Genomic DNA, 72,089 nt, shown 5'->3' with positions numbered 1-72,089 from the left:
CTCCCTTTAACATTCCTAATAGGCAAACATAATGGGCAATCCGCGAAGTCAGTGGATCGCCTTTAAATTTCTCATTTTCAGATATAGAGTAATCTCCCATGAAAAAAAAAGATTTTTGATGATCAAAACTTACCTCTATAGGAACTGTCACAAAACTTAGCCAAAATCTTAGAAACGCAGATTTTAGTTTGTCAAAAGGTCAAAATTTGTTGACATTTCATGGATCTTGTCATTCCTAATCGGAAAACATAATGGGCAATCCGCGAAATTTGAATTTTTGAATTGAATTGAATTTGAATTTATTAACAACAACACATCACAATAATGACAGTACATATGAACAATCATGTAATGCAAAGAATAATACTGATACATGTATACATAACATAAGAGTAATGTCGATTGAACAGTAATGGTTTTAAAACGATATTTTTTAGACATACATCTGCATACTATACTGTACAAAAGATATATACATAAATATGTATATTACTATGTTTAGGTGAAGTTGTTAATGGGAACTAGAAGTTAGCACAAGTGCTAGTCGAGCCTAGTTCCATTCTTTGGCAAGATTTTTTCTGTTAATTTGTTTTTACATATGAATGTAAAACTTGTTTGTTTTGTATTTACATATATACAACAAAATAATTCAATATCATGTAACTTTTTTTCTTTACTAAAATGAAAAATTTAAATTAAAAAAGCTTAAGCGTTAAAGCATTATAATGAAAGAAGACAAATCTTTGAAGAAATAAAATCATCAATGTGTTCATAAAAATGAAAAAGATGTATTAATAAAAATAATCATACACATGTTCGTACATGCACAAATCCTGTAAAAGCTTAAGGCCGCTATAATCGTTAACAAGGAAGTGTATACATATATAAAAGGAAGACAAGTAATATAAAAGGAAAAAAACGAAGGGGGGTGGGATTGAGCCCACGTCATTTACATAGAAGGTAGGTGGAAAGATGTCTCCGAAAAGATAACCTTGATGTTTTTAATCTAATTTCATCTGGCAGATCATTCCACAGCTTTGTTCCTACAAACGAAATACAAAATTGCCCTTGCGTTGTCTTACATTTTGGTTGATAAAGCAAGCCACTTTTTTTCTCCTAGTTGCATATCTGTGCTGTATCATCTGACAATAATCCACTAAAGAGTGTGGTAAAAAACCTTTTACCAAATCATACATAAATGTTGATACAAGAAGTTCATGAAGTTGAAAAATATTTAAAATGTTTAGACTTTGAAAAAGAGCTTTGGAGTCTGTTCTAAGTGGACTGAATGTAATTGCTCTCATTGCCATTTTTTGACTTAAATATATACCATTTAGATTACTTTTGTAAGTGCTCCCCCATACTTCTACTCCATAAGAGAGGTGAGGCTGTATAAAAGCCTTATATAATAACACAAGTATATTCTTGGGAACAAAATGTCTCAGTTTAAATAGAATACCTACTTTCTTTCTTATGCATTTGTTTATTGTCTGAATATGTTCTTTCCATGAAAGGTGACAATCAATTTCAATTCCTACAAATGATGCAACAGATACCTCTTTAATATCTGATCTTGATATTCTCACAGATCCCTTTGTGTCCATTGATCTACCTTTGGATTTCATAATCATATAGTTTGTTTTCTGAAGGTTAATTGTGACTTCATTTGCATTACACCATTCCTGCACCTTCATTAAATTTTCACTTACAATTTCTAAATCAATTTCTTTTTGTCTAGGATTAAAAGTATGAAAAAGATTTGAGTCATCTGCAAATAATCTGAAATTGAAAAAGTTTGTGGAGTTAGGTAAGTCATTTATATATATATATAGTAAAAATAATGTTGGTCCAAGAACGGAGCCTTGAGGGACACCACATGTTATATTCAATTTCAAAGACATTTTGTCTTTATATTGTATAAACTGTGATCGTTTACACAAATAATCTTCAAACCATTGCAAGGCTAACCCACGTATTCCATAGTGTGACATTTTTTTGAGGAGAATGCTGTGGTTTATAGTATCAAATGCCTTTTGAAAGTCAATAAAGATGCCAACTGTTGTTCTACCCTCATCAAAGTATTTCAATATGTATTTGCAAGATTAATCAAAGATAACTTAGTGCTATGTTTCTTACGGAAACCATACTGGTGTTGAAACAAGATATTGTTTGCGTCCAAATAGTCAATTACACGATTATTTATTATTTTCTCAAAGATTTTACCCAGTATAGGTAAAACTGAAATAGGTCTGTAATTATCAGCTAGATCTTTTCGCCCCTTTTTATAAATAGGTGTCACTTTTGCTACTTTCAGTGCGTCTGGAAATTTACCTCTTTCTATGGAAAGATTGAAAATATATGTTAATGAGCTTGAAATGTATAGGGCAGCATCCCTCAACAATCTTGCCGGCAAATTATCATAGCCACATGCTTTTTTTGTATCTAAAGTCTGTAAGTGGCATTTCAATTCATTCTCTGTTATTGGTTTTAAAAATAGTGATTTTTCTGTTCTATATCCTAAATATTCTGTAAAGTCAGAATTCGCTGGTGGTATTTCCTTTGCCAGCTTTGGACCTATGTTTACAAAAAAGTTGTTAAATTCGTTAGCTATTTCATTGTCAGAAGTTATCACTCTATTTTCTCCACCACCTGAGCTTAATAATTTGTCTACATTGGTCACTTTATTTTTGACATTTCCACCACTCAACAACTCGTTAATTGTTCTCCACGTTTTACGACTATCATTCTTATTAATGAAGAAGAGGTTACTATAATATTGTCTCTTTGCATTTCGTAGAACTGTAGTTAGAACATTTCTATACCTCTTGTATTCTTCCTCGTCCATTTTCAGTTTCAGAACCGTCATGACATCAAAGGTAGAAAACGCGATAAACAGATCAGTGAAGTTTAAGCAAAATCTGATGAGAATATTAAGTAATGGGTTTTTAAAAAACCTAGCTTTTTCCATTTCAGTGATTTTTAATAAAAAATGTCCGCATTCTTGGTCGTTGATGAAGCAATGGATCTTTTTCATAAAGGGGTTGTGTGAAACGTTATATGCGAAAATCATATTCAGAGTGCATGTAAAACTATTTTTTTTTTGAAAAATGGAAAATTATGCTCGAAAGATATGTCATGGATTTGCATATTTGCATACGATCAATTTGATACTAAGAAAAACAACAACACTACAGTATCTGTCCTTTTGATTGCATTTTCCTAAAGCCTTCAATGATCCCTCCCTCCCTCCCCCTCCCCCCTCTCTCTCTCCCTCTCTCTCTCTATCTCTCTCCCTCTCTCTTATTCCTGATTTCATTAACAATAAAACTTCGGAACAGGGTCGACCTCCCCTTTTAACCAACTGTATCTTCACATCCTCGTCTCATTAAGCTGCTACCAGACGGCGAACATTTAAATGGAATTGCAATTACGGAGTCATGTCGCATTGCCTTCATTACCAGGGGCATGGTTGAATACATTATCCATAGACTCCGTTATGTATCCTGTTACACAAGGGGTGGGGCAGAGCTGTGCTTTGGCTGTAGAGGTCTAGTGTTTATGATGTAAAATGAGAAAGAGAAAGAGAAAAGTGATACTTTTGTTTATATATGTAGAAAATGTTTTCAAGATTACATTCCGAGACCAAATCTAAAAGCTTTCACAAATCCATTAAATGCTCTCAGCATCTTTGTCATCTGTTGGCACTGTCAAAGTGGAAAAAGCTGAAAATTCGAAGAAAAAAAAAAAATAGAAAGCTATAATTAAAAGTGAGGCTGAGAATGTGTAATAAAAAAGGGCGATTAAAACAAAAAACAATTACCGTAGCAAAATGAAGTGGAGGGGAGCAAAAAGTATAGAATTTGTCACGTCAACGATGAAGAGGGGTCATAGTATCCCCAAAGTGGCATATCTAGGTTTCTTTGATGGGGGGGGGGGGGGGGGGGGGCAAATCTGCGTCAAAAGTTTCTAACTGACAAGCAATGGCAAAGAAGAAAAAGCCAAGGTGTGTTTGTCGGGGGGCGAGGTATGTGTGTTAGTATAGACGGATATTTATATTTAGCAAATGACCAGCTAGACTTTAACACGACAATAGGCATCAGACTCGGTTAGTTACTCATCTTATATTCCTATGAATAATGGAGAAACCCCTGACGCAATGCAATTTTTTTAGATATTGAATAACCTTCATATTCATAAGTCAGAATAAATATAATGTTTGATATAGGCTTTTCGTTGCTTGGGTAAAAAATCCAGGGATTTTTCATTTACACTGGAAAGAAAACCAGTAGAATCCCCAGAAGATCCGCTTCCAGCTTCAGGAGTGACCTGGATGAGAATTTGCCTTTGGCAAAATATTGTCCGCTGCCTTCAAGTAGGCAGGAAATATGAAATATTGTAGCAATTTAGAGTAGGCTGATGTACAGAGGAGGACAATATCGTTGTCAAAATGAATCGTAATGAGATTCACACTCTCGCAGGAGAGGAAGAAAAGGCTGAAGAGAAAGAGAAATGTGCCATTATGTTGGAAGTAATCTATACTCGGAGAAAGAATGAACAAAAGGATCTGATACAATTATGTAGTAGATAGAGGAATGATATAGGTCTGTCTGAAAATAGTAGAATGTAATAAATAATTCATATTCTGTCTATCATGCAATTGGCTGCATCGCAAGCATTAACAAAAAAATCCTAAAAACATTCACTCAGTAATAAATTGTGAAAAACAGATTAATGTTTACAAATAAATTTCCATGAGTCTAAATCTCTGTTTCTATTCACATCTGGGATTCAGAGAACAATGTACCATTTTGTTTTAAGCGCGCCTAAATATTTATATATTTTCTTTAGAAAGGACATGTTCTAAACTTCTGAGACAATTAAAAGTTGACTGGGATTTGAACATTCCGAGAAGAATAATTCAGGGAAACGATTGCCATCTCATAGTTTCTTTATCTTCAAGTGATGATTCATTTAAAACCGATTTTCTGGGAATACGAATCCGCCCCATGTGCATTGACTGTCACTATTCCTCTATTAGGCAACATCTGGTTGAGTCTCGTGCACGTTAGGGAATAATTTATGTCAAATGCGAAACAGATGCATTACCTTCGAACGTTGGATTACCGCGTATATAGGTATGTGGTACTGAGAAAACGGTGGGAACTTCGTACGTACATTTCCTCGTACGGGAGACATATTTCTTGGAAATACTCGGGACACGATGGTAAGGCAATGGGGGGGGGGGGGGGATTGGACAAAAACGGGTACTATTAAATCAATAAAAATAGATAAGAGAAACTTTACTTTCGTTTACGAAGAATTTCCGAAGACTTTGCGAAGATTGAGTTCACGATATAGGTTTCGAATATTTTTATGCCAGGCCGATAACCTTCTAGATCCTTCATCCCGTTTACGTGACATGAAACCAATACAAATGTTGCTTCGCAGAAAACTATACGGATGGATTTAGCGAACAAATTCGGCTAAAATTATCGGCGGATATGGGGGGGGGGGGCTGGCAAATGCGTTGATCACTTTCCTTTTTATCACACTAGAAGCAAGAAGAATGCCTCTCCTTCGACGAACACTTATCCTTTAGGTGAAAAAAACTGATGCGTTCAGAAAAATACATGTTTACCAAATTCATGACCATCATCGACACTATGTTTTACGTCAAACAAGAAACCCACACCTACCTCTTATAGGTACATCGTTTTTATCAATCTCGAGGGATGGTGTATGTTGCATGGCGATAAACATCAAAACCTATCTCGTCGTTTGTGCGTTGAGCCCTGGTATGGAGAATCCGGAACACGCTCGCATAGTAGTTATTGAATACATTAGGGACTTTTAGATTTGCACGACGACAACGTGGACTGCTACGTGTGACTGCCAGTGCCTCAAAAGGGCGTCACACGTAGCAGCCCACGCAGATCTAAAAGTCCCTAATCTTATAAGTTAACCCTTTATGTGCCACTTTTTATCTAAATGAACATTTTCAAATAATAAGAATATTGAATATTCTGTCCTCGTTTTTGGAGATTTTTGATAGCCTCTGGTTATTTTGCATACGTTGAATGTGGGTCATAACATGGATCATTCACAAAATACACTGGCTTAATCTTACTGGTAATTGTTACCTTTTGTTTTGTGCCGATTTGCTTTCGTTGCGAGCTAGCAAAATTTGCAAGAAGGCATCCACTTTGTATTGTCTTTAAAATTTGTTTCCACATGAGTTGACCAAATCCTGTAATCTCTCACGGGGGAGGGGGGGGGGGGGGGGGGGGGGGGAAGAGGACACTTTTTTTCTTTCTTTTGGTCTCGAAATTCGAAAATGTGACATTTTGCTCCGTTGGGGGGGGGGGGGGTAAGGTCAACTTTTTTAGGTCAGCCATTGGTATAATTTATTTTAATTTTTTAATTTTTTAAATTAACAAAAAAAAAAAAAAAAAATACCAAAAAGGGGGGGGGGGGGGGTTCAACAGCCAACCTCCCCCCCCCCCTGCATACGCGCCTGACGTAAGATGTTATTGGCCTACACTTCATTATTTTTGTAACTATTCCCAGATCTCAGTGAATACGCGCAGGACCTTTGTTGCGGGCAGTTGCCATTTCCACGTACATATCTGAAAGGGCCTTTAACTGTAAAGGAGGTAACAGGGTCACGGTATTACACCCGAGGGATGGTGTATGTTACGTGGATAACAAACATTAAATCTGCTCTGTCTTTTACATTGAGAGCTTCAGACTTCAGTCACACCGCCAAATCGACTAAAAAAGAAACCGATTCTTGGCAATTCGGAACTGACGTAATTTTGTGTTAGGTCTGTTGTATAGGTCTTGTGACTGTGACTGGGCCGTCAGACACTAACAGAGAATACAATCCTGTACTTTTTTTTATCCAGCCGGCACATGAAGTAGAAGAGGGATTGAATGTTACCATCTGGCAGCTGTGATGTTCTAAGTTTACGTGAATGACAACACGATCTCTTGTCGGTCCTGTGAGTGTGACTGCAGCGTTAGGCACATGCATGGAATACAATCTTGTAATTCTCCATCCAGTCGGCACATTAAGTAGAAGAGGGATTGAATGTTATCATCTGGCAGCTGTGCTGTTCTAATTTCACATGGATGACAACACCGATCAATATTGAACGGCAATTTTATGCCTCTTTCACAAATGATTAATTGCATAACCCGTCATGTTCAAATCACAGAGGCATGATCTGTATGATTTGATGAATTTTATTATAATCCAATGTCATGTTGTTTAAAAGCAAAAATTAATAGCAATTCGCGAATTCAATCATTTTCATATTTTATGCAAAGATTTATATATGTATATAATTATGATTTATGCAGCCATTATTTGTTTTGATGGCAACATATCAACATAAGCATTTCTAAAGGATTTTTTTAAATCGAGAGGAATAGTTCGAAAATAGATATCGGGCAAGACAGGCAATCTTTTGAAAATGTTTAATTTTCAATACATGAGTGAAAATGAATCGTTAGTCACATTCAGGGAGTCACTTCTCTATTGATTGTCGAGATCTTGAAACTAACACTTGGAAAGTGCCGTTATTGTTGTCATGCTCTAAGTCCAGGATATATTTTCGTTCTGGGGAATGATGAAATGAATAAATTGAAATTGTAATGGTGTTGTCATCTAGTGGATACGTCACCGGACTGTGGGTTACATGGTACGTGGTTCAAGTCCCACCGTGGCACTAATGTCTTTTGCAAGACATTAATCTGCATTCGCCACTCTCCACCCAGGCAGGTGAAGTAAATGGGTACCAGGTAGGAGAAATTCCTTGAACGCTTTGGAGCTTCATGACGGATGAGCTATACAGTCGAGTTTATTTTTCATAGTAGCTGCACTAAATCGACATACCATTTACTATCATTAATTGAGTTATAATAGACCCTAGACTAGTTACTAATCCTCGCCTCTCTCTCCTTTTCAATAATCAAATGGAATTTTGCATTTGAATGAATCATAGCCAGATTTTGGAGGGGGTATATGCTTAAATCATTATTCCTGAAATAAAGGTATTATTATTGAATCATGAACACAATTTCAAATAGGCAATGCATCAATTCATCAATCTAATCGACAAGATAAAGAATGCAAATAGTACACTACTTTGTTTATATCAAAGCGTATAGTGCAGGTGCTTCGCTATAAGAGTTAGGGAGTATAAAACGTTCTGATTACAGTCATTTTTACAGAAATCGAATATCTTCGTTTGTTGAAGATGCTGAGATAATGTAAGACGAAACAATTAAAAAAAAAAAAAATCAACAAATTCATTTTGTTTACATTTGCTTGGGATCATATTTCTTATAATTCTTTCACATCTACAGTAGATGATAACTCGTTTGCTTAATAATTCAGAACAGTATTATATTAATACTCGTTTTTTGATAAAAATGATTCGTGATCTTACTTATAAATCCGTTATTATTTTCTATATTTTTTTCGATTTTCAACTTTATTGTAATTGTTCCACATCTAAGTTAGACGAAAATGTGTTTTACAGTAATTCAGTGTATTGCAAGATATGACACAGTTTTGAAAAAATACTACTTTATGTGTCGAATATAAAGGGTTGAATTGAAAGATTGTATTCTATGTATTCGTGAAACGGAGTCTTGAAGGGTTGTACACACAAAACGACGGGAGGTGATAGAGAAGGAGCGGAATCAAGCCGCTTTCCTTTGACCCAATGTTCCAAGCCGCCGAAAAGTTATGTGCTAATCTGCAACTGTTGACCAGGTGGTGAGATAAAAGAGCGCATGACATATCAGGATTTAGAAGTCCTTCATCAGAAAATTCTATTGGTTCATGCTTGTCTATTTAAAGACTCTATCCTATAAAAAATACAAAATATATTATCAATGGAAAGTTTGAACGTAGAATACAAATGTAAAGGAAATTAAGGAATAACAAATATCCCCCCTTCAGTATTACACAAAAGCAAATTGAAACTTCCTTTCCGCACCCCTCCAAATTACGGGTCAACAGCAGTCAAATTTGCCACAGTTATGGTGACGATGATGGGCTCGACTATACAGCTGAGGACGATTAGCCATGCTCAAGTAATGCAAAGTCATCGTAAATAGGCATACTCCTCTTGATGTTGCCATCAAGTCTAAAGCTAGTTTTGAGGTCGATAACTTCTGATTTTTCAAAGTTTAGATTTCGAGTTTCCATGCAGAGAGCTGTTATTCCTCTGACAGACACTGTAATAACATATAATTGATATTATTGTAATCTATGGCTCATGAGCTTTCCGTTGATATATAATCTATCTATTTCATTTTGACTTCCGTCAGGGTTTTTAAAGGGACACGTCATTTCGAGGAGGAAACTATTTAAGCCTCCGCCCGTGAAGGTGGTGCTGGAGGCCTTATGATTGTTTTCCCGTTGTCCGTCCGTCCCGCTTTCTTCGTTATCGTGATATCCCCAAAACGTGATAATGTATCACCATAGGTAGACAAGTAATTTGATTTTGGGGTAAGTAGGTCAAAGGTTAAAGCCAAATTTGTAATAATCACTAAGAACAACCGATCAGGTTTCTTTTCCACGGTAAGAATGTGAATATGCTTTATATATCTCATTTGGGATCTCATTCAGGATCTTGCAGATAGGTACCAATTTGGTAAAAATATATTAAAAAGTCATGATAAGCTCATTCATCACAAACTCTTCGGAAATGAAAGTTAACTTCCAGCTCTCATGGTAACAATCTATGGTATTACCGCACTTCATCCCCAGCATAAAGACAGATTCATTATTTCCGGAAAGGTAACTTATTTCTAATGACTTTTCTTTATCTTTCTTTTAGATGGTAACATTTATATTCTTTCTAATCATCATCCGCTCTGAAAGAGAAAAATCGCATCATTGATATTTCACCTGCTATTACTAACTATTATGCTAAGATTAGAGTCATGTAAATCCTAGCCAGAAGCGGATCCGGGAGGGGGAGAGACTGCTATTGAAACATAACACACGAAAAATCAGTATTCTGGCCATGAAAGATATCCTGAAAAATCTAATTCACTTTATTTTCTTGTCAGACGTGATTTAAATCTTAAAATGGTAGAAGCCACTTTGTTTTTGGCTGGCTTTAGATGGTCGGCAGGATTTTCGTTATTGTGTCCCTAGAAGAAATTACTGTCGGGATTTGTCGGCTATATTGTCGGACTCTACCGAATCCGCCCCTGAAAACTAAGTAAAATTAGCTTTTTTGAATATGGGGACATAGAACTTGATGAGAATCAATTCGTGTTACTTATCTTACTTGGTATTTGATCTGCCAAAATCTTCAAACGAAACACATTTTAAACGTTACCGAAATGTTTTACAGAGGAGATGAAGGACCCGTAATGATCTACTTACTCCCGCCGGGAAGTTTGTTCAAGCCCTTGTGTATCTTGTTATTATTTGAATGAATTGACATTTTAATGACTTCATTTCACTGTAATGTGACAGGCATAATTCCTACCATGCTTTAAGTGCTTTTCTATTTGATAATAATCTACATCAAAATGATAAAATGAAATATTCATGGATTAATTTCCGTATGCCATTTTAAACTCAATCATCAAGACTGGGAAGAAAAAAAACTTCGTCATCTCTAAATCGGATCGAGACGATCAGAATTGCCTACCATTTCTTTCTCGCCACCTTCCATCTTAATGGATCCATTAAAGGCTTATAGTTCCTAGCTGTCATTTCAACTCACTCACCTGACTGAACGCTTGATGAGTAGGAAATAAATTGGTACTCGGGATATCAAAAGGGGCAGGGGGCAGGGGGGGGATAGGGTGTGTCATCCAAATATTTGCCGATGTCCATATTGTTCTTCGGTGTGTTCAAGCTCTTTTCATACTATCAATTGGCTAAATTTGAAAATCTGCGGACCTTCTTCTAATCATCGCCAGTAAATAATTGCCTAACCAGGCCGAAAATTTTAACCGACACCAACCCCCTTTTTTGAGGGGGGAGGGGTAGGAGGTAAATTTCCTTTCAATACCCCCGACATAGAAGAAAAACATTTCAGTAATCACCTTAAGTGCAGGGCCCGTCTCGCCTACAGTGACCTCGTGGCAGATTGATAATACTTGTCAAGAAAAGTAGCATGTTCGCATTTTGGCTGCAGGTTGCACATATAATATGAATAGTGCATTGAAGTGCTTCGCCCTTGATTCCAAATATTGGTATTGTATGAAATAAATGAAATTTATGATAACGTATATAATTTATAATAACGTATATCATTTATGATAACGTATATAACTTCATTTTGTTCGAAACTCAGAAATTTCGTTTTTGGACATTAACGATGGATGACATTGGTCTGTTCTACCTTCGTTATTGTCAATCCGGAATAGCATTTATAATCTCTTTAGATGAATTATTAAATTGACAAAAGTGCTTTGTACAAGTGTTCCTTCATCTGACATTCGCCAAAATAATGTACCACATTTCAAAGCAACAATAATTAACAGACAGTGCCTTCTTTTAATTAGTTGCAACATTCTCAGCAACTGAGAATTTAAAAAAAATTAATACAATCACCGCTCCCATTCCGACTTGAAAATGTTCAATAATGCTTAATAAAAGAAACTATGGCACTCGTGGATTTAAGGGGAGGGACAAAAATGTGCCTCCTTTTTGAGGTGATGAGCTTTTAGTTGCTTCTCAAAGAAATTTATTGATATGATACCCCCTCTTTTACCCAATCCTGGATCCGCCTCTGGCTGTAGGTGAAGCAAAAATCGAGTGACCCCAGTCCTCTTTCTCACGGTAAAGTTGCTTTCTGAAGTCGATATAGTACGCAGAGCGCCCTCCAGTTATAGCTTCTGCAGTTTAATAATATATTCAATCTCTAATTGGAAAGCAGTAAGAAGAGAGACGTGGAAGAAGGGGAGCAAAGAGGCAATGAACCAATCGTCAATCGAGAGTGAAATTCGATGTGAGCTGGTCAGTATTCATTTGTCGTTTCGTATAACAATGCGACCAAATTGCTTAATGAAAATTAGGATCGTGAATCAATTTAGTATTCATTTTGATGCACGATTTCCCCTTAAATGAACCTTCAATTTTGATTAGAGTATATACATTACATTCCAGACATATCAGAGTGCTGATTGAATAATACATTTCCCCCACAACCCCCCTTTCCGAGTGTAGTGGTATTAGACTGGGAATGGCACACAAATTAAGATCAATCTTGGTAATCATAAAACATGATATACATACTTATGTATATTGTCTTACTAGCATGTATTATTTTTCCTTTTTATGTCAAAAGAAAAGAGGACAAATTGTAAAAAGTATTACGAGTAAAATGATTTATTTTCATCCCTGTATTATATTCCAGAAGAGACATGAAGTACTACGTTAATTTGTATCATTCCTGGTATTTGTCATCTTTACTCTTACACTCAATCATCTATGTTACACTATAATTTTGAAATTTGTTATCCAATGTATATTTTTTTTTAATGATAATGATCCTATTTGTTTGGATTTAAATCAATCAAATTTGAATTGAATTGAATTGTAACATCGTTTCCACAGAGAGAGAAAGAGGAAGAGAGAGAGAGAGAGAGAGAGGGGGAGAGGGGGAGAGGGGGAGGGAGAGAATTAGCGAGTGAGAGAGAGAGAGAGAGAGAGAGGAAGATAGGGTGTTTGAATGAGAGAGAGAGAAAGAGAGAGGGGAGAATTAGTGAGAGAGAGAGAGAGATAGATAGAGACAGAGAGAGAGAGGGAGGGAGAGAGACAGAGAGAGTGCAAGATAAAGGGGGAGGGACTAAAAGGTGGCGGCCCTCTTTACGCACATTTTGATCGATCGTCGGTGTCACCTTTGGTGCCAATTTGACCAATTATTGGTACAAGTCACATTTGGAGTCTGCATATAAAAAAGAGATGGAGTAGAGTCAAGGTAATTTGATCTATGAAGTTAAAGTAGAGCATTATCATTCAATTACGATTTAGCTTTTCCAAAAGTAAAGAATCTACAAAAGCAAATTAGTATAGTATTAATGACTGCTTTGAGAGAAATAGTTGTTTTATTACGCTCAAGGGAAGGTTAGAATTGTGCTATTCCCCGAGGCTTGCCGAGGGGAATAGCCCAATTGTAACCTTCCCGAGAGCGTATGAAAACAACTATTTCTCGAATATTAAAGCAGTCATTAATAATTTTATATGCCGAAAAAAAATAGACTAAAAAATAAAAAATAATTTTTTTTTTTTTTTTTTGTCGAAGGTGAGAGTCGAACCCTTGCGTACAATGAGTGATGAATTTTACACCAACGCCTTACACCACTCGGCCATCGCGCGCTGTTCACTTGCTTGGCAGTTTTGTACAATATATACATTAAAATGGATTGAAACCGGCTTCGGCGTGATGAATGCTTCGCAAAAGCACCCTTCTTTTACTTTTGCAATGCATATTGGCACGAACTTAGGCGCTAGTGTAGCAAGGTATCCAAAATATAGCCTACTAAAAACAGACCCCAAATTTCAGACCCCAAATTTTGTGGTCATCATTACCCTAACCCTAACCCTAACCCTAACCCTAACCCTAACCCTAACCTAACCCTAACCCTAGAGATAATGATAAACACGAAATTTGGGGTCTAAAATTTGAGGTCTGTTTTAGTAGGCTATATTTTGGATACCTTGCTACACTAGCGCCCGAACTTAGATCAAGATCTATCGGCAGATGTTGTTTTTTTGTTTTTGGAAGTTTATTTTCGTCTTCATGTCAACAATGCAAGATAAAATTGTCGGTAAGATCGATCGAGATTCAATTGTATTGAAATTACCGACCAATCCTTCGCACACATACGGTATCCTCGATCGCTCAAACCATTTTTTAACATGTAAACCTATGGGGTAACCATGGAGGCTGACCTATTTTTTTAATAACCATGGTTATTAAAAATATTAAATGTTTTATGCATGGTTACCGGGAATTTTACAGGAACAGTTGAAGTTTATGAATGCAATTCGACCAATCAGATGGCTGGATTTCTTAAGTGAGGTATATAATTTCCACTAATGACCATGAAACTTGCGTAAAAAATTTCAGTCCAATTACTTTTATTCGAGGCAGATCATGAATGCTCTCGCTGTGTGTGGGTGGGTGGGGGCGGTAGAACAAAAAAAAAATTAAAAATTTGTAGAGCCTCCACAAATGTGAACTTTTTCAGGTGGCTTTAAATAGGAGCATGGAAAAAATCGGTACAATCATAGACCACATGTAGGGAATTGAATCTAAAGTCTCAAATGGCGTTTTTGGTCATTAAGGGGATGAGAAAGGGGCCGATTGTGCTTACTGAAATCCACGCCTACATCCAAGGGTGTCGATTTGTATCCGTGGTTGGGGGATGACAGGTGCCAAAATATTTTTGGCGATGGATCAAAGCAACCAAGAGGTAGAAGCGTTTGGCAAGTTGCACCCCTTCCCAAGCGCGTATAGCCAGAATTTCATTTTAGGAGGAGGGCCGGTAGTGAGCACGCGAAACGTGCGAAGCGAGCTCCCTAGGGGGTTGGGTGCAGGGAGCGGGAGTTCCCACTCCGCTGCAAAGCGCGGAAGCTTTGACGTTTCACTAAATTATTAGAGAAAGAAGACGATTCGTTGGACCGTTCTCGACTCTTAATCCTTGTTTGAATCAAGTTCCCCTTCCTCCGCGCATAGCGTGGAAGCTCTGACGTTTCATTAGATTATTAAAGAAAGAAGACGATTCGATGTACCATTCTAGACTCTGAACCCTTGTCTGAATTCATTTTTGTCCATTCCTGCGCGAGCGCGGAAGCTTTCACATTGTATTACATTATTAGAGAAAGAAGTCGATTCGTTGTATCGTGTCCTTGTCTGAATTCAGTTTTCCCCCTTTTCCCCCTTTTGATTTGATTATTACTCTTTGATTATTACTCTTAATCCACGTCTGAAATCATTTTCGCCCATCCCGCGCTATGCGCGGAAGCTTTCACGTTTCATTAAATTATTAGTAAAATAAGACGATTCGTTGTATCGTGTACTTTGACGCAATAGCTTTTCGAAAGGAATTGTATACTAATGTTAGTGTTAACGACCACTAATTAGACCTATTAGTGACTATACAAAATATATGCTCTTCCTGGCTTTTTGGGAATGTGTCAGTTTGCAACAGAAATGGAGAAACGCGAATTTTGTTGAAAATCATGTGATATCACGAAAATTTATAAATCACTTGTATGAAATTGAAAATAAGTCAAGGTTGGATTTTATTGGGGGGGGGGGGGGGCTAGCGCCCCCAAGTAACCCCCCCCCCCCCCCACCAGTACGCCAGTGACATAGGCCTACATCAGCTTTTTAATAAAACAAAAATAAGTTGTGACATAATAATTTTTCTCCAAAAATGAAAAATGTTTTAGGAAATATCAGGAAATAAAATGAGTGAAAAAAATAAAAATAAAGATACAATGACGTGAATTTTAAAAAGGGTGAACTGAAAAAACATAACAACTAGTATATTATCTTATAAGTCATACTAATGTCGGAACATCTTTCACCTTGTCTCCGATCTCATCACGAATTCATCACAGAGTTCATCTATGTTTACACTGTCCATGATTGTCTGATGTGCAAAGCAGATTGCTACCTTTGCGCTTCGCGCTTAACATTTAGCTTGTTGCTTTTTGACGCTGCGTTTTTGCATTTGGCGCACTGCATTTCTATGATGCTGTTGATTGAACAAATTGAATGAATTCATAAATTCCTGATGTAGCCGTATGAGCGAGAATTCAATTTATTCTTGTCTCATATACGGTGGTCTCTTTTACTTCGTATACATGTATATATTATGAAAATGAGGGCTCTCATCGTTAATTTTTCTCTTCATTTTTAAAATTTTTTTTCATGGTGAATTATTGGGGGGGGGGGGATGATTGTACAGGCCATCCCCCCCCCCCCCACCCGAAATATTGGGGGGGGGGGGGGATATATCCCCCAATCCCCCGGGATCGACACCCATGCCTACATCCATCCACTGCGGATGTTAAACCTTAGAAATGTTATCCCAAGTGTAAAACTACTTCGCCCGTGAATCCTCAACACTTTCATTTATTAAGATTAAATCAATACACTGCGGACATGGAATCTTTTACTCGCCGGAGCGCTTTTCTTCGAATGTCTCGTTTAAGTGCCAGCATTTTGTTGTGACAGCACTAACAAATTCAACTAGCCGCCGGAAGGACAAGTATATTTATACCGCTGAAATAATGAGTAAGAAGTAGACATGAAGAGACCGGATAGAAAAGGGGCAACCCCTTCATCCTTTTATCGCCTGGCAGCATTTCGATGCTTTCCTAATTGACCGTTTCACCTGTTAGCGATTGACAAATCGATTCTGAATTTACAGTCCTGTACGGCGCTTTCGGAATATAGTCACTCGGACACGGACTTCCTTCCGCGTCGTGCAACGCCCCAGGCTCATTCCCTATAACAAAGAAGGTTCCTCTTCGTTGCATGTCTGTCTTGCCTATAATTACTATACGTTTTAGCCCTTGTCTTAGGTTAGAGTAGAAAGCGGAAGAAATCTAAACCCACTTTCACTGAACTGTCCGAGTAAAAAAAAAACCACACGTTTCACAGTGAGAATTCCTCAATAAGGTTATGTGGCCTCTCGTCGAACTTGTTAAGGGGCGCCGTAAGACTGTTTTCTTTAAGGGTGTGGGGCGTTATCATGCCCTCTCGAAATGTCGACTTATTACCCTATGAATTCGTAGTAATGATTATAATTAACAATTCACATCCTATATAGAGTTTAATATATTGTTTACATCTCATATTTCACAAAATAATCTGTATTAGTGTTAAAATGGTGTAGAACAAGGCCTCTGGTTCTCACAAGATGATGCACGAAAAAGCTATATAGTTTCTAATTTTTGGAGCATGATTGCAACGTGTACTTGCGACGGTGTGAATTTATAAGTATCGGAAAAGGCTCTTTTATAATGATTAAGATTTGAACTCTCCCAAATTAAACGAGAATTTCGAATTCAACAATCCTCTCAAATAGTAAATGGTATACTTCGCTTTTTATCATCTTGATTATTAGATTTTTAAAATTTGTATTATTTCTTACATTCATATCATATACATGATAAACAAAATATAATGTTTTATTTACATTTCACATTGTATCATACACGTAATTCAATGCAACGTACATGGAATTCAATACAATGAAAATGATCCTTATTTTATGTTACTATTAGGTCAACTTCTATTAAGAATTACAATTGAGAGAAAATACTTAACAAAACAGCTACTATACCAAAATAGCGATAACGAATAATTAATAGAATTATGGCATATATATTATATTACGTACACACACGATTGAACTGATGATTATAAAATTGAATTGAATTAGATTATTATTGATGTCACGAACACTGCACTTATCTTATTCAATCCAATGCATTTATTTCCCCAACCAAACGACAAAGTGATAACACGGCTTGCGATCTGCCACATGACCCCGAGCAATAAACCGACATTGACAGATGATTGCCTGGTATGGCATTTTTCAATTCATCACAGCCGTTGATTTAAACCTGAACTTTCCGATTAAGACCACGTCCGTTCGTATACACACAGTTATAACTGTCTGTAACAACCGTATGTAGAAACGGATGTATGGTCAAAACTGGCGTATCTATAGGGGGCATATTTAGAGGGCACGTGGCGAAAAATATAAACTAATAGAAAAGGAAAAGGAGGAAAAGGGGGAGAAAAAGAAAGAGCGGGAAAAAGGGAATTTGAAAAGAAGATGATACACCCCCTATCACATCCTTCCCAAAATCAATGACCTTGTTAATCGCACTATACGGCCGCTGTTCCTCCTCATTATATGGATCCATGCTACACCATATATATTATTAAAGGTATTGCTTAGGTTTTGAGCTAAATGGGTAGTCGATAAGTTGATAAAGATGCTGTGTTTAAGTCTTGTTTTAGCTTGATATATTTTTCAAGGAATTCATGTTGATTTTATTGAAGAAAAAATAGTATGAAAATAGAAGAGGCGATTGGATCATGATAACTCATTTGTAAAATTTATAATGTTAATTTTTCTTTAAATTATTTGTGGAAATAGACCGATATTTTATTCAGAGCTTTTATTTCAAACAATCAACAACTTTTCCTTTTTTTAAATTTTCTTTTAGTGCCGAAATCATAATTTCCATGTGGTCTTAAGCACAAAGCAACTCAACCGTAGATGTGATAATGATGAGATAAATTGGAGTAGAAAAGAAAGAATAAGTGGGGGGGGGGGGGGGGGATGAGAATCACTCATTAATATCACATTCTCAATGTCACTCAGTATGGATTCTGAGAGAAGAGGTTGACTTTAGACATGCTTTACTACATTACTCATTGATGGAATGATTGCCTGGACACCCAACAACATGCAAGAAAGCATTTGACCGTGTGTGGCTTCTCTCTACTTTAGGGACAATGAATTAAAGCCTACCAAGAGCGTCACTCTTTGTGGTGTGGTCATTACAAATACTCTTACCTGGACTCACTACATCACCCGTCTTGCCAGGAAGACGACAAAGCGCCTCTTCATCCTAAGCCGGTCAAGAGACATTCTTCCGTTCAAGGCCAGAGTCACAATCTACAAAATTTACCCTTTTACATCTAGTTTGACTTACCCTCGTAGGCTTGTACCCTGTCCTCGTCATTTCTCATTTTAAACCCACACAGACTCATAATTTATTAATGATGATAAATTATTACTTAACCAACTTATGTTAAAATGTCCTTAAGTTTTAAGAGGGGCTTACCAAGCTTACCAAGCCACGCTTTTCAATAAGCCCTTCAGTTTCAAATGTCATATAGGAATAGTCTTACCTTCAATAATGTTCAAACTGTGAAATATGTCAATAATGTAACTAAACTATTGTTATGTTTATAATATTTTTTTCGGATGTAATATCCTCCATTAATGTGTGTGTGTGTGTTTTGTTGTTAGGGGGGGGGGGGATATACATTTGAGCATGTGAAATCGATAAAATAAAAAATTAACGCCCCTCCCCCCGCAAGTATTATTTTTACAGACAATTTTTTTCTCGGGCCTCCCTGGAGCTGGGTAGTATTCTCCCCCAGTGTCATCTCGTGCACGGACAAGTAGATCTTTTGTGACTGCACGTCCGTACTGTGTAGCAATCCCCGTGTTTCGTCAATAGGCTTCATCAATCTGTTTATATACAAAGGGCATCCCGATTACGGAACTCCCTCCCAGCTTATATTTTTTTCCCCTGCATCAAACATCGGCAGACCCAAGAAAGATGTCAATAAGTGTTTGCTGTCTAAACTTTAACCTTTCAATTCTATAAGTTGTACATTTAATTCACTCTTTCCTTTTTGATCGCACCGAAATGAAATGAAATTGTTAACGGGACGCTGTACCTCAGCTTCGATGGCGACAAAAGGTCCTGCAAACTATTGTAAAGAAAAAAGAATATGAAGAGGAGAGAAAATGTTTTTCTTCTCATTTTGTTTTTTTGCTGATGTCAGAAACATTAGATTTCTTTTAAAACATTCACAAGTCGTATAAGTAGACAAGAAATAAACTTTGGCAGGGATAATTGTCGTTACCGGTATCTAACTCGAACTGAGACTTCTATGATACACTTTTTACCTTAATTGGCTCCAAATAATTATGACAGAATGACTAGACATTATCTCCACAGCAACGGACTTTGGTCAACACAAATGAAAAGGAAGTAGCCTTCGCAATTTTCTATTTGCTCGGGAAGGGTTGATGTTTGTCAAGGGAAAACGCCGATGCATTGACTGATAAAAATGCCAGTCTAATAATATTAAATGGCAGCCTTATTGAGAGAAGGAAAAAATAAAACATGGATATTACGGGCAAAAAAAGAATACCATAAACAGTTCCGGCTACGCTGCCACGCAAATTTGAGATAGGCCTATGCCGTTTGATTTATTTCTAAAATGTTGACTGATATCTTATCAGGCAAAAAAACAACAACACACAAACAAAATCCATTGGTTTAGCTGTAAAGATGAGATGTCGTGCTATAGTGGGTCTTTCACTTGACCTTGGATAGTTGAGTTTTGAGCAGTTTTGTCACTTTGGTATTTACGACATTAGATTGCACTTCATTTGCTATTCTCTACCCAAGTATAAATGGATACCTAATATGCTGAGCCCTAGTTGTTACAATAATAGTTGTCATTGACTTTGATACATTTTGAAACCTGTACCTCACTTATATTTAACCCTATAAATCACAAACTACATATAAAATCAGATCGTAACCCATAGCGTAACCCAGTGTTTTTCAACCTTTTTTTTTTAGTCACGGCATCCTTTTAAGAAATAAATATCTTTCACGTCACCCAATTCCAACTTCATTTTAGAGAATATTAATTGATAAGTCGTGGGCACATTTGTTTTTGAATTTTGGGAGTCAGCGAAGCGAGAGTAAAAACGGCAATTTAAATTTGGTTAAAAAAATTATTTTATAATCAACACACTAGATAAACTAAATATAATTAAATGTGCCGGTACCTCGCTGCCGAATACATAAAATAATTATGTGCGATCACCTCGAATAGGATATTCGGGCATTCTTTATAATTATCCTGTTGCTATTATGTCGCGAGCGTGTGAAGCGAACGAACATGGTCAAAACATAATTTCAATAGAAAAGATATAACATAAATCTGGGCACCTCGATGTCCAATAGAAGGCTATTCGGGCACCTCATTGCTCAGATATGGAGGTATTTATGCACTTCGCTACATGATATCATCATTTTTCTAAACGTCGCGAGCGAGGAAGAAAGACACTTTATTATTTTTTAAATGCTATTACCTTATGAAATAGAATGTACTTTAACAGTTCCAATATTTGGTTTTCACGAAATCGTCGTTATTCCAAAATAATAACAATTTCTTTATTATCAATTAAATTCTCTCACGGCACCCCTAACGATGTCTTACGGCACTGTCCCCGGTTGGAAAAAGCAGCCCTTAACCCTATTTAACTTTGTCGAAACATGAGTCATTGGCAACAAAATATGCTCCGCACTTTATTTCGTCAAAAATATACGGTTGGGGTAAGCGTTGCAATTATAAAAATATAGGCCTACTACTTATATATTATTGATTTTCAGAAAATTGAGAAAGAAAAGTAAATAATACCAAATTTTTAAATGCGTATAGATTAGTAAATGCTCTAATTTGTATTATGTAAATGTAATACCAGAAATCGTAGAACAACCCCTCGATTGCCATGGATCACTAATTCTATGTTGAGGTCAATAAATAGGAAAAATAAGTTGTACTATAAGTATAAGATTAGTAAATCTCAGTCTTCACATAGGAAATATACTATTTATCGGAATACTCTTACTTCAACCCTACGTGCTGCTAAGAAGCAGTATTACTTTGCTCAATTTCAGGCGACACATAATGATATAAAAGGGACATGGAAAGTGATTAGGAATGTTTTTAAGCCAAAACAGAAAGCGTCTGATGTAAGTAAATTAAACATTGATGGGAATGTAGTGGATGATCCAGAAGTTATTGTAGATAAATTCAATGAATATTTTTGTAATATTGGCCAGAATTTGTCGTGTGTCATCCCAGAGTCTCAAAAAACATTTCAATCTTTTTTAGAAAACCCTAATCATAATAGCTTATTTTTATTGCCAACGACTGTAGAAGAATTATTTGAAATTGTACATTCTTTAAAGAATAAGAAAAGTCCAGGTTGTGACTTTATAACAAATGAGTTGATAAAAAATGTAATTGATGGTATTGTACAACCCCTCGTACATATATTTAATCTATCAATGACCACTGGTGTTGTACCCATGAAAATGAAAATTGCAAAGGTTGTGCCCATTTTTAAAAAGGGTGATGCCCTTATCTTGAATAATTATCGTCCTATTTCTTTGTTGAATTCCTTTTCTAAAATTCTTGAGAAGCTAATGTATACTCGGACGATAACATTTATGATGAATGCTAACATTTTGTCTAATTTTCAGTTTGGTTTTCGTGAAAAACACACTACCACTCATGCTATTCTACATTTGGTTGATAAGATATCCAGTGCCTTAGATGCACGCATGCATACAGTTGGTGTCTTCTTAGACTACTCTAAAGCGTTTGATACTGTAAATCATTATATTTTAATAGATAAACTGTGGCATTATGGTGTAAGGGGAATAGCATTAGATTGGTTTAGAAGCTACTTAACAAATAGGAAACAGTTTGTTACTTTAAATGGTATGGTATTTGGTATGGTATTTATTGAAACATGCATCGCAGTTACATATACTGAATTGCACATGGATATACATTGCATTTTAAAAACGAGAGTACAATTAAAAACAGTATCATTTACATAATTATAAGTACACGTATTATGTCACATAAAGAAAAGAGGTTAAAAAGGGAAAGGGAGAGAGAGAGAGAGAGAGAGAGAGGAGAGAGGGAGAGGAGGAGAGAGGGAAGGAAAGTAAGAGAAATAGAAAGAAAGGATAAGAGAGCGAGAGATATAGTGAAGAAAGAGAAAGAGCAGGAAAGATAGAAAGATGGAGAAAGAGAGAAAAAGAGAGAGAGAGGAAGGAGAGAGAGAGAGGTGAATGAGAGAGAGAGAGAGAGAAAGAGGAAGAGAAAGAGAGAGAGAGAGAGAGGCAAGAGGTAAAGAAGGGGGAGGAGAGAAGGGGGAACTTGCCAACAATTAAAAATTACATACAAATTGACGATAAAAAGATAAAAGTATGCATTGCAACATTGACATTACGAATAGTATTAATAAGAAGAACAAAAATCTGACTGACATGAGCGCTATCCAAGAACCCACTATTATTATTATTATTTTAGCTCACCTAAAAATCTTTTGGTAAGTTGTAAAATGTATAAATGAGAATGTTTTCTTTTTTAACGCAGATGGTAGTAAAAACATTTTAAAAAGGATAATAACAACCTTTTTAAGAAAATATTTATATATAACTACTAAATACAGGCGGATATATCACAGAAGCAAGATTCAAAAGGAGTAATTGCAGACCTGCGTAAACTAATAGTGTTAAGATAAAATAACGGGCAACCAGAGGCAATTTAAAGTAATACATGTAATTATGAAATCGACAGTATACAATACGAAGAGTAAAGATAATTAACTGATAAATTGAGGTAAAGCGTATTGCAAATATTTACATTATGTTTCTACATTTAGCAATAATATAATTGTTCAATCCAAGATATTTAATTGAATCTGAAATATAATGCATTAAGATTCGGCGAATTGGAGATGTGTTCAGGCAAAGATTGCAATTTGAGAATGAATTATAATAAGCAAATTGTGATTTAAAAGAGGCTTTAGATAACTGGCTATAATTCATATAAAGAAAAAAAAACATGGGAAAGAAATGAGGTTACTAAAGATGACCGTATTTGTATCTTGATACAGAAATTGAAGTTATATTGACAAAAATACATGTAATTCACAAAGTTTGGCAGTATTATGCTATCAAAAAAAATTGAACAGACCGGATGCCACATCATGGCTGGTTCAAAAGCCTTACTAGATAGGGTAAAGCACTTTTTCTGTAGCGTTCTGTCCTACACTTGATTTCACGTAGCCTATTACTATGTCTCAATTGTCTTCGAGAACACTGGCTTTCAGGTAACCACTCACGAAAGTTACAGTAGAGGGACCTAGCGAAGTTTAGACAGAGCTCTTCTCTTCTGTCTCTCAGAGACGACAGATTACACACTGTGAGAGCCTGACGGTAGGATTCATATCTTAGTCCTAATATTGTCCGCAGGGCACGCTTCTGGATTGACTCTATTTGAGCTTCCTGGTTTAGAGTTAGTGAGGAATGCCATACTACACAACAGTATTCTAGCACCGGTCTTATGTAGGACGTAAAAACTGTGATCAAATCTTGAAGTGGCATAGAGAAACGTTTGAGCATCCGTAGCAGATAGAGTTTCTTGACTGCTTTTGATGTAATGCAGTTGACGTGTTCCAACCATCGAAGATCACTGCTAAGAACGACGCCAAGCAATTTCACGTGTTGCTTGTCCGGGATTTGATTTTCGCCGATCATAACTTCCGCTGGTGGGAGCTGTCGACGAGCAAATGATACCCTCATGAGTTGGCATTTGGATGGGTTTAGACGCATATTCGAGTCCTTACACCATTCTTCGAATACAGACAATGTAGCATTAAGACAACTTGGTGAATTTGATCGGCGTGTTTCTGCAACAGTAAGGTCATCTACATACTTCCATCTAGAGCAGTCAGATGACTGGAGGGCATCGTTGACAGTGGCTAAGAAAACCAGAGGTCCAAGTCGCGTCCCTTGAGGAACACCGACTGAAGTGGCGAGTGTTGTTGAAAGTTGGTCTTTGTACCGCACTTGCTGAGTTCGCTCACCAAGGAAGCTGCATAACCAAGGAAGTAAGGATGGCCGTGCACCCATTGTGTAGATTTTTGTGATTGCTACGTTATGGTTTACTAAGTCGAAGGCTTTGGAAAAATCCGTAAGCACCACACTCGTAATTGATCCAGATTTGTCAGCATTCGAATGGAGGTATTCCAGCAGGCTTAAAAGGTAATGGCTCGTTGACCAACCAGGACGATTGCCGAACTGCTGAGGATCGATTTCGTGAGATATGTCATTCAAGATCATTTTAGATGCAAACAGTTCCAACAACTTCGCGAAGAAGTCAGTCAGGGCGACAGGGCGCAACTTCTGTAACGTCGCAGGAGTTTCTTTGGGAACAGGAACAATGATGGACCTCTTCCAATGACTTGGAACCCTGCTTTGTTGAAACGACGCATTAAAGATGTCGCAGAGAGGTGAGCTGAGTTCCACTGCGAATTCCCGAATCAACCGTGGTGAGATTCCGTCCGGTCCACCACTTTTTCCAACTGGGGTTTTGGACAGTTCTCTGTAAACTGTCCAGGGTTGTATGGTTGGCAAAGTGTCCAGCTGAATCGGTCTGAACGCAGGAATTTCGCTCAAATCAAGGGATGGGGTGTCCTTTCCGATGCTTACGAAGTACGAGTTTATGGCATTTGCTATTGCCAACTTGTCCGAAGTATTGATATCTGGCAAGGAAATAGACGTGTCTTGTTGCCTATTCGAAGTCATCAGTTTGATATATTTATACCATGATGCGGGGTTTTCGCGTTTCAGATGTTGGACGCGGTCCTTATAAAACACTCTTTTCGCATGAGTGATCGCTTGCTGCACTTTGTTTCGAAGACTACGCCAATTCGGGGAGCCTGAGTGGAAGGCCCTTTGTCGTTGATGTATTAGGTCTTTGACCTTGGTTGTCATCCAAGGCTTATCCATCATATGCAGCTTTACGGACTTGGTTGGGAAGTGAGTGTTGATTGCCGCGTTCAAATCATTATAGAACACCTCACATTTGCGTTCTACATCCGTTTCTTGATAAACACTTATCCAATCGTGGTGTGTTATCCAACTGCCGAATTCGCGCACATCCGATTGACGCATCGGTCTGACAGTTTTCTGTCTGACTTCATTTCTCCTGGATGATTGCTGTTTTGGCCTCCATATGACTCCATTATGGTCGCTCATTCCAATTGGGGCAACAATTTGTATGACAGAGTATAAACTCTTCATATTGGTAATGATCAAGTCCAGCATAGAAAGGTTACGCGTTGGACGATTTACTACCTGCTTCAGGCTGTGTCCAGCAAGGAGGGGAGATACATCAGCTCGATTAAAATCACCAGAGATGATGATTCCTGCCAAAGGGTGTCTCAGAAGAATATGATCAACAGCCCGTGTAAGGTAATGAATAAGGCTATCCACATGAGCATTGATTGGGGGTGAGTACACTGATGCCACAAATATTGAAGAGACGTTCCTAGGTAACCGTGTTGGTCGGATGTGCGTCCAAACAACCTCATGTTCTTCCGGAACGTCTATGTGGGTTTCAGTGGGGTTCATAGTAGATTTCACATAGATGGCGACTCCTCCACCTCGTTGGGAAACTCGGCTCTTGTGCAGTAAGTTGTAGTTTGGAATGCTGAACGCGGTCTCTGGAACACTATCTTGGAACCAGGTCTCACTCACACAAACAATGTCCATGTCATAATTTTGAACAACAAAAGTGAATTCGTCGAACTTATTATTCAATGATCTTGCGTTAAGCATGTACATAGAAGGTAGAGATGGTGATTGATTAGGCAGGGTCTCAATGTGCCTCAATGTTCTTGTCCTGGTCACGATGGGCTTTTCGTCTTGATTTAGGTGGCGAGAATAACAATCAACAACTTTTAATCGTCGCCGGATCTTTTTTCCTGCCCGACATCCTCTTTTACGAGCAATTCCAAGTTCATGTATAGCTTCAAACGCATCTCGAGGTATACGACTTTTCGGTTGAGAGCGTAACCTGAAAAGTTCATTACTCGTATAACGAATCACTCTGTCCTGTCCGTCGACCGACGGGTGGCTTTTGTCCGGGGGATGGCTATTGTCTGGAGCCATTCCATTGTCAGACAGCACAATGCTTGCTGAAAGTAACAAAAGCAGGGTTACAACCCTGTACGTCCAGCTATCATGGCCAGTAAATCGCCGATGGTATAACATGTCACTGCACGGTTCAATTTGGTATATATTGACATATAGAGTCAGAAGTAAGATGTATCAATTAGTATCAAATATAAAACTTAAGACACACATAAAGTTACCCAGACGAATCCACACAGTCCAATGAACACAAAATTCCAATCAAGTATCCACAGTTCAGTTCCAAAAGTAAGATTTAAGAAGAAAAACTGCATGTAAAAGTTCAGTAATAAGAAGTTGATGCTTGCTGCTAAACAGCGCCCTCAATTATATGAAATTGATTCAGATTTGCGGGACGTCACTTGTGGGCAGGCGCGTACGCAGGGGGGGGGGGTGTTTGGGGGGTTAAACACCCCCCTTTGGTATTTTTACATGTGTAAACCCCCCTAAAAAAAACCTAAAACCCCCCCCCCCCCCCCCCCTTTGGATTTTTTTTTTTTTTTATTTTTTTTATTATTAAAAACCTCCATGGCTGACTAAGAAAGGTGACCTTACCCCCCCCCCCCCCAACGGAGCAAAATGTCAAATTTTCAAATTTCGAGACCCAAAAAAAAAAAAAAGTGTCCTCTTACCCCCCCCCCCCGCTTATTCAGGTCGGTTGAGTTGTTGCGATTTTTTTGGGACCAAAAAAAAAAAAAAAGTGTCCGCTTACCCCCCCCCCCCCCCCCCACCCCCCCCCCCCCCCCCCCACTGAGCGACTTTTTGGCCGGCGCAATTTTCAAATTTTCCTGAGTCGTTGCGAAATTTTGGACCCGATTTTAAAACCCCCCCCTTGAAAAAATCCTGCGTACGCCACTGCTTGTGGGGTCCCACAGGGATCCCTTCTAGGCCCGCTTTTGTTTATTGTGTATATTAACGATTTTCAACTTTCCGCAAAAATGTTATCATTCATTTTATTTGCAGACGACTCGAGTGTATTTTTCTCTCACAGAAATCCACAAACTCTTGTGCAGACTGTAAACTCTGAGTTGACAAATGCGACTTTGTGGATTCATGCAAACAAGTTGTCTTTAAATCTTAAAGAAACTAATTATATGCTCATTAGTAATCCCCTGAGTGTAATTTGCCCTTACTACTGTGGGGTCCACTGGACCTAGGTTTTGGAATTCCCTTGAACCAAGAACAGCGCAATCAGTCAGTATTTATGTATTTAAGCGCAAACTGAAATTACTATATTTGAGTCGATATCGTCTAGATTTATAGTTGTGATCAATATTTAAGAAAATTAATTACTATATAGGTCAGCATAATTCTACTCCCATCTCTCACATCTATTCATCTGTCTGTCTGTTTTTGTTTTTGTCTGTGTTTCAGTCCTGTTGCTCGTTGTATTTTCCTGTTTTTTTGTTTATAGCCATTATTTAGTAGTCAGTAGATTTTATTTTGTTATACTTATTTATGTTTATATTTTTTCAGTTGTTTAGTTAGTTTAGTTTGTCAGCACTTAAATGTATGCATTATTCTTATCTGACGAGTTTTGTTCTTTTAGGACATATTCATAAGCTACTCATGAGGGACCTTAAATCCACAAGCCTTGCTTTCAACCAAGGTCACCTCATCTTGTAACGCCATATTCTGTAAACTTGTTATATTCATGTCATATTTGTAAAGTGTGTTATGAAAGAAAGATAAATAAAACTTGAAACTTGAAACTTGAAACTTGTATTAACCAAAGTGATATTTCAGCACTATCTAGTGTTTTTACAAGCAGAACTATTCACATAATTTATGTAGTTTATTTTCAAATTTAAAGTCAATCTGTACATTGATGAAAATAATGCTACTTTTACGAAGCAAGTAGTCTATCACTACTTACATCCCTTACCTTTGTCTGGTGAAACGCAGGACGGGGGGGGGGGGGGGTTAGCACTAATTTTTTTCTTTGCCCCCGGAAATATGAAAAAAATCGTGCCGGGCGATACTTTAAAAATCGCGCCGACCGATAGTGAGCGCTTAAAAAAAAAAATACTAAAACCCCCCCCCCTTTCCTTGAGCAAAAAAAGAAAAGGTAATTTTCTGGTCACCAATTGTTTTTTTTTGCAGGTTAGTAATTACTTAGTTTTATGAATACGGCTTATTGTTTGTGACTTCATATATCATGGACCTTTATTTACCCTGGGCTGCCAACAATACAGAAATTAACTGGCATTTAAGTGTACATTTTATTTGAAAAATTTGAAACGATAACACAGAAAATATTTGAGATGCATAAATAGTTTACTTGCAATTGTATTTTATTTTTAGATTAGGATGGACATGATCTGAATTACAATTCAGGTTTAATATCTCACGTTGTACCTGCCATAGGTTAAAGCCGTTACACTTTAAAAGAGGCCTTGTTTAATTAATGTATTATCCGTGTTTTTTTTTAAAGAACATGTTCGTTAATATACTGACTAGATGAATTCTCATATTTTATGAATATTTCAATTATTACTACATGATGACCAGTATCTATATTTAAATTTGTAGGTAAAGGGATTATACTTTAAGTTTGAATTCAGTTTGTTCAAAACATAATTTAATCAGGTGTTATGGTATAAGGACTGCTAACAAACATGACAAATTATATTATTGGACTCGAATCGTATAGCCCGCAACTTCCGAGTTATTTCTGATCGAATGTTTTGAGATTGTGTGCTTTGTACCATATCATTCTATAGCCACTCTGATTAAACATTGTCCACCACAAAGTTCGAGATTTCAAGTATAAAACATGATTATCGCCGTGTTGTAACATTTTGACTTAATGAAATTTTGGATTTATTAATCAGGAGATATTATATCTATCTTTCTATTTTCAAGTGAAGATGTGTAAACTGAAGATGTATTTTTCTGTATCATTAATACAAGGTGGACTGAGCATTTTGTAGATATTAAACTAATGCTAAATGTAATGGTATCATATTAACTGGTATGGTAAAAGGAATGTTACTTCGTATATTATTGTAAGATTTTTCGGAGTTATCATAATCTAGATGGTTACTTATTACTCAATTACATCCATTTTATTTATAATTTATATGATATCTAATAGTTTCATTCTTACAATTACAGCCATGACTTACAAGTTGACATTTTTGTTTTGTGTCGAAGTTGATGGACACTCAATATTTGACGAAAGTGATAAAACAAATATCAAGACGTTATGTTAGTGATAATCAGGCACGTAGCAAGGGGGGGGGGGCACGTACCCCCTCCCAATTTTTTTCTCCAAGATCGGTTGAACTTTTGTAGACCCCCTGTTTTTAAAAACCTCGATCGATTACATGTATGTGCCCCCCAAACATCAAACTCTGGCTACGTGCCTGGTGATAATGAATAACAAGACATGTAGTAGTTCATTTTAAACCTACCTGTTGTTATCAAGATACTCCATGGAATCATTTCACATAATAATGACAATAATAAAGCTTGTAAAGGCTATAGCAATATGTCTCAGAGTAGTGAGTGGCATTAGATATTCCTATTTTAGGAAGAAAAAATCCATAGGAATCTAGTCAATGATTTTCAGTTTTTATTGATACTGAAAAGTATGCACAAATCGCGCCAAAGGAGTTTTAAATTCCGATTTTCTTTAAACTTCTGAGGGGGGGGGGGGCACATCCCTCAGACACCCCCTGCCCGTGCCAGCGGAACGTGGCGCGTTTATAGCGCCCCCTTTTTATTGATTTTACGTCTAGAATCCCTTGCATCATGTAGAAACCATCGAAATTCGTTGGTAGCATAGAGATATATACTTAATAGTAGTATATATCTCTATGGTTGGTAGAAACTAGAATTTCCAGTTGATCGTGTGTTGGTGAAGTCGAGTTGACTCTGAGAGAGGGTCTGCATCTTGGTAATAATGTCTGCAAGTATTATTTAAAGCAGGAGCACTTGCATTGAAAAGCTATAAATTAGCAAGTATCATAAAAAATGACTGTGTTTGAAAAGTAAAGCCAGTCATAGTCACCCTCTCCTTTTTAATGATACAGTTTAGATCTACTCTTTTCCCGCGCCGCTCCGATCCCCCATTCTAAAATAGACTCTCCCAGCAAGCTTCGAAAACATGGCGCTGACTGTGTAGCGTGCATTCTGCCAATTTGTGTGTACATGAAGGCCTTGGAATAATTCCAACAGTTGTTGACATCGCATTCGTAGTGCAGTGGTAATCAATTTGTTATTTTATTCATTTATCTTAACTAAATTTTGTTAATATATGGTGGTATTTGGCAAATGACTTACCAGCTTAGCTGAGACTATAGTTTCGGCCTAACGTTAGGCCTACTGCCACTGGCACTGGCTGGCAGTGGCATTGGCATTGGCAGCTAGCTATGCTGGCGCGCGCTGCGCCTGACTCGCCTTATTCTGAACCCTGTGTTCAGGTTAGGCCTTAGCCTAGGAGTATCTTTAGCTTCAGCGAACTAGAGCTGGAGTTAGGGTAGACTAGACCATAGACAGCAATAACCATCTGATTTGGGTCATTTCTTTAATAAAACTGACATTTGTTGTCATAATCGGAGGTCTAGTGGAGCCAGACGTAGTCTCAGTGGAACAACCGACGATTAGAGAGACTGAAGCTTTCGGTCTAGGGTAGATCGCGTAGACTATCTCTAACTTCCATTTTTAAGAGTAAGACTAGGGGCCCATTCCTAGAAACCATCCATAAGTCTAACTTCTTGACTAGAATCAGACGCATGTTAATGTCTAACACACGTTTCAATGGGATAGTCAAGAAGTTAGACTTATGACGGTTTCTAGGATAGACTCTAATACTAACTTTTAGTAATATTGTTTGTTGGGCGCTTGTTCAGAAGCCTATCCAAATTTGACCCGTAACTCCGGCGTGGAGATACCCTACTAAAACATAGACCTCTACCCAAAATAAAGTAACTTCAAATGTCCAAATAAAGATTATGAGTTAAAAGTCGTTCTAGATCTAGGTCTATTACCTGTTTCGTGTCAATTTTCTTGTTATTTTTTTGATAAACGTTGATATTAGTATACAATTTTTCACAGGTATCCTAATTGTGCGTCAGCTATGTGGGAAGTGCGTCACCTGTTAAAGCATGACATTTTGAAAAAAATAGCTTTTTAGATTTGTGTTGAAGGAAATGTTGAATTGATTAGGCAAAATAACAAAACTTATGAGTTTCTCGTCTCCGTCTGCCTCCTTTTTGGCTGCCACCTCCTTTTGTTTTGAAATGTAATATGGAGCTCACGTATATATGTAAACATGCACAATTCAGCATTTTGGCTTGGAGGCATTGTTTTTTTTTATTAAAACCATTAATGAATTGAATTGAACTATTTACTAAATAGGAAAAAAGCATTAAAACAGGCTGTGATGCACATTGTGTATAAATTAATAAATAGCTTTTATACATGTAGCTAATTCCAGCTGAACACGTACATTTTTCACTGTTTTTGAATTTGGAAACTTGCTTAGCAAGTGGACATGGCATACATCTTAGACAAAAATTAAAAAAAAAAAAATAGTAAAGCACTGCCTCCTTTTTTGAAAAAGTCTGGACGAGAAACTTGTTACTTTTATTACTTGGCCTTAATGGCTTTGGAAGTTGTCCACTAAATATCAATAGAATCAACTATTTTAAAGCTAAAATTAAATTAAATGATTAACATGTATGTTAGCTTTGCACTTTGGATGTTTGCACTGCACCATAGTATTAAGCATTTTTTGCTTTTACTACTCATTTCTTACAGAACCATGGTGTTCATGAGCCTTTCCTCTCCATTTCATTCATCACTTCAACAATACTAAACTACATGTACTATGGCTATTAACCCTCTGTTTTCTGGACCTGGTCAGAGTAAGAATCCCTTCCCCTTGTTCACTCCCCCAAAGAACAGATCAAGTGCACCCATGGCATTCCCTGCTCCAAACAAGAAGCCAAGACTAAGCACGGAAGGTGGACAGGCTGAGGTTGATCCATTCAAAGACTTTGAGGATGAGGAAAGCTTCACAGCAGATGACCTGGAGCAGATTGACATCATCGAATCTCAAGCTTTGAGCCAAATACCCAGGGACCACATCACTTCTGCAACTGCATCCAGCAAACCATATGTGAAAGGGGCACATGTGCCACACAACTTTTCTTTCAAGCCTCTTACTTCCAGGTCCCCTAATGTTCCCAGAAAGCCAAGCACTAGTTTCCAACAGAAAGCTCCTGATAGGCATCCTCCCTTAATTAGCCATGGACAAGCCAGAGGACAAGACAGGCGTCAGACGAACGTCACAGTGCCCGTTGCAGAACTCCGTCCCTCTAAAATCTATACAGGGTATCTGTCTCCTTCTCCGGATGGGGTGAAAAGCTCCCCTCCCTTTGCATCAAGTCAGAATAGATACAAGAAGGGAGTGGAAGCCCAACCTACCAATAATAACCCTCGCCTTCAGCAGTCTAATGTGAGCTTCCCACTGCACAAGCAAGAATCACCACAGTCCCAGGGATTCGGAGTGTCCAACACTCTGCTGCCTCAAGACTCTGATCATCAGCATTCCACCAGCAATAAAACATTCCAGCATGGCATTCCAGCGAAGGAGGTACGTCACACTCTCTCGGCTCAGACAATGGCTCAAGGAGGGGCAAAGAGCAAGACCCTTACTCCTCCAAAAGGCTGCACTTCTTCAGGGACACCTAATCTTCCAATGCAAGGTGAATCAAGGGAGGCCCAGAGGTTGGCTCAAGAGTTGGAAAAGATGAAAGAAGAGGCAAGTAAAAATCAAGATTAAAAAATTATCATCCAGGGCATCGTTTCACGATACCGTCATAAGTACAAGTTCACCGACATCCTATTATAACATCTGTTGAATTTTGTTGAATTTAATACCCACGTTTTAATGTAATGTTGGAGAACTTGTACGTATGACGGTTTTATGAAATGCTGCCCTGTTTACCTATATTTTTCATGAATTGTTGAACTTACAATAAAGCCCCCTAAAACATTTCATCAGTAAGTACACTGCAAAGATTTTAAACCTACATGTATATGAATTTGAGAAAAATTCATTTTCATGTACGCTTGATATTGCCTAAATTATGCTAATTAAGGAGCATGAACCTTCAAGGAGTTCTCTTTATTATATGCAAGTTTTGTTGATTTTTGTTTGATATATTTAAAATGATAACAGACTATCTTTAAAGAATTATCATTAGTCACAAGATTATCCTATACTTATTTGTACTGCCATAAATAAGTAGCTTCCTTTGTATGAATGATGTCATTGTTGGGTATTTTCCTGTTATCAAATTGATTGTTATGCTACTCCCATGTGATTTCCATTGAAATAAATTTAAATTTTTAGTATTTGTGTCCTACGTTCTGTATATGAATAAGTTTTCCAGCTATTTTCTTGAAAGGAAGAAAAATATAAGCAAGATAAACATCTAATTTTTTTTTCCACACCTTCCAGCTCAAGAATTTGAAATCAGAAAGGTTCTCTAAAGATGGAGAGATTCAAGTGCTGAGACAGAACCTAGGAAGGTACAAGGCAGAAGTCAGTCGTCTGAAAATTGAGAGGGTAGAACATGAGGAGAAACTGAAGAGGGAGCAGACGGAGATGGATAAGGAGTTGACCAAGGAGGTATGATGTTTGAAAGACATTAATGTCATTGGGGGAAAATAAACAATGTTTTATTACTCTATGTTGTTACATTACTTTGTGACCATAATTTGAAATCAAAGATCAAATTTAATGTGATCATTTTCAAAGACATACTACAGCATGGACCAAATACCAGTTTACTTGTACACATAGTCACTCCTTTTGAGTTGTGTTCTTTCTTCCAAGACAATATTCAAATAAATATGATAACTGATACGGTCAAAGTCATTTTCTGTTTGTAATTTCACAGGCAGAAAGTCTAAAGACGCAACTGCAATTTAAGGAAAGGGAGTTGGCAGAAGCACAGAGTACCTATCGTAGTCTGGAGCAACGTCTTCAGATGAACAACAACACCAGCATCATGGCCAAGAACCCCATCACTCCACCCCGTAACAGCCCCCGCTTCACGGGATCCTCGATGGGGAGAAGAGAGCAGGCCTCTGCTGCTACCCCTCAGCAGGAAGGGGGGTTCCCCACCAAAGAAAGTTTCATGCAGACTAACCCCGCCCTGGGGTCACCCGCCAAGGTCAAGATGCGACTTGTCGAAGAGTGCAGCACCAGCAAGGGGATTCTACGCAGCCCCAAGCGAGTTGCATCTAGAAGTCCAGGTTTGTGTGCTTCTAGGATTCTAGGTGATATCAATTAAATGGAAACAAATGTGTTTGCCAGATTTTGCTATGTTTTAGTTGTTTGAATGTTTCTTCAAGAGCTTTTATTTGAAAATCTTATGATTTAAAAGAAAAAAATCACAGATTTGGGGAATGTCAAACTTTAGCGAAAACTGCCTCGGTTTTATAGAATATTTAATAGCCAATGTAATAAATAACTAGACCTACATGTAGATACATGTAGCACTGTCAGTCAGTATTTAAGTGATGATTTATAATAATGTAATGTCATTACAAAACCAGTGCTCGAGTGTATCATGCTAATGTACAGTATCTACTGGGTAGTGTTATACTTTCATTAGGTTAGTTCTTTGAAGGTTAACTTGAAACTGCCTGATTAACAAGTTTTGAAAAGAAGAAAACAATGTAGCTATATATGTTTTATTCACTTTGTTCTGCTCATAGCAAGAAGTCCCAAGATTGTGATGAAACAGAGGAAGATTTCAAGTAACAAGGCCAATCTCAGGAGGGACATCACAGGCTCCACCAAGCTAACTCTGTCATCTAGATATCCAAGTGGTAAATCATGTAGTGTGAGGCAGAATCACTAGCAATGTTAGGGGGGGGGGGATTTCATTTCCATCTCTGGTTCATCCTCTAAAATCCAATTGGCCTACCCTAAGTATGCAGGCCAAAATGCTCCCCTCCCCCTTTTCAATTAAAAAAGATTTGATAACTTTTCTTTAGTTATTTTTTACCTGCCAGAGATTTTGTTGAGAATTTTGCCCATCTTCCCTTTAAAGTGACTCGGTAACATTGCCTCAGATTCTGAAAACAAAATTCTGGATTTAGCTCATGCTGCAATCATAATTATAAACATTTAGGTCAGTCAGGAATCCCATGACTGATTATCAAGGTATTTATGATTGGAAATCGAAATTTTATTTTTCGTTTTCTTAACGTTTTTTATTAAACTACGCTCTATTGGGGGAAATGAGTATGGTAAAACCGGTCACTCAAAGATTTTTAATTTTTTGAGGCACTTCATGATAATTATGAAGTGCAATTTTTGTATGGCTTCAATATTACGCCATATCACAGACAGTGATAACACGTAGGACCATGCATCTCAGATTTAACATTGTCAAACGATCCCTTTATCATAGAAAAACTTCAATCTGCCCCAGGACAAGGGAGCTACATAACAGCTGTGTCGGCTCTGCACCTATGTCAAGAAACCATGGAAAATATAAATTTGTCAAGATTATGGGAACATGGTGATGGGCATTTTTCATCCAAATTTCAGAACTCTTCTATGATGATATCAGTAAGATGCCATGAATACTGTACTTGAGGATGGAGAAATAAGGGTTGTGAATTTGTTGGCTTTTGTTTGGATCTTTATAAAGTCCTGACTTAATACTGACATCCCTTTGACTCTGCAAGCAAGTCAACCTTAGGCCCTATTTGTTTTTCTCACTTTTGACTCCTGTTTTTACTTCTTCAGGTCATGTATCCTCTGCACAGTTAATTGGACGACTCATGGGCCAAACTCTGCCCCAGGATTACAATGCTGCATCACTTACTCAGGGCTCTCTCATCAGTACTCTTCAAGCAGCTGAGTCTATAAACTGTGATTCTCATCCAACACTCAGGGAGGTTGAGAAAAACAAAAGTGCAAACATTCCAGCAGCTAAACTGTAAGCCGATTTCGCTTCTGTTTCAGTTGTTTATTTCTTTGGTTGTCTTGACATTAGTCTTGATTTTGCAGTAGTTTGTTAATTATTTTCAACAAAAAAAAGTATCTTGAGGCTGATTGGATCAGAAAATTCTGCATTGACAAAAACAACTACTTTGGAGTATTTTGAAGAAACTATTGATTTGCTTTGCTCATATGAGCCTGTATTTCAATTATGTGATACGGACTAAGAGATTATGTAAGATAGGAAGTGTATTCATTGAAGTATGTGTATGATGAGAATGTTGTTGTTTATATCATTATATCATAACATTTGTCAATATACAGATTACAGAATGAGGAAGCAAAGACTACATCTTCCAGGAGAAACAAGAATTATGAATCTGCTATGAGAGCATTATCATCACTCTTGAATTGGTCCAACTCATCCACCAGTGCCTGTGCTAACAAACTTACCTCTTCCAAAATGGACGATTCCGAACTGGAGCAGATTCATGCCTTAAAAACGGACAATTCCAATGCAATATTAGGGGTGCTCCCACTTCTAGAGGACCAGCTTGTAGGCTACATAGACTCGCTGCATTTATTGAGTGTTTGCTCGTCTAGCTTAGCGTCCACCTGTCCTAGCAGCAGCGGGGGTGGAGCTGGGCGAGGCCTGGATAGCTCCTTAGATCCTGGTGCTAAGGAGGAGCAGCTACAGCTTGAAATGAAAGAAGCAGGAGCAGTGAATGCTTTACAAACTCTATACTGTTTGGTGTGCTACAGTAAAGTTGCAGCCTCTCATATCATCCGAGGCGGTGGAGAAGATGGTGGTGATGCTGATACTTCGTTGATGGAAATTGACCCCTCAGCGCCGCTTATCGATGTGAGTCCTTTACTTGCAGCTGCACTAAAAATGCAGATTATAAGAAACATGTATGTACTTGTATAGTAATGTGATTGTTTAAAATACTATAGAGGATACAGGGATTTACCTTTTACATTTACTGTATGTCTGCGATGGTCAAGGTGTTCATATCTTCAAGTTAATGATTCATCCTTTTTGTGTCTGTCTCTCCCAAGATAATAGGATTTTGATTGTAATGACTTAGAATTCCTTTCGTCAGATATTAAGACAATCTCTTGTTGGATTTAATTTCTGAAATTAGAATAATAATAATAATAATAGTATTTTCTTATATGGCACACATGTCCGTCACGTTGTGACGCTCCTGGCGCTACCCTCTAGAAATGCAAAACTAAAACATTTAATTGATTAAGGATAGTGATTTTCAGAGCAAGAGACTTTCTTGAATGGCAAAAATTCAGAGTTGTGTCAGATGTGGTTCAATTATTTCACGGCATGAAACTGTGGCCAATCTTGAACACTAGCCAAATTTGTGAATATTTCTTGCTTGGGAGAGTTGCTGGGTTTTACAATATGGTACAACTGGGGGAAGTAACACTCTTCCTGTTTCTTCCACAGCCCACACAAGCCCCTGGGCGGTCAACATCCCAGCAACCAATGTCCTCCCGCCCCGGCACCAACCTACCGTCAGTGTCTCTCATGACCTCTGACCTTCCAAGATGTCAGATCCTGAAGAGGCTGGTAAAGATCATAGGCATGCAGCCATCGGAAGGCCAGGGACCTGTGGTGCTAGACACCGCTCTCAGGATACTCTTTGAACTGGCCAGGATATTGTCAATGGAAGATGCTTTTAGGTATGTTGCTGTCCAAGTAAAACAGGAAACAAAAATTTAAAAAATTTGGGGGGCCACTTTTCAAGCTTCCTCGCATGAAAATAACACTATTCAATTTGTTTCGCATTGAACTCATTTTGGGCTCTTTTTGGCATTTCAGGGGCGAATTTGCCCCCAGACTCTGTGTATTTTTTTCATCCTGTCAGTCATAAACTTGACAGATTAAAAAATAGTGGAAAAATTAAGGCTGCATTATTACATGATATGAATTTGTCAGTTATCTCTGAAAGTCAGAACTTTGTTGTCTGGAATAGACTGGACAGTTATTAAATTGTTTCTCTCTCTCTCTCTTCAGGTTCTCTGAACTGTTGCTATCCGAAGTCCTGCATCCACTCATGACATGTGACAGTCCTGATACTTTCTGTGCCGTGCTCACAATACTCTCATTGCTTGCTGCCAAATCTTGGCGTCTAACCCAGAATCTCTGTACACATTCAGGTAAGCCATTTCTTTACCTCTTTGTTAAATAAGTGCTATTTTATACCAGAAGTTTGTGTATGAGTTTTCTTTTTTTTCTCTCCATATTTTTCCCTTCACAGGGATTTTATTGATTTTCATTTGCAAAAAATTAACAAATATGTATTCAAGGTATTTTACATTTATAACTTAAATAAAATTGACTACTCAAGATACAAGTGTTTGTTGAACTGTTGAGTTAAAAGAAAACTAACACATTTTCAATAATGTATTTCTGATATTTATGGGAAAAAAAAGGAAAAACAATACAAAAGACACATATCGTTTTATTATTAGGCTATACAATTACATCGTTGTGACCACTGCTAATGATTACGAAAACATATCTCAAATTGGCAACATCTTAAAGATGATGTACACTAGTCCAGTTCGGAGCTATAGTTCAAGTTCATTTATTCAAAACCACACAAAACATGATATAATCTTTTACATGAAAAAGAGACTGGTAATAGTACATCATTAAGTGAATGGTTTTAGGACCCCTGTAGAAGCTAAGCTTGTGAGCGGGGCCCTATAGTCAACAAAATACATACATTAACGATATGGCAAGGTGAATAAAAAGAATGTAATGTTTATACAAGGGATGGAAACAAACTAAGCTACAGAATATAGAACACAAAAAAATATTCACACACACGCGCGCACCACACACACACACACACACACACACAGTCCTTAGTGGTCTATAAGCATTTGAGAATGAGAAATTATTAAGATACAAAGTAGAATTATGTCAGTTTTCCAAGTAGGTACGTTTTAGATAACCTTCTAAACCTACAAAGAGTTGTACTATATTTTATATCATCAGGCAAACTGTTCCATTCTTTGATACAAGAGATATGGAAAGAGGTCAGAGTGATATTTGTTCTTGCAAAAGGCTGATGAATAAGACCCCTTTGACGTGTATTATAATTATGAATTTGTGAGTTTTTACGGAATAAATCTTTTAACGTACATTCATGAGGCATAAACTGAAGTTTATACATAAACAATACGCAATTGATTGACACAAGTCCACTTAGTGGTAACATTCTTAATCGAAGGAACAATGGAGAACTTGGATGTCTATAATTAGAATTAGTAATAAGCCTTATTGCCTTCTTCTGCAATACTCTTAACTTATCAAGATATGACTTAAAAGTGTTTCCCCAAGCAACATTACAATATGTCAAATAAGGAAGAATAATACTATTATATAATGTTATCAGCACTCTTTCAGGTAAAATAAATTTCAATCTAAAAATGACACCTACACTTCGAGACAACTTAGTGCATACAACATCTAAATGATGTTGTATGCACTAAGTTGTCTCGAAGTATAGTATGTGCATGACCAGATCGAGATTGTGAAGTCAACCGAGTTCAGGCTCCCCGTCACCACCAATGGCACCCAAACACCCGCCCTGTGACAACAATGCCACACACCCTCTGACCAGCACAAAAGTTACTGCTACGTCAGACAATCTCCACCATTGCACCGATAAAAGACAGCATGGCACAACCACCCCAAAACATGTGACTGAGCGCCCCTAGCCATGACAAAGAGCCTAATAACTTGCCAAGTGTTCATGAAAGTTACCTGATCATTCATGTATGTGTGTGAGTTTATATTTTTTGATTGAATTTGAGAAGGAAAAACAAATGAGGCTAGGATTGTAATGTGTTAACTCTCTCTGTCTCTCTTCTTTCTGTGTTGCTCAGATTCTTGTCTACTGCTTCAATTGTACCAGTGTGCTAGTCATGACCTGAACAAGTGTAATACTGCAGAGAGGATGCAAGTAGTCTGCAAGGTAATGCCTTTGTCATCAAAGCTTACCTTGGTGATATCATTATTTCTCAAAGTTTTTAGTACCAAGATGATGTTACATTTATTGTCTAATGAAGGCTTGTGCAGGTTTGCAGCGGAAAACCACCCACAAACCCCCTGATTTTGTTATTGTTATATAAATGAATGGCAACTTTGAGGATGTGAAGAAAAAAAAACTTGTGGCACATATCGTACGTTGTGCCACCTGGTGGCAAAATTGTTCAACCAATAACATTTTTACAAAGTTAGTATAAAATATGCCATCACGGGTACTATAGGTGTTTTATTTTGCCTATTCATATTTGAATGGGTCTTAGGAGTTTATCAAATCTACAATGGACAGAAATATCTTAAGCAGATAAATGGCTGATACCCCTGTATGTCAGTCTCCTTTAGCATGTTTGACCAAACGCACTTGGGGAGAAAGGGAAACTTAAGAATTATTCAAGTTCTGAGTAAAACATTGATATGAATTTTAATTTTTTGCATAAGTTTGGAATAGGCCATGGCTTTTATCATAAGCATATTCCATGACTTTCTGTTTTCAGGCAGATTCGCACTAAGTTTGACTTATTTCAGACAACCGTCTTCTGAAACAAATTGATATAAACATAATCTGACTGGGCTTTCATGGTTTTGACCATTGTTTTTAATGTCATGCCCTTAGATCATCAACCTTCTGACGTGTATAACTTCAGTGCATGAGGAAGGAGCAGCTTTCTTACTTGATACTGATTGCCAGTGCAGTGAAGAGGTAACAGACGTGAGACTTCTCCCATAAGCTTTAAATTTCAGCATTTTTTTAGATAAAAGGTTTTGTCATTAATATTTGAATATATTAAAGACTTTCAACTTTAACTGAAAAACCAGTTTACTTTAATTGCTTTAATTTCCCTAATTTTTTATTTTTAAATACCATTTTTTTGTGCTCATTTCCTCTTTACAATTCACTACATAATGTTGAGTATATACCACTGTGGACATCTCTATGAAATTTTACAAATGTTGTCATTTTACTTCTATTCTGGTTGTATGAAAGGGGAAATAATATCATCTCAAAATGTTCTTTTGTAACCATCGCAGTATTGTCTCATTTTTTGAAAAGGAAATAGCCTCTAAGTTTACTTTTGGATGGTGTTCTTGTTTTTTGACAGGTTGTCTCTTCACTTGTGGTTATGTTATCTCGAGAGTTCAGATCCATAGCTCCAGATTGTGATCTCCAAAATCAGAGGTAGGTCTCTCTGTGGTATGACCTCAAGAAGGTGAACAGCATAATACCCCTTGAATAAAATCCACTTCACGAGTTTTGTTTACTTATGAAGAGACATTTCCAAGGCAGTTAATACAACTGTACATGCTTTTGCAGAGGAGATATTTTGAGATGGTTTATTGCATCGTGGACAGGAATTAGCCCTTAGTGTGCAAACATTTTATTACATGATGCTGGAAAGTATAGTAAGACAATCGTGTATTTCATTTTAATTTGCAGCAGTACATTCCATGAGATGGGTTTCAGCCTTATAGATAGAGACAAGTCCTTATAATTAAACTTGTATTGCATGCTGTAGGAAAGATTTTCAAACAGCTCTCTGTTTCTGTCCCAATCTTAAACCTTCTTTCCGATGACCCTTTCAAACTGCCTTGATGTAGAGGTATTGTGGCCTTATAGATAAGTCACCTGACTGGATTACAAGGCATGGGGTTCAAATCCCAGCCCGGTACCGATGTCCTTTGGTTTAAAAAAAAATCTACATTTGCCACTCTCCACCCAGGTGTTTATGGGTACTTGATATGTTTGAATGCTTGTTACTTTGGCAGCTTGGCTAAGCTGTAGTATTATTGAACAAGTGTGATTAACGTCCCAACGTGCTGTGTATAGGCGCTATGTAGAAAGCCATTATTATTTATATATTATATTATTTTGTGGCTGTCATTGCAGGCTGTTGATGATCCGGCAGGGACTCCTTCCCCTCCACTCTCTGTTCATGGATAGTCACTTCACTGATCATCGGCTGGAAGCAGAGCAACAGTACAATCACCTCATCACAGAGATGAACAGACTGATCTCTACCCTACCACAGATACATAGACATGAAGGTAATGAAACTATGAAATGATAGAAACTAACGTATATTGAATCTTTACCCCCAACTGCTTGGTAGTGGTGATCAATGGGTGCTGTGACAACATTTACTCTGTCGTTTATTTTGTCAAAGATGAAGGGTCGGGATTAAACATCGATATTGCTATGCAGGGATTCGAGGTGCAAGGATCCAAGCGTAGGTCACTACTTTGTATAGTCATGATATGGTGTCCATAAAATATATTTAAAATGGAAATCATGGACGGCATCAAATATCTTTCACATGTATCTAACGATAGAAGAAGAACTAAATGAGACTAAATGATGTTTTCTTCCAACAATTTCTTTTAATAGGCATGGGCTCTACAAATATAAAGGACAGAACACTTTATATATACATAATGCAGTAAATAATGTGTGATAATTTATCTCTATTTGAACAAGCAATGTATTTATTTTAACTCCCTCCCTCCCTCTCTTTCATTCATCAGTTGGGTTCCTACAAGACTTTGATGGATCAGATGAAGATGAATGGGAACAGGACAGCCAAGAGCAGGCAACGCAGATGGAAGTCAACTGAACACACCACACATGTTGGTATGGATTAGGAACTTCATTTTGGGGTGTGTTTACACTACTCAACACTCTGGAAAGTTCACCTCTCTCGGTACTATGGAGTAACAGCTTACTAATCAGGTTGTTTTAACGTTTTACCTCGCACACTAGCCAATCAATTCATCTTGATGGCATGCTGATAGAAGTCAACTGAACACACCACACATGTTGGTATGGATTAGGAACTTCATTTTGGGGTGTGTTTACTGTACTCAACTCTCCGAAGAATTCACCTTGCATGCTATAATGGAGTGACATCATTTTGATCAAGTTCTGCTTATATATTTACATGATACATGATGTAATGATTGGCTCACCTTGTATAAAAAGAAAGCAGCCTATTTTAAAAGTCTCACTTTTGTCTAGAAGATTGTTACATGGATACATGGATTGTTTGCAAGTTCAGGACCAAATTTATTGGATTTAGTTATCAAGATCTTGGATCTGGCATGGAACAGTGGTCTTTAGAATGCAGATTTTAGAGTAGAAAGATGAAAGTGAAGGAAATTGATGCCAGAGTTCATGATAGATATTCATGAAGCATTGCATAGGAATTGACCCTGGCATTGCTAGAACAGTCGACACGATAAGTTTTTAAAATACCGTATTGTCAATGTCTATTTAATTGCACCTGAAACTATATGTATGCTAATCATGCTTCTCTATTAAGCTATGTAATAGAGAAATCAATTTGATTTGCTTTAGAGCGGACAAAATAAGTCAAGTCAAAAGGAAAAACTATTTGTATGTAAGATCCTGTTCGTATTCTATGTGTAGATAATGGGAGCAATATCTATTCCTGGATGTTACTTTTGTAGGAGTGTGTTTAGCACTACATAAACTTTTATGAAAATAAAGGACTTTTTAGTATCAAACAGGAAAAATACTCTTGCAATTTCTCCTCCAATGTGGTATAGTTTATAACCCACAATTTTCGACAAGTTTCCAGCCTCTGCTTTGTAGATATTGCTACGCTATTTGACTTAAAGCACCTTTTCACATGACATCATTTAACCATGTTATAAGTAGTCTTTTGGACATATTTATCGTTTTGTAAATGTCACTTTTCTGAAGTGATTGTTTGTTTATTCCAGCGCAAAGTATTCAATACTATGATAGTCAGTAAAGGATTCTTAATCTGTTGCTACAAGAAGGCAACTCTCTGTATGTCAATTTGGGCCAATAGGTTCTATGAAACATGTGCAGTACTCAACACCCTACACAAAGCAACTTCTTAGCTTCAACCCGGGACCAAACATTACACCTAAACCTAACCCAAGGTCCAGTGCAACCCTAAAGCTAACTCTTAAATCTTGGGTGAAATGTAGCACAGAGCAGTTATCACTAGATCAAATGTAGGGTCACCATATGATATTCACAAACATGCGTTTGCATTAAATGTTTGCAAATTATGCGAGTGTTTTCTGTCCCTCTCTACGTGCCATACATGTATCTATCAACTTGGCAATCATGCTATTCCACAATTCTCTGTTTCTAGACTTCACCAGAAGTAGTAGGGATCTTAGTGAGAAAGATGTTAAATGTTCATAATATTGCTTTTGGAATCTGTTTTGAAACTAGAGCAATATTTGTATTACATTGTAATTAGTGTGTACTGGTTTTTATTGATCAAAAGATTAAAATGAATACCTTGCACACAAATGTCCATGCTGATGCTTTGTTGGGAGTAGTTAACACAAACAGCTTGCACAAATGCTCGTTCAGATCTTAAACAGAGTACTTATACACTGTAGTTTTGTTATCCAGTTTTGATTTGAAAGCTAACATGTGAAGTTTCTTCTCAACAGGATTTTGTTATCTTATTTGTTGTTTAATAATTTGGCCAAATTAACCTGTTTTTTGTTGCCAATTTCGTTGTTCCACATTTCAAGGAAATGTTGACAATCATGATGTGAAGGTAGATATTCTGATGATCTGTTAAATGATACATCAACTTCAATGATCTGTTTTCAGTTTTCTTTCTCTTACACTCAAAGGCTATTTGTACATGTATCTCTTACTCCTTGTCTTTTCTTACTTTCTTCTTTCACTCCGTCTATCTTCTTTCTTTCTTCTCTCCCTCTTTTTTCCAGACTGAATATGAAAAGCCTGTAGCAATGTTGACATCAGTACGCAAGTATGCAACAGTGTCTGTAGTATCTCTGTACTTCAGATGTTAATTCTTCCAACCAATCAGTACACTAACTTCATTGAAATGAACAGTACAACTGTGTATATGGATTGTATATATTTTCTACACGCCACAGTGCCAAATAAAAGCTATGCTTCATATGAAGCTAAACCAGTTCTGCTTGCTATCTGTTTCATACTTGAGTGAAGTAAATAGAAATTCCTCATTACACGGTGATTAATGATCAGGAGGATTGAAGATGATGCTGATGATGTTATGAGAAGATAAACATGAGGAAAATTATGGTGACAATGATTACGATGATTGTGTTCAGATACAATAACCTAACACTATAACCACACAACACAATGATGACCCTACACCCATTAATGTCACTTGTTTGTATTTATTACACAAAATCTTTAAAAATGGCAAAACACAAGGCAAAAGTCTCCCCACAGCACAAAGTTTCAACATCAGTAAATACATCTCTTTGGACACACATAATTATGATGAGGTACTCGAAAGGTAGTACTGACCAGTGACTACTTGCATACATTACAAATTTCTTGACACATCTGTCAAATGACAGATCACAACAAAGACAGCAGACTGTCGACTATGAAATGATTTTTTTTTTCCTGTGTGCAGCAATTCCTACCGAAGAATGTTAGTCTTAATCAATGTGTTGGGACAAAGAACGATTACATTATCTTATTCTTAAATTTCTACTTCCTTCAATGGAAATGCAACTTTAATAGTAAGCTACTCAAAAAGAAAGCAGAAAAATCAGAGAACCAGATTGGTGAAATTTTGGACAAAATCAGACTAAAAACAAAAGAAATCTATGAAGTTTTGAAAGTTGTTATCACTAAACGTATGGGCACTTCAAATTGGCTGAAGTGGCAGTTTCATGACAAAAGTGCCCAACAATTTTTCTATTTGTTCCAACACCCAAAATGACTAAAATATCAATTTTTCAAAATGTTTTTCTTAAAAAAAACCCTTAAACAATAACTGCTACCCACAATACAATAATAATAGCTTGGGAGACGAATAGAAATTGATGATATTTTCTTACACGAGAAACCAGAGGGTTGTCTGTGAATACATCACAATCAAGTGAATGAATTGCCAATTGGCGATTCACATAGATTTAGTGATCTCATATTTCAAACATAAGTTACTTACTGGTATTGGTTGGATTTATTTCAAACTTTCTGTTTCTCTTATTTTTCCGCTTTCATACAAATGAAATTATTACAAAGGTTAGATTGCCCTTAAATACATGTATGAACTGTTCTTCCATTGCAATTTAATACTGGAACCACACAATTTAAAATCAAAAGTTAACTCTTGAAAGAAAATGAAATGAAGGAGGAGAATGAGAAGGAGAATAGGAAGAAGAAGATTTTTAGATTTACTCTGTGTTATGACTGCTAGGTATGGGGGAAACTAGAAGGATTTCCCTTTTCTGGCTCTGTGATATTCAGAGACATTACTAATGTTAGTTCACATCATGGATTTGGTGAAGAGTGTTTTTCATGGTGTATCTAGATGGTTTAAAAGCACAGAAATAATTAGTTCCCTTCAATTAGCTTTGAAAGCTGTATGAGACACCCTACATTGGGTTATTAATCAACGGGGCAAATCCGTTTAAAGGGGAAGTCCACCCTGACACTTCTTCCTTAAAATATACTGTTCTCCTTTTTTCATAATTTTTCATTATTCATAGATTTAATGACATTCATACAATATTATTATTATTATCATTATTAAATGTGAGTTAAGAAAAAATTAGATTCATTTGTGATTTGCTAATGAAAGACTAAAAGTTTGACGAAGTAAAAAAACAAACATATACCCTGCAGCACAGAACATTAAAATTGCATGGCAGTTTCTCATACATTTAGTTTGAACACAAGCCCCTATTTGGGCATCAATCCTTCAAAAGTATTTGGAACTAGATGGAACTTCGACTGCGTGTAGTCGAAAATGAAGCCTCCACCATAGAGCGATTTTCACAAACCAAAACAGAAGCAATTTTTCAAATTCAAGTTTAATTGTAATCCATTAACAGGTTCTCAGAATATCGTGATTACAAACTATTTTTCATATACATGTATGACCCTTTTATCTTTGACCTCGTGGCCCTAAAACGTAATCATTACATTGGCTTTGCAAGATACATACATGTCTCGAGTTTGATGGTAATCCGTCCATCGGTTCTAATTATGTGATCACGAGCTATTTTTGCATACATAATGACCACTGTGACCTTCGACCTTTGACCTTGTGACCCCTAAAATGGAATCAATTTTATTAGCTCTGCAAGATACATACATGACCTAAGTTTGGCAGGAATCCATCAATCGGTTCTTGAGATAACGTAATCACGAATCACCAGAACGGGCAAATGGACGGACGGACAACCCGAAGACATAATAATTCCAGGCAATCCATGACAAATTGAATACAAAGTACTGAATTCTACATCTACATGGACCCTTCCGAAGTTATTGGAACCTTGCCTTTCTTTACAATAAAATCGACACAATTTCTAGTATTCCACCTGCATGTATTAGTAAAACATGGCAACATGTCTGCTTTCAAATACCAATAGAACAAGGCTATTTTATTTTTTAGGTATTTATGAACAATAAAACTTATCCATATTCATTGAATAATCATCTCGGGAGGTTAAACATTTCAAACCACTTTTCCTATAAAGCATTGGCTGGTATAGTCTATATTTTACAGACTGTACTGAACTCCATTACAAAGACACGAGTGGACTAAGCTAGTTTTTCTTATCAAGGTGTTCTTGGAAGACTTGGTCACTTTGAATCATCATTGTCAGAACTGACTGCACTGCTGTCACTCATAAGAAAATTCCCATCTGTTTCATATGCCCTCTACATATCCCCAGACTTCACACAGCACTCCTCTCTGTTCTTGGAAGCAACAGTTACCTAGCATCACCGTCACCAGACCTGACCATGCAGTTAATGCTGGTAACAAGAGTATCCTTTGTTTCATATGTCTTGTGATGTTCCTTCTCTTGACACAACTAAGGTGTTTTTGGAAGCCTAATTCGCCTTGAATCAGTTCCCTCAGAACTGACCTCAGTGGTATTGCTGGTCATAATATTATCCAGCGTGTTTGCCCACTGTTTTGTCTTGACATAGCATTGATCTAAAATGTTCTTGGAGGCCCAATCACCTTCAAAATCATTGTCATCAGAACTGACTGCGCTGCTCTCGCTAGTCATACTATCCTCTAAACATTATGTGCGTGATCCCACTCTTATCATAACATTTATCTATGGTGTTCTTGGAAGCCTAGGTCACCTGGAATCCTCTTCATCAGAACCAACTGCACTGCTCTCGCTGGTTATAATATCCTCTGAACATTATGTGCATGGCCCCACTCTTATCATAGCATTGATCTATGGTTTTCTAATTGGAAGCCTAGGTCACCTGGAATCCTCTTCATCAGAACTGACTGCATTGCTGCTATCGCTGGTCATCAGATCATCTTCTGATATGAGTGTCACATCCGATGCATAGAAATCCAGTTCATCTTGACTGACATGGCCCTCTCCTGATACAAACTCTGCAAACCTGATAGAAGAAGATGTGTCACACCTGTTGGGTTATGTACAACTTCACTATACATGCACAATCACACTGATCTCAATCGACATAAGACATTTTGATATTCTCAGAATCCCCTAAAATAGCATTTAGCAAACTATCAAAATTCTTTAAAAATGTTTAAAAAGAAGTGTGAGAGAGTAATATAATGTTATCACAAGGTTATTTTACTTGGTACACATGCTCAGTACCAAATGAAATATCTTGATTAATGCCAAAAATACACCTCAAGGTCAAGCATACTCGCACCGACTTGTCAAGTTTCGGCTAACTCAGTTCTAAAGGAGCATTTCTAAACAAGTACCTTTATCCATTTACACAAGTCATTGCTTGGTGACCTCTGACACACTTGCATTTGTAAAGCCACCTGCCAATTAACTTGAAAATTACCAATGATGTTTGGTGCTATATATATATATATATATATATATATATATATATATATATATATATATATATATACATGTAAATATACTATATGGTATATTGAATCCTAATGTGTCCCATGGCACTTCCCAAAGTCATCTTAAATATCTCTTATCCTAGCCATGATCTTGTACCTTTTGGGAGATTCCAGCCTTGTGACCGCCTTCCAAGCATTGCACTTAGGACTGCTACAGTACTGCCTCAACTCCTTAAGGGCCTTTTTGGTTTCTTCTCTTCCCTGCTCCTCAAACTCATCAACTGTCAGCAGCCTCGGTGTGGGTCGATGTATCCAGATACTTATGTTCTTTCTGTTTTAACAACAAAACCCTCAAAAGTAAATTGGTACTTTTGACTCAAATATGTGTTTGTTCATGAAAAGTAACAAATGATTTCCTCTAATCTACTGAAAAGTAGCTCAATACAACTTGGTAATCACTCGGTTTTAATGGTTTGAAATATCCTGAGATTAAAATGATGAAACTAACGAAACATATTTTCATAATGACTATGTAATCTACAGCACTTCCCTTTTTCTCTGTCCTCAGCTGTTTGATTAGAAAGATGAAATTTGAATTTAGTCTTGGTGTTTACTGCCAAAATGTCAAATGCATATGAGGCTTCAATTTAATTTAGTTGGTGTATTGTGGCATTGGTAACTAGCACAGTCTTTGTAAACATTGTGTGAGTTACATTGTACAAAACGGAAATAGAAAATTAACATTGCAAATATTGATCTGAATTACTTAAACAAGCACATGGACTAATTGCCTTCACATGCATGATTAGCACAGGTTATAATGCAATAAAATCAAGCTTCATACGCAATGGGCATTAAGGCATTAACAACTAATTACCAACTTCACATTTTATTCTGTAACTCTTGGATCCCTGACATGGCACTAATGTTTTTTGGCAAGGCATTAAAGTACAAGTCCGCTCCAAAAATAACTTATTTTCAATAGAAGCAGAAAAATCTCACAAACCAATCAAAAAAAGTTTGAGCAAAATCAGATAACTAATAAGAAAGTTATGAATTAAAAAAAAAAAGTATGTAAAACTATGAAACAAGTGAAATCACTACACAAATTGGCAATTTTGTTATCAGTTTGTGATGTCATGTCCTCACTATATATCAACTGCTTTATCTATAAAGCGTTTAGAGACTGTATTTTGTGTAAGTGCTATATAAATCCTAGTTATTAATTATTATTAAATTACCAAAAATCAGAAAAAAGAGACAGAGGGATACATGGCACAAATCAACTTACAATGCTCTAATCGATCCTTGTGGTATCCATCTGTACACCAACAAGATTGCAATGATCGCTATAGAAGCCCCCTCTAGCTGAGAACAGTTGTAGATGAATGTAAGCCCGATGAGCTGCAAGCCCCAGCGTAAGATATTCTCAGTGCGCTTGTCAGTGACCGGTCCATAGCGGTAACAGACTGCAAAGCTGATCATCGAGGCCAGGATTATGTAGCCCATGATGTAACCTTTGTACTGGACCGTCAGATAGTTCTCTACTATCCATCGCATGAAGAACCCCACTAAGGCCCATCCTCCGACCAGGAGCGACATGGCACCAGTTTTCTGGAATGGGACAATGTTGGATAGCCTTACTAGTTACTTATATTATGGTATGACATAGAAGCCATTTTGGAAGCATAAAACATCTTGCATTTTGTTTTATTACGGTAAATTTTAATGTTTTGTATTTTCCACATTTGTCATTTATGTTATGGGTCCACCCACTTCCCTCAAGCCATCGGCTTTATCGGGTGTTAATGATCCTGTACAATTCTCAATGTATATATATGTATGTGATTTTTTATGAAATAATAAATTGAATCGAATTGAATTGAATCGAATTGGCTAGAGGTTGTACTGCATATGGAAAATTGGAAATATCAAATAACACAATCAATAATTCTGAAGGCACTATTTAATTCAATTTTAGTTTAAACTTTTATTTCTCATAAAATGTTAGAACAATTTTAAAGCAGAATAATAAATAGTACATTTTCTTAATATGTGTACATGTATACAAAAGAAAAGGGACATTTTTCTCCTACCTTTGGAACCAATCTGCTGAACACGTAGATGAGAATGAGAAGAGATGCTAACACTCCTATGGCTACTCCAGATGAATAGTGAAAGATGTAGTTCCTGATAGAACAATTAAATGTACATTTATAATCAAGACTGGTATCCAAAATCAATACTAACTTTATACACTGCCCTCCAAAAGTTTAGGTACACCTGTAATCAGACATTATTTTCACAATCACTCACATTTCATTTTCATCAGATTGTTGGCGCTGCAACAATTTGGTATCAAACTCAAGAAGTAGACATAATCATTCAAGTTGACACAAATTTTAATGATTGTAAAGCATTTCTGGAGGCAGTGATGCATTAAAACAAGGCAGCCTACCCCATAAATATAATTCCCATTGGAATGAGGTCACAGTTTTGGTCTGTTGTGCAGCATTTTTGCCCTTTCAGCATTCTACAAAATCTGACCATTGTTTGTACTGATGCATATTCACAATTTATAGACTAATAGCTAATAGATCAGTAATACCAGTATTTTGATTAGCACATTTCATAACATGCTTTTATCAAAGCATAAAACTCCTGCAAAAAATTCTCGTTGTATAAGGGCTACCATACAATCAAGCCATCAGGTCAAATGTATGTCACAAAAGGCACTCTGACCTCTGGCCATGAGACTGTAGAACAACTGTAATAGTTTTAACTATGCAGTTATAAATTACAAATAAATCATCTGCCGTATCGTACCTATGTAGTAGGTCAACACTCCTGGCTCACACTCAGCAAATGTTATATTGCACAAAGTGACAGCAATTGATGTTCACACAAATGCAGCACATATCTTTGTAAGAATTGCAACATAGAGGAAAGAACTTGATTATTGTCCTATCCCAACCTCACTCGGGATTAGCCCTTGATACCCCTTGGGCCTTTGCCAGTCTCTCACCAGGCCTGCTCCCCACATATACTCAATTATCGTCCTTTATTCCTTTATTCCATGTTAATGTTACTATTGCAATATTTACGGTAGATGTGTTTTCTGCATTGTTGTACACATTTTACACAGCTGTTTTCTGTGGAGGTAAATGAATTGAACTGAGTAACAAAATGTAAAACTGATTCCAAAACAAATCTGACAAGAAATGAATATCTTGTACAGTGCATGCAATGTTTTTATAAAGTAAAATTAAAATCTATCATCCTCTTCACTGTTCTATACTTGTGCCTTTGCAGAGGATATAGGTTGGGGAAGGTAGGGAGACCTACACACTGTACATACCTACTAAGAGCTGGTGATATGAGGTATAGTGTAAGCCCAATTAGCAATAAACTGAGGTAGAGCACATCAATAGCTGAGAAAGAGAAGGACAAGACCAGTAATTACGAGCAAAAACCATTAACAGCAGCAGCAATGATAAAACAGATCCACTGAAAATATCAAGTTTGGTTAACTTTTCTGTCTACACACAAACATATATACTTATCATAAAATAACTTGACATGTGTACACAATTTTTTAAGATCATTTTAAAATTTCAGCCAATCCTTTGTAATGTGTAGTCTATATGAGCTGCATTGAGATGGTATGATAACTCGGGTTAAGAATCCTGTTTCAAACAAAGTGTCATGATCACTTGTAAATTAAATAGTCTTCGCTATCTCACGAAGATATCAACTTATTTTCATTATCAATGAAAACTTGGAAACCAGTACATTTTCATTTAGTATTAGTTAGTAAGCATTTCTTGTTATTCCATGATACAGATAAGGGTAATATTATACAAATATTCACTGCTCATGAGGATGATGGTGGGAACTATCACTCCCAAGGTGGTGTTCACACCACCGAGGGAGTGGTAGTTCCCACCATCATCCGATTACAGAGCAGTCCATATTTGTTTTATATACCTCATCCTTCATCCCATTAGTTCTAGCTGTATGTTGAGATCTAGCTCTAAAAAACAGGAAACGAGATCAAGAGGAATTCACTCACCAGAATAAGAAAAATCCAACATCAAGTCAAAATTAAAGGCAAGAGTATTGAATTCCTACGCGCTGCGCGTAACCGTGCGCGCGATTGCGGTAGCCTAGCAACTCAAAGAATTTGTGTGTGCGCAACTAAGTCGCGGGAGGGCTTAGGGGTCCTATCCCAGGGTTTGATAGTAAGCTATCAAACCCTCTGACGTAATGATACTTGATAGATCGAAATGCTCTTTGACATGTGATATAGTTTTGACCAATCAGTGAATGACAATCTATGTATGAGGTACATGTATATAATAATCTATTTTGCATTCGTGCCTAAGCTATTTAATCTTCATCTAAAATTAACAATATGTATTTGAACTCTTGTGACTATTGAAAAGTTCTTTGTCACTTAAAAGTCAGAGCTCATTTACACATTATTTACATATCACACCATGAAACATATTGCCTCTTTATATCCATAAGGGCGTTAAACCTATTCACGCAAACATAGCCTTGACGCCTTTCTGGCTCTGGACAGACAATATATCACACAACAATTTAAAAAGAGATGCTGACTTTCCTGATGCAAAGCATGAATTCTAGACCAGTGGTTCTTAATATTTTATGCCCCACAATCCAATCTGACACTACATTTGATATTTGATCTGATCTAAGCAGGGGTCACAATTTAACTCAACCATTAGATGTACTAATAACTAAAATGTGGTCATTTAACTTATGGGATGTTGGGGAGATACATGTAATAGTTTGGACTTGCCCACTTACTTCTCTGATGGGCCACAAGCTCAAATCCTCCAGAAGCAACAACACCCACACAGGTATCTTGGAAAGGGGACAGCCTCTGCTTGGTGGATGACCATGGAGAGAAAAACTGAAGTTTTTTAAAGATCCCGGCAGAGTCTCTAGCGCCCTCAACAGCTGATGCATTGTTACCAATGTAGAGGAGCAGTGTCTCGGATGCCTCCATCGGAGTGAACATAACCTGGTAAAAAAAAGATTAATGAAAGCATTCATTGCAAACTTCAAATTACAAGAGTGACTTACATGTATCATTGGAATCTTGATGGATGTCATAACATCACAAAACATCAAGCCATCCAGTCCCTAATGGTGTTGTCCCATGGCGCCGGCTAAGCCCAACAGCCCCAAAGATTTTATTGTTGTTAGATTTTCCACCGTATCCTCAATGTTTGCATTCCGTCTCCATACCGGATCCGTTCCGTCGCCGGGTCCTTACCAGGTGGGTACCGGACGCTTACCGCCCGAAACACACCCATACCCTTTGCTAAATGTTCGCTCCGCCTTGAAGACGTCACACACTGTATATAAAAGCTGGTTCTCGAGTTCACGGATGTACGTCCTCATCGTTCTTCTGAAAAATTCTTGATAATTCTTCATGATGTCTACACATGGAAGCAAATGTGGCGAAGCGATTTCCAAAGTGGGGAGGGGGGGGGGGGGACACCAACAAAAGGGAGCACTTTCCAGAAAAAAAGGGCACCTACAAAGAAATCTCGAAGCCAAAATACACTGTATACACTTCTTTAGACATTGGTATATACACCTATATTGTGATTGCATTATCAGGTATAATTTCAATATTTGTTTCTCTCAATACATCATACAACATGATGCGTAAGCATCATACTTTGTAGTTGGGTGCGATGGTCTGAATATTCATTTACGAGAGAGGAAAAATTTAAGATTAGTTAGGTAGTAGTGCGGAAAATTACATCTTATAAAGAGGCAAATACCCAGTCCTCATGTGGGTATAAGCACATTCTCATAACGAAAGACTGAAAAGACCTTTGAAAAGTGACATGATTATATCATCTATAAATGCGAGCGAGCAAGCTTTTGAGAGATTGCTCCTACTTTGACAAGTACTTAATGAAACCAAGTACCCGGGGGGCCGTTTCTCGAAACCAACTCCATGACAGTCATATCTTTGTCGCCGACCTACGGAGATGTCATGAAGTGGATAAACCGTTTCACAAAGCCATGACAGACATGACATCGATATATCGCGATACTAGCAGCTCAAGAAGATAGTCTTTGTCACGATTCATTTGATTTACAGTATGAAGAATAACCCAAAACAAGTTTTGGGGCTAAAATTGTTCAAAAAGAAATATATACATATAAATTCTCCTAAAATAAATAATAAAGAGTGTCATTATCATATTTACATCATCAAACGATTTGCATATTTCTGTAAAGATTCTTAAATTGAAGAAAAACGGGTGAGTGTTTTTTTTTTGACAGTCGAATCAAAAGTTAGTTGAAGGATACCGTAATGTGATAGTTTATCAATACATACTTTTTTGTTTATTGTGACGAGGAATTTTAGGCAAAATGTCTTTTCTCAGCCAGTTTTTATTCTAGAGTCTCATAAATACTTGTTATATAATTGATTTGATATTGAAAATATAATTTGGAAGAAGTAATTAGAGAGGGAATAATAATGCACATAGGCCCCAAAGGTATGACGGTATTCTAAGAAAAGACTATGGATCGACTATGGAAAACGGTGTGTAACATTCTTACCTCTCTTACATGTATTTATATGTTATAGTTTAATGATTTGTGATTTAATGTTTATATTCAGCTTTTTAAAGTTTCTGTATAATTTGTATTCTCACTTTTGTACATTTGCATTTCGCATCCCAGAGAATTACGTACCGAACTCGTCTATATTTTTCTCAAAATGATAGTGAAACTAATCGTCCATTTCGCGGCCCATGGAATGGCAACAAACTGACTTGTGATGGCGCTTTACAGCAATTAAAAAGATATGACAAGTTCGGAGCAGTGACAACTCGTTTGTCGCGGAAGTTGTCGCTCATCTTGGCAAAGACGGATTCGTGAAACACTTAGCTGACAAGTTGCGCGACAGTGGCGAGATATCGTTGATCTTGTAGTTATGACGGTTTCGAGAAACGGCCCCCTGGTACTCTATTATGTAATGTATGCCTAATTGCCTATTATGCATTGTATGCCTGGACGAACATGAATCACTGGATTCACTAGCAAGCAACTTGGACTTTTGTTCACACTCTGCCTGTATGCTACTTTGAATAGTAATGTGTACTGCAGTGAGCAATCCTTCATTAAACTCTCAATTAATGAAAAATTTATCAGAAAACACTATCTTAATTAAAAGGAGGATTCCATACAACCCGAATAGTACAGCATCTCACTCTTGCCGTTCAATCAATCAGCATATTGAAAATTTCATAGTACTGAAACAGCACTTCTTAGGATCAAAAGTGATCTTCTTATGTCAATGGACAACCAGAAGATAAGTCTACTGCTTCTCCTTGATATGATGAGACAGTCATTGAAGCCAAGGCCGAGGCTAAGAACTTGGGAATTATCTTTGATGAGCACGCTACTAGAAAATCTCATGTCGCAGGGGTGTGTCGCTCTGCCATGTCATCCATCAGAAAGATAGGTTGAATTTGTACGGTTTTAGACCGGAAGACAACTCTCACTCTCATCCATGCCTTTGTCACTTCTAAACTTGACACATGCAATGCACTTCATCTTAATCTACCTGCCAACGAACTTGTAAATAGCTTCAAAACATAGCAGCCAGAATCACAGAGAGAGCAACTGGTCTCAATTCTACTACATCCCTTCTCCGTAACCTCCACTGGCACCCAATCAACAAGTGGATTCACTTCAAGATCCTCCTTTCAAGTCTCTCTCTAACTCTACCCCTTCTTATTTGTCTGAACTCATTCATACCTACACACCCTACCATGCTCACAGATCCCAGAACAAACATCTTCTTCAGGTTCCTTGTTAGGCTCGTTTTAAAACCCAGTGCTACTGCCGTAGCTCCTTCACCTTCAATGCTCCCACCCTCTGGAACTCTTTCCCGCTTGCCATTAGAACGGCACCTACCATCCAGACCATCGACTGCTGGCTTTACCGGGCAGGTATACGATTAAACGTTTACTCTAAACGAGCCTAGTATATGTCTATAACTTTTAATGTAAAAATAAAATAATTGTTGTATCATTATTTAAGAATGAATTATAATGTTGTTATATTTAGTTATTGTTGTACTACATGTATTTTAGTTAAGATTTTGTCAGAATTTTGTTTGAGGCTAATTCAACAGTAGATAATTATTTAAGCTTTTACATAATACAATGTAAAGCGCATAGAAACATATTTTTTATAATGCGCTATAGAAATATAATTTATTATCATTATTATTATTTAAATTAGGGGCACGTTTAATGATGAGAGGAAAAGGGGACATTTATTGAAAGGGATAAAACAATTATTCAGGGGTGATAGTGAGCAACCCCCCCCCCCTCGAGTAACGAAAAAGAAGGTTTCGGGAGAAAAAAAAATGGCATCGAACAAAAATCCCCCTTAAAGGCTAATTAATGATTTTACAATACATTGCATTGTTTACAGAGAGCTGACCTTCTTCATTATGCACTAATGGTTTGTTACACTGGATACTTACCGTGACACTACTGAGGAATTTGAGAACTAGCCATTCTTTTGAGCCACTGTGGCAGTAGATATGAAACCCAGCTGACTCATTGCTCTTTGTTTCCCATGGAGGGAAGGACTTCTTGGATGGAGAGCTTGCATCTGCTCCCAGTCCCACTGTTGAGAAAGAATTCATATGAATGTGGTCTCAAAATATTACCTTAAAGTTAAAATGCCGTGGCTACAATGTAGCAGTTTCATTACGAGACACAGAACAAAGTTATACTGTTGATATTTAATGTCTTCATACACCCTGTATATGAATAAAAAACAAAGTGTTGGTTTCCACTGCATACGCATTTGCACATTCATTTGGCTTGTTTAATTCCATTCATGAATTCTAAAATAAAAACAAACCCTGGAGAGGTGGGTTTGCACTTTGCAAACCTTCATTATGTCTTTTTTCTCCTCCCCCCTCTTTTTTTTTTTGGGGGGGGGGGGGGGAATTCACACTTACATGAAACTTATGCAAGGGTCACTCTGTGGCCTGGACCCACCCTCCTCAGGTCATCACCTTTCTTCACCTGAGCCAATTATTTGTAACCTCAGGGTTTCACCATCACTTCATGTGCTTTACAAAAAACAAAGGCAAAGCATCACTCTTATCAGCAAATGTGTTAGTCCAGGCTTCACCCTTTGAATTATTTGCATAGGTGATGCTTCACTTTTGTCAGTTTTACATAGGTGTGGCTTCACTTGTGTCAGTTTTCCATAGGTGAGGCTTCACTTTTGTAAGTTTTCGGCCGGTCTGAAGCTTCACCACTGTTTCACCATACTGGCCATTTGCATAGTTCAAGCTTCACCACTGTTTCACCTAAGCCTGAGTCATTACGGTTTTTGTGCTAAACGGTTAACCGTTAAAAGTATACGGGCGGTTTCGTTTAACCGTTTAATAATAATCTGAAAAAGTGAAAATACAGTATTTTTAATAGTGCTGTAGCTCGGAACCCTGCTGGTCTTCAGACTGTCGGGCTGAGCATTCCCAGCCCGGACTATGGCACAAATTGGGTCATCCTGATAAACAGAGACCAGTAATAAACAACATAAAACATGTCTTATTATTCCTTATCTGAATTTGATATCATGATTAACCTTGCAAAGTTACTCTGTGAAGATAGCTGATCTGTGACGTGTTTATATATGCCTTTGCAATGCAATGTTTGCACATGGTCAGGGAGAGAGCTCCCTGCATGTATCATTGCCATATGAAATTATGTGGAAGTGTGTATCACACACACCCAAGACACACCCTGCAATGAGCTGATCCAAGTTAGTGACCAATCAGGAAGGTTCTCTAGCTATGTGGGTGGAGTTTGATACCAGCATAAATTACAGGTTGGTGACCGCGCGTGCTTTCACCGTACCCAGTTCAGTGGGAGGTCAAGAAGCCACGCCCACATGTGTGCATGTGACAAGCATGAGCTCTCCATCTGTGTGTATGTACAGTGTATTTGGGCGCCGGAGGTTTGTGTGTACATGTGTGTGTGACTGAGAGAGCATGCATATGGGCTAGCATGTCCCTGCATGTCCCTGCATGTCCCTAGCATGGACGAGGCAGGGACATGAGTGAAGATCGAAGTAAGAAAGGGTGGCTGTGTTAATCGGCTGAATTGAAGAATGATCAAAAACTTAAATTACTCACAAATAATATCCAAGACTTTGTTGATTGATATTTCTAAAACTTCAATTATTATTGTCATCAATATTTTTGTATTTTATTTATATATGAACATTATTTTAGGGGGCGAGTCGGCAAGGGATGGATATTAATATTGAAAGAGAGAGAGAGAGACTCGGGGGAGAAGGGATGTGAGAGGAACTGACCATCGAATGTGTAAACATTTAGAAAGTTGTGAGCTGAGAGTGCAGTAATAAGAAAAGGTACATGAGCGATGAACACATTGCAGAGAGAAGGGAATAAAGAGGGTGAGAAAAGAGAGAAGGGGGCTGGTTGTTTTATTGTTTACAAATTCATTCATGGGGATAACTGCTGCCAGAAAGCTAGCGCGCAGCGGCCAGGGTGTAATATTACACTGCGGTTTCTTTGATTATCTTTATCATCGGCTATTAGCACATTCCAAAATGAATGCAAATAACGGTTAACCGGAGCGAGAAATGCTAAACGGTTTTGATGCGAGTGCATGAGTGACCGGAATAAAAATTAAATAGTTGTTTTGAAACGCACGATTTCGACATGATTTCGACATATTTTCGACGCGACCGGTAGTGGCTTCGATGTCACATCACCTGAACAAACAAGGCGACCGATTGGATTCGATGTCACATCACCAGAAAAAACAAATTACTCGTCAAAGCTTCACACATTTCATCAATTTGTATAGTAAAGCTTCACCCAATGAAGAAAAACGAACGTTAGGACTTCACTACAACAACAAATAGGTCAGGGTCAGGCTTAGGCGTCGAGTCGACGTCGATATTTGGCGACCTCTGAGGAGGGTGGGTCCAGGCCACAGAGTGACCCTTGCATTAGATGAGAGGTCCTAGGCAACCAAAACAAGACATTTTGATATGCTTATGAAAATTATAAATAAAGAAAACTCATCAACAAAATTATTACCGTATAGTTTCTTATATTCTCAATTAGAGCTGTAAATGTTATTGTAAGGCCTAAATATGGAAAAATGGTTGATTGCATGATTACTTTCAGTTTCAATCTCTAGCATGTCTACAATTTCAGAAATCCTGAACCTCACTGCCTCACTTTGATAAAGGCATCTGAAGTTTCTGAAGTTTTCAATTACAAATAAGGCAGCAGCCCATTGCTCTTTAACATATGGCTTCACTTTCCTCAAAATTCAAGGCAAATCAGCCACCAGCTTAACAGCGATTACCATAATCATTAATCTCTGTGCTCATTTTGATGAAGTCTCAAGTCTTAAAGGAAAATCCAACCTTGATAGGGCTAGAGGAAATTAGCCTGGTTAAGTTCGACTGAAAATGACAAAAATATATAAAAAATATATAAAGATGAACAGTAGTCAGTAGGCCTAGAATCTAGGGCACTTTATACAGTGCGTCCAAGAAAAACGAAACCGAGAATTATCTAATGTTTTATTAATATAACTTAATCAAAATTACAATTAATAAATGACACATATTTGTAAAGCTTAGATCTTCTTACTTACTTACTTACTTTGATGTTGAATTGTAAAGATAAACTTATTTGCCCCTCCAGGTAATGCTATTTCTCTGGTATGGACTGTACTTAAGGGGGTGGCTGTACCAATATTTCCAAAGGATGGATTTGAACTGATTTACAGTTGTTGCTCTGACTGCTGAGTCTGGTAAGGAATTTTGTCATTTGAATTTTAATGCAACTCATATGATGCATATTTCATGCATGAGTGATTAAAAACAATTTGAAGAAAGGGTACCAAAAAGTGATTTGGCAACTGGTATCTGAATTTCAAAAAGAAAATTTTGTTTCCATGCAGAAAGCTCAGTTTCTGCCCTTTAGTTTTATATGACACCTCAATCAGGAAAAATGAGCCAGGAATAACAAAGTTCTGTTTAAACTAATTTTGTTAAACTTAGTTTTAAACGAATTCGTTTTCACTGACTGCCTGCCATAGCATCAAACAACAAACTCTGTTTTGTTGACGATCAGCCATGCATGAAGTCTTTCGTTTTCTTTGTTGTTCTTTGTTGCTTCATCACCTTGAAGCAGCACTAGCTTGGGAACAACTTTAGAATACCCCACCATGCGAACTAAAGGTTTTTTTTTGATCCGCCAACCCAACGCTTCAACTTGTTAAAGTACTACAACTTGGTGCCGAGATATAGACTAGTCTTGAATGGAAATCGCAATCGTGCCGCCAACGTGCCAACGAGCCAACATGAGTTGAGAGACTGAATTTATATCGCCAACGTGCCAACGAGCCAACATGAGATGAGAGACTGAATTTATATCGCCAACGGCCAACGTGCCAACGATCCCGAGCCAACATGAGTTGAGAGACTTGAATTTATATAGCCAACGTGCCAACGAGCCAACATGAGTTGAGAGACTTGAATTTATATCGCCAACGTGCCAACGTGCCAACGAGCCAACATGAGTTGAGAGTTTTGAATTTATATCGCCAACGTGCCAACGTGCCAACGAGCCAACATGAGTTGAGAGACTTGTATTTATATCGCCAACGTGCCAACGTGCCAACGAGCCAACATGAGTTGAGAGACTTGAAGTTAAATCGCCAACGTGCCAACGTGCCAACGAGCCAACATGAGTTGAGAGTCTTGAATTTATATCGCCAACGTGCCAACGTGCCAACGAGCCAACATGAGTTGAGAGTCTTGAATTTATATCGCCAACGTGCCAACGTGCCAACGAGCCAACATGAGTTGAGAGACTTGAATTTATATCGCCAACGTGCCAACATGAGTTGAGAGACTTGAAGATAAATCGCCAACGTGCCAACGTGCCAACGAGCCAACATGAGTTGAGAGACTTGAATTTATATCGCCAACGTGCCAACGTGCCAACATGAGTTGAGAGACTTGAAGTTAAATCGCCAACGTGCCAACGTGCCAACGAATCAACATAAGTTGAGAGACTTGAATTTATATCGCCAACGTGCCAATTACGTGCCAACGAGCCAACATGAGTTGAGAGACTTGAATTTATATTGCCAACGTGCCAACGAGCCATAGTTGAGAGACTTGAAGTTAAATCGCCATCGTCTTGGAAAAGGGCTTATGAGAATGAAAAGAGACTGTTTTCATAAATAAAAAGGAGACTGTTTTCACAGATGAAAAAGGGCATTTATGAGAAAGGGAAGGGGCTCTTTTTTAAATGGGGGCGCTTATTAGAAAGGAAAGGGGGCACATGTGAAAATATAAGGTGCGCTTATCAGATTTGAATAGGGCAATTATCAGAGGTGAAAAGGGGCGCTTCTCGTATCTGAAAAGAGGCACTTAAATTATTACAGATTATAAAGGGCACTTATGAGAATGGAAAATGAACACTTAATGGGAACTTGTCGAACGAAAAGGGGTACGTGTAAAGAAGAGGGTTTTTATGTCAGAGGTGGAAAGGGGAAGGGGCACTTTTAAATATTAATAGGGGCACTTTTCAAAGTAAAAGGGGCACTTCTTACAAAGTTAAAAGGGCACTTTTCCTGTTTTAAAAGGGGCACTTTTGGAGAACTTGATAAAGTGGGGGGGGGGCACTGTGCCCCCCTCCCGGGAGCGCCGCCTACAACGTACATCACACATAATTATGTGTATATATACTTTTATAAACGTTATAATTTTAAATGAAAGTTTCGCTTGTACCAGTTAAATATTCGTCTAATAGTAAAATATCCTAAGCACTAAATGACTTATCGAAACTGTTTTATACTCGACCAAATGTAAAACGTTTTGTTAACTATAAAGGTCAGGCGATATTCATCCTATTTCATATACAATCATATGAACGAATTATCTCATGACTGCTCTCCTAATTTGGTAAGTGGGTTATTTACATAATATGTTTGCCATTTTCTCTGTTATTTATTTTGGTTTACAAAATATTAACGCTGTTGATTATGCTTCAACTGCAAGCTTGACTGCTGATACCGAGTGATAAGTTATACTTATAATGATAGTGAAACAAGGCATTTCCAGAATCTGTAGTAGTACCTATTAGTAGTACTACTACTACTACTAAAGTTCAAAGCTTGCGCGCTTCGCGCGAGAGGGGAAAACTGATTTCAGACAAGGATTAATAAGAGTCGAGAATGGTACAACGAATCGTCTTCTTTCTCTATGAATTTAATGAAACGTCAAAGCTTGCGCGCTTCGCGCGAGAGGGGGGGGGGGTGGGAATGATTTCAGACAAGGATTAAGAGTTAAGAATGGTACAATGAATCGTCTTTTTTTTCTAATAATTTTTGAAAGGTCAAAGCTTACGCGCTTCGCGCGGGGTTTCCATATCCAACGCTCCTTATGTATTTGTTTGTTTAAAACTTCATTTATCTTCTTTTTCTAATTTCCTCATGTTATTCTTTATTTCTCTTTCTTTTCCATTTACATTTTGCTTATTAGCACCTGTCTTTCCTTATGGTATTTTTTATTTCCTCCTTCTTTTAAATTTTCTTTCCATATTATTTTGTTTAATCTTCCATTTCTATCTTTCCACAAGTTATTCTTTGTTTTAAACACCCAAGGACACCAGGTCCCCGTCACCCTAGGCACTGGAGTTTGCGTTACCTGTAACTCTCACCCTAATCCTAACCCTAGGACACCGGGTCCCGCGTCACCCGAGGACACCGGAATTTGCGTTACCCTAACTCTAACTCTCACCCTAACCCTAACCCTAGGACACCAGGTCCCGCATCACCCTCCGGAGTTTGCGTTACCCTAACTCTCACCCTAACCCTAACCCTAGGACACTGGGTCCCGCGTCACCCTAAGACACCGGGTCCCGCGTCACCCTAGGACGCCGGAGTTTGCGTTACCCTAACTCTCACCCTAACCCTAACCCTAGGACACGGGTCCCGCGTCAGCCTAGGACACCGGGTCCCACGTCACCCTAGGACAACGGGTCCTGCGTCACCCTAGGACACCGGAGTTTGCGTTACCCTAACTCTAACTCTCACCCTAACCCTAACCCTAGGACACCGGGTCCCGCGTCACCCTAGGACACCGGGTCCCGCGTCACCCTAGGACACCAAAGTTTGCGTTACCCTAACTGTCACCCTAACCCTAACCCTAGGACACCGGGTCCCGCGTCACCCTAGGACACCGGGTCCCGCGTCACCCTAGGACACCAGGTCCCGCATCACCCTAGGACACCGGGTCCCGCGTCACCCTAGGACACCGGAGTTTGCGTTACCCTAACTCTCACCCTAACCCTAACCCTAGGACACCGGGTCCCGCGTCACCCTAGGACACCGGAGTTTGCGTTACCCTAACTCTCACCCTAACCCTAACCCTAGGACACCGGGTCCCGCGTCACCCTAGGACACCGGGTCCCGCGTCACCCTAGGACACCGGAGTTTGCGTTACCCTAACTCTCACCCTAACCCTAACCCTAGGACACCGGGTCCCGCGTCACCCTAGGACACCGGAGTTTGCGTTACCCTAACTCTCACCCTAACCCTAACCCTAGGACACCGGGTCCCGCGTCACCCTAGGACACCGGGTCCCACGTCACCCGAGGACACTGGAATTTGCGGAGTTCGCGTTACCCTAACTCTCACCCTAACCCTAACCCTAAGACACCGGGTCCCGCGTCACCCTAGGACACCGGAGTTTGGTTACCCTAACTCTCACCCTAACCCTAACCCTAGGACACCGGGTCCCGCGTCACCCTAGGACACTGGAGTTTGCGTTACCCTAACTCTCACCCTAACCCTAACCCTAGGACACTGGGTCCCGCGTCACCCTAGGACACCGGGTCCCGCGTCACCCTAGGACACCGGAGTTTGCGTTACCCTAACTCTCACCCTAACCCTAACCCTAGGACATCTGGTCCCGCGTCACCCTAGGACACCGGGTCCCGCGTCACCCTAGGACACCGGGTCCCGCGTCACCCTAGGACACCGGAGTTTGCGTTACCCTAACTCTCACCCTAACCCTAACCCTAGGACATCTGGTCCCGCGCCACCCTAGGACACTGGAGTTTGCGTTACTAACTCTAACCCTAACCATAGGACACCGGGTTCCGCGTTACCCTAACTCTCACCCTAACCCTAACCCTAGGACACCGGGTCCCATTTCTGTTTGATTTTCTTTGTCTTTTGCAGTTTTACAAATATAAAACAAACAAAACATTTTTATACATGACAAAAGAGAATATGTGAAACAAAGTAAGGTTGGCTGTAACTAATCAGAAACATCAGGTTTATTTTTTATTGCTTGATTTTCTTTTTCTTTTTCAGTTTTACAAATATATAACAAACAAATCATTGAACATTTATACATGACAAATGATTAAACAAAGTAAGGTTGGCCGTAACTAATCGAAAACATCAAACAGGAGGGTTGACAAAGTAAGCAAAGCTTGATAGTATGACTACCCTCAATGGATACATAATAATACAAATATGGAGACAAAAATATTGGTAAAATGGAAAAAAGAGAGAGAGGGAGAAAAAAGGGAAGAAAAAAAATTAGTAGGGGGTGTACATCAAAATGTACAGATTTTTGTGGTAGATGGATTTTTATTGATATATTATGGTTATAGTATATTATTCCTCTATTCCTCTTTTCTTGTTTTCAATTTGTTTTACCCACGACCACTTCTTCTTCTTCTTCTTCTCCTTTGATCTTCATCTTCTCAATTAAACCACAAAGATATTTATGGTCTTCTTTGAAGGCGTCACTGTGCAACACTCTCTAACAGTGATTAACAGTAAATTCTCCCAACGTTTTTTTCTCTGAAACTAAGACATAAATCAGGCATTAAAAAATCTTAACGCTATATTGAGCCAATTCACTGCTTTGCCGATTTACATTCACCTAACGTTACCATGTGCGCATGCGCACCCTCATTGTTATCATTGTTGTAGTATTATTCCTCGATCTATTCCCCTTTCTTTTGTTTTCAATTTGTTTTACCCACGACCACTAGGCCCTACTTGTTCTCCGATCTTCATCTTCTCCCATTTCTCTTATTCTTCTTTTTAATATTATCAATAATGATAATATTAATAATAATAATTCTCTTTAATTCTCATCTGTCTTCGGACTATAGACTCTTTCTATTGTTCTGTACTTCATTCCTCTCTCCTTTGATGACTTTGCCAGGATTGGGTTGTCTGCCAACGATGTCCACACTGTGTGACGTCACCAAACCCTGTGCGTAGCACATCGTTGGTCGTTGTCTCTCACCAACATGCATGTGTTGAACAAAACTTTGCCGAGATTGTTTTGCCTGCCAACGATCCTACGATGTCCGAGGCGCAGAAGGGGAGGGGGGGGGGGCGGGGGAGGAAACTGAATTAGGACATAAAATAAGAGTCTGTATGATACAACAAATCGTCTTCTTTCTCTAATAATTAAAGCTAAAACCTTCCATGCTTTGCGCGGGGGGAGGGGGGGGGAGGGGGGGGGGGGGGGGGGGGGGGGATTAATGAAACACCAAAGCTTCCACGCTTCACGCAGGAGGGGGGAACCTGACTTCAGACAAGGATTAAGAGTCGAGAATGGTACAACGAATCGTCTTCTTTCTCTAATAATTTAATGAAAGGTCAAAGCTTGCGCGCTTCGCGCGAGAGGGGGGGGGGGGGGGGGGGGGGGGGGGGGGGGGGGGGAGTGGCGGGAACTGAATTCAGACAAGAATAAGGAGTCAAGAATGGTACATCAAATCGTCTTCTTTCTCCAATAATTGATGAAAGGCAAATTAAAGCTTCCGCGCTTTGCGCGGGCGGGGAAAAACTGAATTCAGACAAGAAATAAGAGTCGAGAATGGTACAACAAATCCTCTTTGTTTTCTAATTATTAATGAAATTTCAATCACCAGCGGTGTGCCAACGTACTGACAATGGATCATAAATCGCCATCATGCCAACGTACGTACTAACGCTGAAACATGAAGTTAATAACGTGACATTTCAATCATTAATTTCATATCGCATTAATTTGAAACAGCTCCCCCAAGTACTTTTAAATGAATAAAATTGTAAATCTCCATCGTGCCTAGAAAGACAAATGTGAATGTTATATTCCTTATTCGGTCAATGGCCAGATGACGGACGGACCAATTACGTGCCAACGCTCCTTATTTCCTATATTTTTTTCGTTTGGCAATGAGGGACGGGCCAACGTGCCAACGCGCCAACGCGCCTTATTTCCTTTCTTTGTTTGCCATTTAAAGTACACCACAAGTTCCTGATTTTTTCCCCCCATTACTTTTAGGCTACTTATTTCATATTTTAATTCAGTTGGTCAATGAGGGACGGGCCAACGTGCCAACGCGCCAACGCGCCTTATTTCCTTTCTTTGTTTGCCATTTAATGGACACCATAAGTTTCCGATTTTTTTTCACTCTTTACTGATACTTTCCAACAGTTGTTAGACCTACATTGCTTTTTGACGATTTTCAAGCAATATAAAGAGTAAAACATTCCAACTAAGGTGAGAACATCTTTAACAATCTATAAATAAAATACTTTGATGTGTAAGAGGTAATAGGAAGGAGTTAAAACATAACAAATAACCATATTTCCATGCTCGACTTGATGCGTTAGCAAATTCAGAAACTGGTCACGAATACGAAAGGAAGGGACTACACTAAATTGGTACGTTGGCGCGTTGGCGACCAACGGAGATACTAGGTTTAGGTGGGGTATTCTAAAGTTAAGCCCTAGCTTGCACTGTATCTGGAAGAAGAAAGATCAGACATCTCAATCTGATCATAATGGTTTCATCCGCGACCGGTTATACCATTCACAATATTGCCAATTCAAACAATGTGAAAAGCAAAATCACACACAAATAACTCTGCAAGTCGCCAAGTGCAACTCAACTTCTCGTTAGCTATTATTACTTTTGTTAGGTAGGAGAGTATTAAAAAGATTAATGCGTAATATTCACCATGCAATGAACCACAGCAGTACAGCAGGAAAGTCAAACTCAGGAAAGATATGTTTCCCATCTTCGGTTAGGCCTAAAATACTAAATCAAAATTCAAATTCATCGAAGCTTCATGCAACCAATGCAACGCTAACGTCCAATGCACGGCAAGTAGACTAGCTATGCCTATGCTGAGCTGTGAATTGTAAATATTTATGAATAATGAAGTAAGACTAAATTGTAATTATTTATAAATAAAGAAACTTGGTGAAGAATTATTTACAAATAAAAATATACATTTACTTGCATTATATGTAAATAATGGTTATTATTTGTTAAATAATGATTAGCTAGTCTACATAACATATAATTCGTCTATATGATAGTTCTACAAACGGCGCCTCATAGCTAGCTAGCAAATCCCAAAACAGATGATCGGATGATCGTGTAGAGAGAGAATATGAGAAGGGCTCTAATTATTACCGTCTCCATAATAGAATTTCTTACCGGGGGGGGGGGGGGAGGGGGGCACAACATGCGCGGATCCAGGTGGGCCGAGCGGGCCTTGCCCCCCCCCCCCCGCCAAAAAAAAAAAAAAAATGTGGAGCCCCACAGAATACCCCCCCCCCCTATTTTTTTGTATATCTTTGACTATGTATGTATGACACAAGTATATTTCTAGCCCCCATATAGTCCCTCCTCTTAGTTAATTAGGTACCCCCTCCTGCGAGAGTGGCCTCACCCACAACTAACCTAAACACACCAGCTGGGATACCAGGAGTGGCTTCTCACTTTGTTTTTGCCACGCATCTCAGTCAACACCTTTCTTATTTTGTCTTCCTTTCATAGGTAAGAAAGAATCTTATATTATTCAATTGTGTTATATTCTTGTTGTTCATAATATGTGTATTTCTAAACTATTAGCTTCACTATTCACATATCTTGTATTACTGTGTAAAAAGAGATATTAATGATCTTTGCCAATGACTTGTTGGATTATATGACATGTGGACTATGAGAGGAAATATAAGAAATGCCATGTGGGAAGAGATGCCATGTGGGAAGAGATAATGTCATTGATGAACTTAGTAATCACTTGTAGAAATGATAGGAAAGTATTATCGTGTGTGTGAGATTGATGATTATGTTGTTTGATTTAGACAACATTTTAAGTAAGTTTTGAGAAGAGAATATACTTTATTACTGTCAGTATATTTGTCTTTTGCTCGATATTCATGTGTATATATATATTCTTAGCCAAGGACATGTGCCATTTACTATGCATTATGCCAAAGCACATTGTTATATATTCTAGTTTGGTTAGATACAGTTTTAATAGCGAAATGAGTGGTTCAAGTCCAGATTATCTTTAACTTTCAGTATTATGGTATGAGTGAGCAGTCAGTCCGCAACGCCCGCGATAATTAGGCAGAATGCCCAAATTTACACAGCACCCGGAAGTGCGATAAACCGTCGTATTTCGTGTCCCGCGATTTGCGAGATTTCGTGAGACTTTTGCACAGGTCAACAAACTTTATCACAGCTGCTATGGCTTTTACTGTGCTGCGTAGCATGTAGGGGTAAGTGAATCTCCATACTTTTCTACGTATTTTGATATGAAATTTTCCTAATTTTACCGCATCTAAGTGATTGTAAATATTCATTGAAATGTGTCCATATTTTCCTTCTTTCATAGGAGGTATTCTGACATTACCTTGCATTTAGCGTGTTCCTGACTGGTATTAGCAATGTTTTTCCCCAATTTTTTGATTTTTCACAAGAAAAATGTTGGCAGAAGTGAAAAAGCGCAGAGTTCAATTGATGCACGATGTATTTTATTAGCTTTTATGGCCATGAAAGTTACACATTTTTCGATTTTCAACCGGAAGTTGTGTGACGGCTACGTTAAAATCACTCATTTTTGCCGATATGGCGCGAAAAGTGTACGTTTCGCCAACATGGCCGCACTATTTCGTAGTCATCACCGTGACCGCGTACCGGTCCCATACATAGCCTTTTCTGTACCGATCCGGCATAAAACAAAGCCATATCTGATCTGGGGCCCTCGACTTACGTGTACTATTCCATTAAATTAGCAAGCTCTCTTGATAATATTTATGCTTAATCCATTTTATTTTTACACGAATTTAACAGTCAACTGTGAGAGTTAAACAGTGACTCTGGCGTCTGGTCAGACTCAGATAATTATATTATTAATTTAGGGATTCTCAAACTAGATCTAGGTCTAGTTTGGTTGTGCCTTTTGTTTTGGTTCTGGTCAACTCAAACTTTACAACCAGCCATAGAAATAAGCAGCATTTCCCTTGTGCGAGTTGTATTATGATTATGAACAAAGCAGAATTGAAACAAAAAGCCAAAGTTAAACACTTACATTTTACAACTTGTGCACATGTGGAAAAATGAAGGGAAAATTTCATGAATTTGACACCTGTAATTTGTTTTCATTAAAAACAATTTTTTAATGCAAGCAGGTTTTGTCTACCATAAATTGACAGCTACTTTCATCAGATCTTTTAAAATCCCCATACCTGAACTAAGCAATTTTATATTCCTTCTTATCATTTGTCATTTGCCAGGACCGAAGAATACAAGAACAGCTTCTATCCTCGTAATGGAATCAACTACGAGCCGGCAGCCACCATCATCAAAGTCAACATCAGCCAAGTCTTTCCATACCAAAGTTTGGAGCTACATGCAGAATGACCACTCAGCGCAGCTGTACACAGGCGGGCTAGAGCGTCGATGTGGCTCTACTTCATCTAAAAATTAGATGATGTCTGCAACCAACTGTATTTTTATGAGCACCTTTTTATTTTTATTTTTGAACTCTGCACCCTCAGTTGTGATGTTTGTTGACAGTTTGCGATGCCACGGAAGTCTGGACGTATATAACAATTGGTCCTGTCCAGAACCACCTTAGATGTAGATGTTGTTGTTTTTCTGACGGATGCACTCAACCATCGAACTTGCGGAACATTGACAACAAATTAGCTAAGACACAGACTTCACACATCAGTCTCCATTGCATTCCTGAATCAGCGTTTGCTAGACTTCACATACATGTAGGAACAAACAATCTTGAAAGCGGAGTTTGGGAGAAGGACAAGAAGGATTTTGTTCAGCTTATTCTTTCAGTAAAAGAAAAATCCATTTCAAGTGATTACATTTTTGTATCTCTGATAGTGATACTTCGAAGGTGGGATTCCTGAGCTTTACATGAACAAAGCATTTATTATAATAAAAAACTGATTGAACTGTCACCGTTATACAATTTAAAGATGTTTTACTCGGATAACACTTTTATTCTTAGTGACACATGTTATGCAAGTAATGGTCTCAAGCAGGGTAAAAATTAGTACTTATTTTTCGGGGGCTACTTTTCAAGCTTGCCTGCGTAAAAATAACACTCTAAAATTTGTTTTGCATTGAACTTTATGCAAATTTATGGGGGCTCTTTTCTGATCT

At 37.9% G+C, this 72,089-nt stretch overlaps 2 protein-coding genes and 1 long non-coding RNA gene across 8 annotated transcripts; 2 read left to right on the top strand and 1 right to left on the bottom strand.

Moving 5' to 3' along the window:
- Window positions 1–30,479: 30,479 nt before the first annotated feature.
- Window positions 30,480–45,614, top strand: LOC762700 (ATR-interacting protein). Of its 5 annotated transcripts, XM_030973288.1 has the most exons (15): window positions 30,625–30,824; window positions 32,523–33,386; window positions 34,089–34,259; window positions 34,531–34,888; window positions 35,354–35,467; window positions 36,396–36,588; window positions 36,915–37,452; window positions 38,053–38,288; window positions 38,623–38,765; window positions 40,506–40,594; window positions 41,279–41,365; window positions 41,766–41,842; window positions 42,551–42,708; window positions 43,186–43,291; window positions 43,481–45,614. In XM_030973288.1, the coding sequence occupies exons 2-14, from the start codon at window positions 32,541–32,543 to the stop codon at window positions 43,272–43,274; spliced, it is 3,099 nt and encodes a 1,032-aa protein (XP_030829148.1). In that variant the 5' UTR covers window positions 30,625–30,824; window positions 32,523–32,540; the 3' UTR covers window positions 43,275–43,291; window positions 43,481–45,614. The 5 variants fall into 5 exon arrangements, with proteins under 5 accessions (XP_030829147.1, XP_030829149.1, XP_030829148.1 ...); XM_030973287.1 differs by lacking the exon at window positions 30,625–30,824 and adding an exon at window positions 30,480–30,515 and having other exon boundaries at window positions 43,186–45,614; XM_030973286.1 differs by having other exon boundaries at window positions 32,528–33,386; window positions 43,186–45,614.
- Window positions 45,615–47,731: 2,117 nt separating this feature from the next.
- Window positions 47,732–68,779, bottom strand: LOC590820 (nuclear envelope integral membrane protein 1). 2 transcript variants are annotated; one of them, XM_011676723.2, is made up of 8 exons: window positions 68,625–68,779; window positions 58,054–58,199; window positions 54,333–54,549; window positions 52,858–52,930; window positions 51,596–51,689; window positions 50,791–51,113; window positions 49,657–49,830; window positions 47,732–49,087 (listed from the first exon to the last, which is right to left on the bottom strand). In XM_011676723.2, exons 1-8 carry the CDS (start codon window positions 68,683–68,685, stop codon window positions 48,916–48,918), a joined length of 1,260 nt encoding a protein of 419 aa, XP_011675025.1. In that variant the 5' UTR covers window positions 68,686–68,779; the 3' UTR covers window positions 47,732–48,915. The 2 variants fall into 2 exon arrangements, with proteins under 2 accessions (XP_011675025.1, XP_795501.3); XM_790408.5 differs by having other exon boundaries at window positions 47,732–49,063.
- A 1,221-nt stretch (window positions 68,780–70,000) lies between these two features.
- Window positions 70,001–71,884, top strand: LOC105438365. The gene is made up of 2 exons (XR_970931.2): window positions 70,001–70,183; window positions 71,201–71,884. It is a non-coding gene; the product is annotated as an uncharacterized LOC105438365 (long non-coding RNA).
- Window positions 71,885–72,089: the final 205 nt, after the last annotated feature.

Source organism: Strongylocentrotus purpuratus, unplaced genomic scaffold, assembly GCF_000002235.5.
Source record: "Strongylocentrotus purpuratus isolate Spur 01 unplaced genomic scaffold, Spur_5.0 spur5_scaffold_6, whole genome shotgun sequence".
Lineage (NCBI taxonomy): Eukaryota > Metazoa > Echinodermata > Echinoidea > Camarodonta > Strongylocentrotidae > Strongylocentrotus > Strongylocentrotus purpuratus.
Note: the sequence above shows the minus strand (reverse complement) of the source record. Positions and strands in the feature narration are given on the sequence as shown.

What these genes read in the sequence shown, in the direction of transcription:
- LOC590820 (XM_011676723.2), bottom strand. Translation starts at nt 68,685, where the DNA reads ATGGGAAACATATCTTTCCTGAGTTTGACTTTCCTGCTGTACTGCTGT. An exon ending in ATATCACCAGCTCTTAGTAG is followed by an intron (nt 51,690 to 52,857) that starts GTATGTACAGTG and finishes TTGTTCTATCAG; the next exon opens with GAACTACATCTTTCACTATT. An exon ending in CAAGGATCGATTAGAGCATT is followed by an intron (nt 49,831 to 50,790) that starts GTAAGTTGATTT and finishes TTGTTAAAACAG; the next exon opens with AAAGAACATAAGTATCTGGA.
- LOC762700 (XM_030973287.1), top strand. Translation starts at nt 32,541, where the DNA reads ATGGCATTCCCTGCTCCAAACAAGAAGCCAAGACTAAGCACGGAAGGT. An exon ending in CCTCAGCGCCGCTTATCGAT is followed by an intron (nt 37,453 to 38,052) that starts GTGAGTCCTTTA and finishes TTTCTTCCACAG; the next exon opens with CCCACACAAGCCCCTGGGCG. An exon ending in GAATCTCTGTACACATTCAG is followed by an intron (nt 38,766 to 40,505) that starts GTAAGCCATTTC and finishes TGTGTTGCTCAG; the next exon opens with ATTCTTGTCTACTGCTTCAA.